This window comes from Phaethon aethereus (genome assembly GCF_964289735.1).
Source record: "Phaethon aethereus genome assembly, chromosome: 16".
NCBI lineage: Eukaryota > Metazoa > Chordata > Aves > Phaethontiformes > Phaethontidae > Phaethon > Phaethon aethereus.
The window spans coordinates 16,183,494-16,253,387 of record NC_138592.1 but is presented as its reverse complement, the minus strand read 5'-3'; the positions used below and the strand labels follow the sequence as shown (position 1 = coordinate 16,253,387).

The 69,894-nt window shown below is 49.2% G+C and overlaps 2 protein-coding genes across 2 annotated transcripts; both read left to right on the top strand.

Moving 5' to 3' along the window:
* Window positions 1-1,543: 1,543 nt before the first annotated feature.
* On the top strand, window positions 1,544-19,705 carry LOC309410744 (uncharacterized protein; the record flags this gene model as incomplete). Its single annotated transcript, XM_082007190.1, is given in 22 exon segments — window positions 1,544-1,675; window positions 1,986-2,084; window positions 2,464-2,625; window positions 3,357-3,463; window positions 4,752-4,979; window positions 5,572-5,668; window positions 6,157-6,255; window positions 6,562-6,723; window positions 7,051-7,085; window positions 7,087-7,227; window positions 7,666-7,848; window positions 8,794-8,938; window positions 9,221-9,367; window positions 9,574-9,804; window positions 11,698-11,891; window positions 14,185-14,312; window positions 14,518-14,687; window positions 15,533-15,688; window positions 16,144-16,445; window positions 17,698-17,857; window positions 18,633-18,950; window positions 19,382-19,705. Coding segments are annotated over 22 exon segments (3,720 nt in total).
* A 2,574-nt stretch (window positions 19,706-22,279) lies between these two features.
* LOC309410743 (uncharacterized protein) lies at window positions 22,280-52,870 on the top strand (the record flags this gene model as incomplete). The annotated part of the gene is made up of 29 exons (XM_082007189.1): window positions 22,280-22,637; window positions 24,692-24,922; window positions 25,725-26,092; window positions 26,287-26,343; window positions 27,070-27,152; window positions 27,555-27,720; window positions 28,452-28,558; window positions 29,847-30,074; window positions 30,667-30,763; window positions 31,252-31,350; window positions 31,657-31,818; window positions 32,146-32,324; window positions 32,763-32,945; window positions 33,891-34,035; window positions 34,318-34,464; window positions 34,671-34,901; window positions 36,795-36,988; window positions 39,285-39,412; window positions 39,618-39,787; window positions 40,633-40,788; window positions 41,244-41,545; window positions 42,783-42,942; window positions 43,718-44,034; window positions 44,447-44,591; window positions 44,848-44,968; window positions 46,712-46,866; window positions 48,644-51,178; window positions 51,952-52,107; window positions 52,530-52,870. 29 exons carry the CDS (start codon window positions 22,280-22,282, stop codon window positions 52,749-52,751), a joined length of 7,602 nt encoding a protein of 2,533 aa, XP_081863315.1. The 3' UTR covers window positions 52,752-52,870.
* Window positions 52,871-69,894: the final 17,024 nt, after the last annotated feature.

Here is a 69,894-nt window from a genome sequence, read left to right as displayed (position 1 = left end):
ACACTACACACGAGTGAAAAGGGCATCAGAACCAGATCAAGAAACGTGAACCTCCACGCCATCTGGAGAACTCAAGCTTCGATTGACCAGGGACTTTTAAAATGCAATTTGCTTATGTAGATGTTGAATGTCTACAAGGCCAATTGTTTTAGTGTTGGGAAAGCAAAAGTCTTGGCAGTGGTTTCAATTTGTTTAATGCTCACTGTGTGTGAAGGAAATCTAGTTTTGCGACTCATCCAGTCATTTGGGAGAATCCATAATAGTAGTTACCTGAGGCAAATGGGAGGCTCTAGTGTGCAGGTGGGTAGGAGTTAACAATACCATAAAGGTTACAACATTAGAATGAAACCAGATCCTGGTGGTCAAGAAGACGAAGAAGTGTTTGTACTTAAGCAATAAACCGTGAAGACTTAGCTGTTCCCGCACTCTTGAAAAACGTAACTGTCATGAGGTCAGCAGAATCCACAGTAATTGGGATAAAGGTAAAGGTGGCAGAGGGAGATCGTGACCACCGAGTCAAGTGAGGGACTCTGTGAATTACCCCCCTACTCTTTCTAGGACCATGCGCACCAATTTGAGTATGTGTAACCAGTAACGGGCAATGTGGTAATTACCAGCCAGTGAATTTAACCTTGGTGGGTTCTCTGTTGTTTTTGCTGATAACAGGATAATGTAACAGGATAAATATGTGGTAATTTCTCTGTGTGGGGTGCTAGCTTTGTAGAATACCACCTAGCACCCGTATCTGCGCAAATATGCTATAAATAAAATAACTCTGTGTGTATATTGGCGTGTTGCGCACCGGCTATATGACTCCGTGTTTGGGACAACGCTATCACAAAGTGTGATGAGCAGGAAAGATTCAAAGGGGAATGCGGGAGGTAGTAACAATTCAAGGGTGGGTTTCACTGCAGAAATTTCTGGGGGCGTTGTTATGCGCTTGGAATTTTACGCATCTCCATTCTCATCAGGTCTGCAGTTCACATGAGCGATAGGTTTGCGCAGACATTGAATGTGTAATGTAGCACGTGCGTTTGGGACGTTCAGATCTTCCAGGAGAGAGTGTGTGTGATTGCCAGGGAGTGTCACAGAGGATTGGCACCTAACAGCCGTATCCCTTTCAAATTCCAGGATGAAGTTTTAACAACATTTTTCTTTTTCTCTTTCTTTTGTCATGTTGTGTTGATTTACTGCTCGCTGAGCTCCTGAAATTCTCTGCTGTAAAATTCAGTGGATGTCTTTGCAGGGATGTCACCATGCTCACAGCATCACAGGCTATCCCAGCTGATGTGTAGCCATCAGACCCTTCCCCTGATCTTTACTGATACCTAACACACTACAATTATGAAATAGTCTTTATTTTAGGAATGATTGAACTGCAGAGGTCTGACAAACCTTTGGAGGGGTTCTTAGTGTAACTAGAACCTTCTCCTTTTCCGATACCCTGGCATCGAGTGCACAGGGAGTTCTGCTGTGCCATGCCTGGCCTCCCTCTGTCTTCTTTTCTCTAAAGACACAAATCAGGAAGTAGATGTTAACAGCAATGGGTCAAAAATCCCAATCAGCACAAGTCCCCGAGTTGAGCCGCTTGAAACATGGCATGTTGGAAGGCGAGAATGCTGACGTTCGACATGCAGAGCCGGCTCTGCGCTTTTCTTTCCGCTTCACGGCTAAAGTGAACCCAGGGAACGAAGGGCAGGAGAGTGGGAGAGCGTTCCCGGGCTTCGGGTCGAAGTGAGCGCTCGCGGTCATGAGCTGAGGATGCCTCGCTGTGAGAGTGCAACAGTGGGAGACTGAGGAGAGCTGCTGCCATTAGCTAGTAACGCCCCTCCCCTCCCTTCCTGTCCGTAGTCACGACACCGTTACGCCGGGAAGGAGCCCCGAGCTCCTGAGATGATAGCCAGCAAAGGGAGGGGAAAGCGATGGGTGCTGACGGGAGCGAAGGGAACAGGAGAATTTGACTAAACATATCCTTTCTCCTTCAGGGCTCCCTTGCAGGCAGGTGGGAAGCCGCCGAAGAGCACAGCCTGGAGAAAGCACTGCTTCAGTGGGAAGAGGAGCAGCAAAGGTACCAGGAAGGAGTGGTACTTGGTACGCTGGATGCTCGTGGAAGTGAGGGGAAACCCGTCAGTGCTACCTGGTCACCCCAGGGGAAGCGGCTGGGCAAGCGGCTTTGAAAGGAGAAAGGTCCACAGTCTGTTTTCCGTGGGGCAGTCCTAGGAGTGTGTGCCGAACAGCTCTGTTTTGGGCGGGGGGCTATTCCGGGCGACCTCCAAAGGACCCTTTCCAGCCTAAGCAAATGAGCTTGCCCTCACAGAGAGCTCTCAGTTAATGCTAGAAAGCACTTCTACTGCCTCTCGGTTTGACAACAAAGTCTGTGTGGAGGGAGCTGGGAAATGACGGGGATGCTGCTTGTGGATAGCAGTTGTTCAGAGGCCTCATTGCTGTTTCTCCCTTTCCAAGGTTTTCCTGGCCAAAGTGAACACTGTCCTGCGCGAGCACCTCGATAAAGCGAATGAGGTTAATTCAGCCCTCAGAGAAGATGTTGGAGAACTGACGGCGGATTGGATGAGGGCCCGGCAGGAGCTGGAATTGAGGGAAAGTGAACGGCGCGCTGAACGTGAGGTAAGGAGCGGCTACGGGAGCGTCACGGGCGATGCCAGGGTGGAATGCGAGTGCATTTTATTTGTGGCCTAGAGGACTTGCTGTGGGAAGGTTGTGGCTTTGTTGAGGCTGTGTTGGTGTTGACGAGCAGAAGCCAGGGGTGTGAGATGGAGGAGTGTCAGCAAATTGTGGTGATGGAAGATGCCCACCTGCTGTGAGCGTACTGCTCGGTCTTGGAGGCAAATGCTTGCTGTTGCTGGGCACTGCAGGGCAGTCACAGAGGACCGCTCGTCTTTTTAATAGTCCTGAGGTGTCTGTCTAGAGCAGTGGAGACCAGAGAGGACTGTGTGCTTTGAGGTTCAGAGGAGCCAGCAGAAGAACAAGGCAGGCCTCCCTTACCTCCCGTAACAGCCTGTTGGCAGGAAATCTGACGCGGGTCTCGGAGGGGCTTGTTTTTGTCTTCCTCCACCACGACCGCTGGACACCTCGGCAAGGCGAGAGGAGGAATCGTGATCAGTTTGCTTTGCTGCCGTCCACTCCTGCAGGAGGAGCGTGGACGTTCCCTTCTTGGCAGTCAGGTGGCAGGTCTGCTGAGGATGCTTCTGTGGTGGCTCCTGAGCCCTTGATGCCCCTGTTGCAGTGGTTGCTAAAGGAGACCTGGGGATGGTGGCTGTAGTCTCTCCTGTGTAGAGAGACTTGTGCAGTGGCAGCGAAGGCTGACTTGGCATTTCTTTTTGTCTTTGCACGTTCAGCTTTATGACAGCTACTTAAGGGGTGAAGATGACCGTCTCCTCGGCCTGTGGCGCCAGGCGGTAACCTTCCGCCGTCATTTCCTGGCAACGAAGACTGCCACTGACCGGTGAGTAGAAGCTAAGGCTAGAGCTCTTGCAGAAGAGCTGTAGCTTCCCTTCACACCTGCTTTTGGAGCCGCGATGTTAACGTTAGTTGCGGCTACAGCCCAGATTTCTCCTAAAGCATTAAGCGTGCTTTAGGCTATTTTCAGAACCGTTTTTGTTCGATGCTGGTTTTCAGCTAAAGCTGAGGGGCTCGGGCTAGAAGCAATGCAGGGGCCCTAAACAGGTGACTTGACTATGGTGATGTTTGGTGATTCACAGAGACACGGGCGAGTGTGGACACATTGGAAGAGACTCACCAGCGCTATGCATGCCGCACGTAGAGCAGTCCCTTCTATAGAATGATGAAAATCTGCCTTAAATCTCACTGAGTTTCTTTTCCCACTGCTCCCGATGGAGAGATCATTCATGGATATATTTTTTTTTTTTCTTCTCAATTCCAGCTTACATTTATTCTGGTCGCTTTGTATGTGCTTAGTCCTGTACCAGCATTGCTGAGAGAAAGAATATCTTCTCTACCCTGTTTCTGCATTTATCCAATTAATTTTGCTTAGTCCAATACCTCTTTTTGTGATTGTTTTCTTGTATTTGGGCTCTCTGAAGTTCCTTTCTCACAGTTGCCTTCTACACAAACAAATGTAGCGTAGCCGTAATAGTACCTTCTTCTGGTGTCAGCATGCAGTTTATTTCCAACTCTGGGTTATTGTCAGCCATTTACCTTCTTTGGCGATAAGCCATCCTTAGTGTGTGGAGTGTGCCTGACTTACTATTCAATTCTTGTGATATTTGTGCTTTTTTTGCTACAACATTTTAAGCTTATTCTTACAGCACCTTGCTGGAATGTTTATTCTGTAGATATTGTTGTGAGCCTCTTAGCAGTCCAAGGGTTGATAATAATAGCCCGCTTAAGGCTGATCCCCTAGGTAGGTATAGAAGCTGGGGACCTTGGTAAAATGCCTTACATCTGTTGATGATAACTAGAGGATATTAATAAGAGAGAGCAGGAGCAACAGTTAATAAGAGTAATGAGAGGCTCATGAAGACTTCTGGCTGTGCCCTCCATTTCTTCCTCTCTCTGAGGAGAAAACAGGCTCATTTCTCAACCGTCCCTAGACTTGTTGCTCACCTGTCAAGATGTGTCCTGGTCCCAAAGTGTCAGATGAATGATTCGTCCGCAACGAAGATGTCATCTTTCCTGCCAGCTTTTACTGTTGCACAATTACGTGCTTCAGAGGTGAGTCGGCTGCTAAAGATGGTGGCGTGAACATGAGCTCTTTCTTTATTCTTCTTCAGAGATTTGTCTGAGCTGAAGGCAGAGCAAATGAGGGTTTCTGGATCTATACTTGTAAACTGCTCCCATCTAAAATCCGTCGTACAGCTCCGGCAGCCCATCACGCTGGGTAGAGCTGTCCTCAAGGATCGGGCAGAGCAGCAAGCGGGACAGGAGATAAACCAGGAGACTCAGGAAGTGATGAGCTTACAAGTCAAGAGGGACCTGGAGAAGAAGGAGCTTCAAGACAGGTGAAGGTGTTTTAAATGTGGCTGTTGCCAGCGTGATCTTTTGTGGCTGCTGCTTGGATTCCTAGCTGGGCTGTGCTCACGTTTAAAACACAGCCATTGTGCACAGCCTTGTTTCTGTCCCTCGTCAAAGTACTGCCTTCCGCAGAAAGGACAGAAAAAACGGTCTGAGTGACAGCAGCTCTTCTGAGTAAGCCCGGACTGGAAAAGAGATTGCGTCTTTCAGTGCTTTTGCTGTTAAGTGGTTCTTGGTGAGCGGTTGAGACCAGTATAAAGAGAGCTCTGTCTCTCGTACAGCCCTTTTGCTAGCCAGGGCTGTGCTAAAGGGAGTTGGGAGGCATTTGCCCAGGGCCATCATAAGCAGTGTAGCACCTGTGTACTGACAAGTCCTTGCAAGGCTGAGTGCAGAAGGCCTCTTTGGGGCAAGAAGTGCTGTTTTGCAACATTGAGCATATGAACCTGTAGAGATGAATGCTGCCCTTGCTGTATTTTCTGGGTTGAACTTTCTCTGCTATGCTTCTGGGAGCTGCTGAGCTCTTTAACAGGCGATGGTGTGCAATGCTTCTGGAATGGCACGTGGACCTTCTGTTCTCAGGGTGATGGAGCTCTCGGCCTTGCTTGTACAGTCTCAGAAACAGAATGAGGAGAAGGAGACGACCATGAGGACACTTCATGACACCGTGGAGATTCTAGTATGTTTTCCCTTTATCTGGGAGGTGGCGCAGCGTTTGCTCTCCAGGCTCAGCACAAAGAGGTGTAGCTTCCTCAAGAGAAAGAATGGCAAAGGTGCTAACTGTCTGGGAACGTCAGGCACATGGCCCAATATTCCTCGTGCGTTGGGCCCATGTGGAGTCAGTCCAGGTGCAGGCAGTGGCAGGGGGGCTGGAGACAGTTCAGGTGTCTTCCTCAGGGGGGTTGCAGCAGTGCTATTGTGCCTGTGGCTTTCAGTCTCTAGGGATGAGAGTTCCTTGGAATGGATAGCTTGACAGCAGTCTGTAGAAACTAGCTGTTGGTCTTTCTCCTCTTAGTTTTTGCAAAGAAGAAATTGAATAGACGTGGGAGGGAATATACTGGAGTCACTAGGGCTGAGGCTTATCGGCATGGCAGTGCTACTGAGGATGGGAATGCTACAGAGGGGAGCAGCTCTCCCCTGCCCACCCTTGCCTTATTCTGTTCCCAGGAAGGAAGTCGATTAGAGAAAGAATATGAAGCTTCATTGACTAGAAGTGTCAAAGAAGAGAATCTTTCCCTCCAGAAGCTGATAAAAGATATAATGGAGGTGAGTACAGAGTTCAGAGAATCATAGAACCATGGAATAGTCTGGGTTGGAAGGGGCCTTTAAAGATCACCTAGTCCAACCCCCCGGCAGTGAGCAGGGGCATCTTTAACTGGATCAGGTTGCTCAGGAGTTGGGACCACAATCGCGGAGCACTTGTGGCCACAGGGACAAAACTGCTTTGTTGACTGAAGAAATGAGAGAATTGAGTTTTGAATGACTCTAGGGTGAAGTGGGGGGAAAAGGAGAAATAGATAAAGGAAGCCCAATAGAATGAGCAAAGAGTAACGGCTTGATGCGGGCTTTCAGGTGGTGTTAGATGACAGTGACAGTATGGTCAGCATTACCTGCCCTGAGAGTTCCCAGCACGCAGAGCCTAGCAACATCCTCTCTTGTCTGAGCTCCCTTGATGCAGAGCGTGCCTTTGTATTGGTTCAGGAAGCACTGGCAAGGAGGCGAGGAGCAACACAGGTGAGAATTTCTGCTTGTCTTCCCTGCTGGCTCAGCTGCTAATGCCATGCTTAGCTTGACAGCTTTCCATTTACTTTGCCAGTTGAGCCAGTTCCTTTCTAGCCTGCCCACTCTTGCTATTGAGTATTGCTACCTTGAGTATTACCTTGGCAGTCTCGCCAGCTCTGTGTTCTACTTCTTTTCTCTCCTTGATCTCCACCCCCTCGTGACAGCTTTTGCCTTCAGGCGAGCTGTCTCTCTGCTTGCTGCTTCCACTCCAGCTACCTGGAGCCATCTTCTCTGCTCCTTATGGCTTTTTTGTGCTCTTTCCCTGCCCATTCCTTGCAGGCCCTAAGAGAAGAGCTTTCTGCCAGGCAGGACTCTCAATTTCCTGCAGCAGCAGCACAGACAGCAGGAAGAGAAGTGCAGGAAGCTGCAGCAAAGGCTTGAGCAACTGGAGGAGGAATGCAAGGCGTCCAGCAGCCACCGGCAGCACCTCCAGGCTCTGGTAGAAGCCCTCCAAAGGTGAGTGTTTCCTCCTCCTCCTGCGCTCTAGAGGCAATCTGCTTCCAGTGCTGGGAGTCCGGAGGATTTATGGGCAAAGAACTTGCCTGCCCTGCCACGCTTGGCACTTTGTCATCCTCCTGTCACTGCTTTTCATGCTCTACTGTGCATCGTAAGGCTGTCTTGGAGATTCCGAGCGTTGTTGGACTACAAGAGGCCTCCCTCTCGACATGCTGCTTCTCTGAATTGTGTTCTTTGGGTGCCCTTCCTAGCCACTGCTGCTCACTGAATGAAGGCAAAAGCCTGCCTTCCTTTCTCCTTCCCTCCTCGGTTACCTGGCAAGGGGAAGAGCAAGTTCTTCCTTACCGTGCTCCCCACAACTCCATCCTGGCGTGATGAAAATGGGACCTGTGACTCTTCAGGCCTCTGTGTTCTTCTAACTGAGCCTTGTCTCTGCAGTGACTGTGCAAACCTTGAGCAAACCAGGGAAGAGCTACAGCAACAGCTTGAAGTAACGGAGCAAGAAGCCTCGCGTCTGCGTCAAAGTAACTCTGAACTGCAGTTGAAGGGAGATTCAGCCCAGAGGGAAAAGGTGGAGCAGCAACAGGCGATGGAGAGAGCACGTTGTGACCAGGAGCTCCTGTGAGCGTTAAAGCTTTCTCTGGGCAGGGGTGGGCATTGCTGGACTTGAGGAGGCCCACCGTAAAAGAATGAATTTTGCGTGCTCCTCGTTTGTAGCACAGAAGGGTGATGGGACTGCGTGGGCAGGTCTGGCTACCTACTGACACACAGCATAGCTGCCTCCTTGTACTTTCTTTATGACCCTTCAAAAAAAGTCATTCCAAACCTGGCCAGAGTAGTTGCTGACAGGCATAAGCTGAAACAAGAGAGGCTCAGACTGGATTCAAGGAGAACAAAAAATTTGAACCATGAAGGCGATCATGCAGCAGAACAGGTTGCTCAGGGAGGCCATCCAGATGCCATCCCTTGAAATTTGGGAGACCCGAGTGGAGAGAGCCTCGAGCAACCTGGGCTGATCCCATAGCTGACCCCAGGTGCTTTGAGTTGAAGATTGGGCTAGAGGCCTCCTGGGGTCCCTGCCAGCCTGAACCATCCTGTGATCCTATGATTATTGGACTGGAAATTCATACACATCTCCTCCCCAAACAGATTGCAGGCTCTTCCTTCATCTCACTGCTGAAGGCAAGAGCAATTGTGGGAATATGAATCTGGACTTAGAAAGTCTGTCTTGCCCAAAGACGAACTTTGGAAAGTCTCGTATCCAATGTGTGGAAAAGGAGAGAGAGAACTAACAGGCAGGAAGCGGTTGAGAGTACCTGAACCTTTTGGAAACGTTCTGTGATTTCTGGAAGCTTGTTTTACTTTCTCAGTGACAAGTGTTTCACCTACATCAATGACAAAGAGTGAGGCAGCTCTAGTCAGGGAATTCCAGTATTTGTTAGGTGCAAATAGGAAGCTGTTGGAAGTCATTCAAACTGCCATATCTGGGACACAGGATGTGCTCTTGGTTTTGGAAATGAGCATATTTTTACATTAACCACTTGTTTGCCTTTCCCCTTCTCCTAGACTGAAGGACTTAGCTGCACTTGAAGGCAAACATTCATTATTACAGAGTGAGCTGGCAGTCGCGAGAGAGGCACTGGAGGAATCGCACCTTCAGAGGGATCTGCTGAAGCAAGAGAAACACGAGCTTACGGTGGCACTGGAGAAGGTATGGTCACCATCTTGCTAGGCAGCACTTGTGGGAGAGGGAGTTGTGATAACAAGACCACCGCAGATGCTGCTTCTGGCAGTAGAGAACAGGGACAACGTTGTTCTCCATCTTGGAAAACGGTGATCAGAGCACCCAGGCTCTTTGGGGTAGTTAGTCCCCACGTGCTTATTGGGAGCGCTGAACTGGGAGTATGTCAGAAACGCACGGGGGTGTGGGCTTGCTGCTTGAAGTCGGGGATTTTCCTGCTTTTATTGTCATGTTGTTCTTTTGTCTCTTCAGGCTGAGCAGTTGGTAGCAGAGTTGACCGGGGCTCACAGTGAGCCGAGTGCTGAAAATGCTGATCTGCATGTTGCAACAGCAACCATGAGCAGCATCAATGAAGCTCTCGCACTGGATAAAGTGCAGCTGAACAAACTTGTGCTGCAGGTGAGCAGCGCTGCCAAAGAGCTTGTGAGGTGTTTGTCTCCAGCTGCTGCTGCTTCTGAGACTTCTTGCCTTCCGACCGTACGGCTGACTGAATATGGACATGTTGTTCCTCTTCCTGTGCATGCCAAAGCTTCTTCATAGTAAACTCTGTATTTTATTTATACATAAAACTGTATTTTGTTTCCTCTCTGCTTCTGTGATTGTAGCTGGAGCAAGAGAATGAAGTTCTGTCAGGTAGAGTGGCTGACATGGCGAGAGCAAAGATGTCTGACCAGGAGAAGCTGAGCCTGTGTAAAAGAGCAAATGATGAGCTCTGCGCAGAGAAAGCCCACCTGGAGCAGCTGCTGCAGGAAGCAGAGGAGCAACAGGAGAGGCTGCAGGCAGAGCTGAGGTGGCTGGCAGAGGAGAAGGAAGAAATCCAAGAGAAACTCAGTCAGGTGAGACCAAAAACCTGGTGCTTCTGGGTGGGCATTGGGCTGCTTGGCTCAGTGAAGCTGCATCTGTTGGATTCTACAGTGGTTTTGTCCAGGAGAGACATGGCAGTGCTGGAGGTCATGCTTTTACTGTCATGTTTACTTCTTCTTGGAAACGTCTTGATGGCTTGCAGAGCTTTTGATAAGCTGCAAAGAGACGATTGCATTGTCCATGAATCTGAGTGGGGCTACTACTCTCACATGTGGCCAAAGCAGCAAACTGTGTAGCTCTGAGTCCTTTTTCTGAGGTGAAAAGCAGGGCTGCATGTTCCTATTTATGTTTTTCATTGAGAAGTCTGCAACTTTCAAAACTCCATTTGTCTGAGCCTAGAGAGCGGGACAAAGCTGCAAGTCAGTGCCTGCTGTCATGTATTGCTAAGAGCGGCAGTGACATCCTGAAATTGTTGAAATGGTATTGTAAGACATACATGCAACTTTGTGGCTGGAAAGCTGCCTAGGGGAAAAGGACCTGGGGGTGCTGGTCGACAGCCAGCTGCGTATCGTCTGGCAGCGTGCCCAGGTGGCCAAGAAGGCCAACAGCATCCTGGCTTGTGTCAGAAACAGGTCCTGCCCAGCAGGACTAGGGCAGGCAGTGATCGTGCCCCTGTGCTTGGCAGTGGTGAGGCCCCACCTCAACTACTGTGTTCAGTTTTATGCCCCTTGCTCCAAGAAAGACACTGAGGTGCTGGAGCGTGTCCAGAGAAGGGCAACAAAGCTGGTGAGGGGTCTGGAGCACAAGTCTGATGAGGAGCAGCTGAGGGAACTGGGGATGTTTAGCCTGGAGAAGAGGAGGCTGAGGGGAGACCTTATCACTCTCTACAAGTACCTGAACGGGGGTTGTAGCGAGGTGGGTGTCAGTCTTGGCCATTATTAGGTGTGCGGTGGGACTCGATGATCTTAAAGGTCTTTCCCAACCGAAATGATTCTGTGATTCTATGGATTGTTAGAGTCTCTTTAGGCGTTGAGGAAGAAGAGGAGAAAGAGGTGATCACACAAGACTCTTCAGTCAGGACTAACTGATTTTGGTAGCCTGGAAGAAGAGCTTGGGAGAATCATGTCCCTGGAGGAGACTAGGGAGTTTGTCATCACGGAAATGTCAGTGTCACAATGTATGATCTTGGGTATTATGGGATAGCTTTGAGAGAATTGTTTGTTTCTGACGGTCTGTTCTCTGTTAGATAGCCTTAGTTTTGGAGTATGTGGTATGTTTGGCAAATACCCAGCAGCGGTGTTAGACTGAAGAAAAAAGCCCAAAAATTGTGGTTAATCTTCAAGCTGGAATACCAGCAAGGTATATTAGACAACTTGTTTGTGTAAGACAAGTAAACAGTGTTCTTGACATGAGCTACTGTGCCAACAGAGTCTACCATCTCTTTGGCCACATCAGCCAGACTTTAGACACCAAAGTAGGTGACACTTTGAGTATTTTCTTTTTCTAGAAGGTGAAACCATGTGTATTTTCACTTTCTCCCATGAGCAAAGATGCTTTTGCTCAAACCTTCCTGAAAATTTCCAGCACTACAATAGATCCTGGTAGAATGTCAGTTTGCAAGGTGGCAGTTCTGGAAAATGCAGAATTTGTGCATGAAAACACGTAGTGTGGGATACGTACGTTTGTCGTGAAGGAGCTGTGTGGTCCCCGGCACGCCAGCAGGGCCTTACGCATCTCTTCCAAGTTAACGGTGCCAGTGCCTTTTGGCAGCCCAGGGTATGAGCGCGGTATACAGCAGATGCTGTTAAGCTTTCAGCCCACGGTACAGGAGCTCTTTCTGCGGTAGCTGGTTCACCAGTGGCACTGGCTGGCTCTGCACAGAACTCCAGAGAAAGGGCTCTAACTGTATTTTGTCCCGCTTTCAGGTTTACCATCAGCAAGAGTTGGCAAGCAGTGGTCTGGAGCAGTTGCGCCAGGAGTCCTGTCGCCAAGGGCACGCGCTGGCCGAGGCATCCAAAGAGAAGGAATTGCTGGTGCATGAGAAGGCCGCCCTAGAGGTGCGACTGGCAGCCATGGAGCGGGACAACCAAGGCCTTTCAGAGCAGTTGGCGGAAACCAGGTAAAGGCAGGGAGGAGAGCCTAGGCAGGACGTTATTTAATGTCTGTAATTATAAAGGTAATCATTACACGAGGTTTTATTGCATCTTGCGTGCTTTTCAGATGTTTTCACCTTCCATGCACAGAAAATGGAAGACTCTCGAGCCAAAAGAAAAAAGAGTCTACCATGACTTGAGTGTTATTTTCTGACAGCTAAAGCTCCCCTGAGCCTTGGGCTCATGTTTCTGCCCCCTTGCACTTCACACAGGTGTGAAGTCCAAAGCAAGCCAACTTGGCTCTGCGTTGAGTAGCAATTAAACCATGCAGACATTTACTGAAACCTGAAGTTTCTCTCTAGTTTTGGTTTCTTGTTCTGTGCCTTTGAACATAGATCTTCCCTTAATAAGTAGCTTGGCATGGGATCTTCAGAATTCAAGGCTGTTGCGTACGGACATTGTGAGGAGGACACTGCCATTTAGGGTGAAGCTAGAGGCTGAAAATCTTGAGGGCCTTCTGTTTCTAAGCTAACTCCTGTCAAGTATGGTGCAGGACCTAGAGCTGGTTACAGCAGCAGCAGAGAAACCTCTTTTGAATTCTCACCAGTCTTTGGGGATTGTTGCCCATCACTGATGCCTGGGTCCTGGGCTCCTTACCACCTGCTGTTCAGAGACAGACATTGCGGAGAAGTTATACAGGGAAGGAACAAGCTTCTGTGCTTCTGCTGTATCGGGTTTCTGAGATCACATGTGACAAGTTCTGCTTTTCCCTTCCACAAAGAAAAAGAGAAAAAGACTTGAGATGTTTGTCCTCCTCTTAGGTGTTTTTTAGAAGACTCCTGAACTTGCAGATCTGTACATTTGGTATTTGAGATTGATTGTCGTACTTCTTGACTTCTACACTTTACCACTCCAGAGTATGTTGTTAGCAAGGCTGATAAACGCCATTTTGACTCAGTGTGTTTCTTGAGAGCTGCTGCTTCTTTGGAGCTCCAGCTTCTCTTATTTGATCCAACTGAATTATGTTTGGTCAATTATTGGGCTGTTATTAAATTATTAAATGTTCAGCTCCTTTTTTTTTTTTTTTCCGCCAAAGAGATAAATGCTATTTTTAAAAAGAGATCAGTTAGTTATGAAGAACCTTTGGCAATAGATAATGAAAAATCAGCAACTGTTCTTGCCAGATGCTGTTCTCAAGAGCCTTTTGTTGTCACAGTTTTGGAGTCCCATCTTTTCTGTTTTAGAGCCTGAGTTCTATTTATCCATGAAATGGGGCACATTTACTCTGGACTGCCCGAGATCGGCGTAATCAGAAATCTGTGCTTGTTCTCCTTCTTGGAGATCGATCCTCCGTTGTCCATCAAAGCAGTGAAATCCTCCCGTTGAGGGTTTTACTGTTGTACCACTCGGGTGCCCCGTTGCCCTGAAGGACGTTACCCTGATGGCATCCCTGTACTAGTGAGGCGGTGCTGTGTATTGGAGGACGCTGGCACGCAGGGCGCTGTGTGAGGTCAGGGAGGTAACTGCAGCTCCTGGTTCCAGAATCCTGTGTATCTATGCACCAGCTGGTTGAAGTCTCTGGAGTAACAGTTTGCCTCTGCAGTACCACAGCTTCCTGTCTAAGGAGTGACAAGTCATTTGGGCTACTGCCTACTTACTTAGCAACGTGGAAATAAAGGTAGCAAGTTTTTCTCTTGACCTTCCCAGCGTTTAAACGGAAGGATACCTGTCTCTCCTTTCAGATCGTTCTTGTTCAGATAAAATCTAGTTCTGATTTCTTACAAATGCTGCTACCAGCATGAGATTTTACTATATCACCTGATGTATTTCTTTGGCCCCTTTTAAATATAGGGAGTCTGGAAAACTACCTACCTATACCTATGCTATGAACAGCACTAAAAAGTCACGAGTCAGGGTAATACTCTTCTGTTTTCTGTGCTGCTGCAGAGCAACCTGGAAGTGCTGATGAGATTAAGGGCTGCGAGCAGAGGCTGGGCTTTTGCTTGCCGGCACAGACGTTGTGGGCACAGCTACCCGCGTGTCCTAGATCGGACAACAGCAATTTAAGATTTGTCTACTGAGATCAAACTCGGCTGGGCTTTTTTGCGTTACGCTAGGTCGTAAGGAAAGCCCGGGCATTCCCTCGGAGGGGCCTGCATTGCTCTTGCAACGGTAGAAATGTGATGTCTGTATACACGTTTCCATGCAAGCCATTTTCCATCCTCAGGTGTAGGGACCTTGAACGACTTCCTACTGGCATAAGTCTGCGTGGATGTCAGGAGCAAGAAGCTCCTTTCTCTCCGTATTCACAACTTGCAGGTCTGTGAAGGAGACCCTGGTATCCAGCCTGTTTGAGGCTCAGCAGCACTTATTTCAGCTGGAGATCAGCAGGAGTCAGCTTGAAATCCAACTTCACGCAGTCAAGCAAGCCAAGGAGGTGATACAAGGTGAGAGCCTCATGTGCCTTGTTTCTGGTGGTGCCCTGCCCTAGGGAAGGTGGTATAAAAATGGCTCTGTGTCCGCAGTGCTTCTGAGGAGTGAAGGAGCTGGAGGCAGATCCCTCCTAGACCGAAATTCAAATGGCGTAAGGTCAGTAAAGTCAGAAGCGCTGCTTGTGTAGACTCTGAATCTTGCTGTTTGCCGTGTTTGCAGGGGAAGTGCAGTGCCTTCGATATGAGCTGGAAGCAGAGCGATCTCTCATGAAGCAGGAACGGGAAAACATGGCGCAGCAGCTCTTGCGGACAGAACAGCAGTGTGACAGTACCCTCCAGCTTCGGGAGGCTGATCATGAAGCGGAAATAAACAAGCTCCTGCAAGACCTGGTAGGAAACAATATGCTTCTGAATTCTTGACGCAAGCCTTGTGGGCTGGCTTCAGGAGAAGAACAGCCTGAGCATGTGAAAGGGCAGCAATCATCTGTCACAGGCCACACGTTGCTAGGCCAGGCAGCAGAGCCAATGGCTCACACTTGAAGGCCCGTGAAGACCCACGGGGCTATGGTGGGAGAGTATATGCAGCCACAGGTTCTGTGTGGGCGTAAGACGAGTTCAACAGAAGATTGGGTGGTCTCCACCCAAAGCGTGGCAGCTTACGGAACAGGCCCCTGGTTCCTGGTACTTCAGTTCGTGGCCTGTGTTGTGACTAGGGCATCAGGGTACTGGTCTCTTTCTCACCCTGCAGTCCACCTGCACCTTGTCATTGATGAAAAGGCAGGTGAGCTTTGAAAATAGAGACTCTGAGAATAGAGAGAAATCATGAGAAGAGAGGTGCTAGGAAACAGGCAGCCATCAAAGAGGGGAAGGAGACATCCCCTTTTCTTTGTGGTTGGACTCAATGGTCTTAAAGGTGTTTTCCAACCTAAATGATTCTATGGTTCTTCTCTGTGCTGAGCCTCCCTTTAAGTTCCTTGATGGGACATGATTTATGGATGGCAGAGAGCCACTGCTGTGCACTGTTGAGGTGGGGGTTTGTGGGAGGGATGAAGCTTTGCTTTTTTTTTGCGGAGCTTGTCTGGGAGTTCATCTTGAAGCCTTTTCCTCCACTCCTCAGGCAAGCAGAAGCAGAGCGGGGCAGAAAAGCAGAAAGAAGTGGCTGAGTGAATGTGATTCTGAGACAGGAAGAGGAGAGAGGTGACCCTGATGGCACGTCCCAGTAACTTGCTCTCCATTTGTGTTTACAGAACATCACAGAAAAGCTGCAAGCAGAGCTGGACAAAACTCGGAGAGAGATCAAGGCAGTGGAGAAGAGGCACAATGAGGAAATCCAAACCACCAAAGAGGAAATTAATACTGTTCTGCAGGAGAGGGATGCTCTACGAAACCAGGTGACTGGAACAGCAATAGATGACTCCAGTCATCAAACAGGTGGTCTCTCCCCTTCTTGCCTTTCCATTGCAGAGCAGCAGGCTGATGGGGTAGTCCCTCCGACTGCCACCTTACTGTGGTCTCCATCTCAGCTGGTCTGAAGGAGACTTACTGGTCAGCTGAATTGCAGCTGCTGCCCTGGACAGATGGGTTAGTCCCTCTGCCTGTTTGCCAGCGATCATCAGAATGGATTTCTGCTGGCCAGTTACTGCTAGCCATGTTTCGTGAGGTGGTTTTTCAGATGAACGTGGTGACCCACGTGGATTTTTCAACAAGTCGGCTGTATCCACTGTGAATCTAGTACTGTCGTGACAGGGTGAAATTTAAAGTTGTTCTGTCCCTTTCCTCACAGTGTGTGATATGTCTGGCAGTGACAAGCTGTAGTCTTTGACTGCTTTGTTCTGTTTTGCTTGAGGTGGAAGAGTTGACGTCTCAGTTAGCAGCCTCCAAAGAGTCCCAGCAAGTGATTGGCCGCAAAGCTCAGCAAGATCTGAGTGAGGCACAGGAACTGTCAAGGCAGAAGGTGCTGGAGGTTGTGCACTTCCAGAAGATCCTGGAGGAGAAGAGGAGTCAATGGGAGGAGGCAGAACATCAGAATGAGGAGCTGCAAGCGTGTCTGCAGTCCTTGCAGGAGGAAAGGAGTCGATGGGAAGAAGCGGAGCACTGCAACAGAGAATTTCAGGCTTTGCTGAAGGTCCTTGAGAGTGAAAAAGCCAGGTAAACAAAAGCCAGTGAGAGTCTCCCTTCTGTTTGATGGCTTGATGCCATTTCCAGATCTTTGCATATACAAGCGGCTCTGGCAGCATTTCCTAAAAAGCAGACTTCTGAACTACCCATGCAGAGATGTTTCATTCTCTTGATGCTGTGTTTCATTTTCTTCTAATCCTTCAGTTACTGTTTTTCTGAAGACGGTGGCTTTTGGAGTAGTCCTTTCCTTCAAAGGCGGTGTTCTTTTGTTAGGTCGGCACATTAATACTGATAAACGAGACTTTCAGGGGGTTCAAACCTGAAATGCACCGAAGGAGGCAGGTGGAGCTGCAGTACAGTGAGCTGGATTGATCCATCAGCTCCTCCTCGGGTCCAGTAAACTTGAAGCATTTGGGATCTGTATCGGTCTTCCAGCCCGATACCTCTGGTTGGGAGAAGCCATCTTAAAACCATGGTTTTGAACTAAGCCAGATTCCCCTCTGAGACACCCAAGAAAGAAGAATGTTTCTGATTGCCATCTGTTTCCTCGCTCCTCAGAAAATCCCCACAGGTGTCTGGAGAGGCTCGAGCAGGGTCCCTGCCAGCCTCAGCAGCTGCAGATAGGACTGACTGTCCAAGGAGTGCACGAAAGAAGAGAAAGGGTAGGCAGGCTACTTCCCCTGGTAAAGTCCTGCCAGTCTTCAGCACATGTCTTCCCTGAAGAAGAGAAATAAAAGGCAGTGCAGTCTTGCTTCCCCTGCGAGGGATCCTGCGACTTCTATACGGATCTGAGCATTTCCTCCAAGCCTCCATTACCACGGCTGGTGTCATTTCTCTAGCTGAAAGTGATATGGGTGCTGGCAAAACTCCCCAAAGATCACCTTGCTGTCAGTTGCTGCTCTTCCTATCAGGACATACAAGCTAGGGGGAGAAAATGTCTCTGCATTATTGACAAAACGTCTCCCTTGGCATCTCATTAGTCAGAAGAAAAACTTTCCTCTTCCCTGATGTCTTCATTTCAGGACTTGGTTGTGTTTCTATTCACATTCCCATCTCCAGAAAGATCGGGTATGTAGGCAGTAATTCCCCTTTCTTCTGTGGAAGCAAGCGTAGTGGGCACATGCTTGGGTGTGGCTGCCAACCTGCCTTAGGACTGAAGCAGCAGCCCGGATGTTTAGACAAACCTCAGCAGACAAAGCACTTTTCCCCTTGGTGGTGGAAGTCCTAAGAGTTTATTAAACGTTATGCCACGTAGCAATGAGTTGCATGCTTTGTCTGGCAGGCTGACCTTGTCTCTGGAAGAGAAGGAACTGAGCCTCAGAACTCTGGAAGAAAACAACCTTGCCCAGCAAAACGAGGTGTCTCAGCTTCTTTCTGCTGTTCACCAGGCCCAGAAGCTGCATTCAGACCACAGAAGGGAAATACAAGAGCTCAACAACCAGGTGAGCTAGGCACTAGCATCTTCTTCTCCAGGGACATAGAATCCCACCTTCAGCTTGTAGGCCCCAGCTTGTTTCCCCTCCCAACAACGTACACACCTGCTGTACTCTGCCCAGGGACTTTGCACATGGAGGTCAAGGCTGGATCTGCGATGTTCTGCCTGTGCTTTCCCCTATTCTCTCATGGTTCACGGCATTAAATCTCTGAGGAGAAACGGAAGGCTCCTTTGGAGCTTCTCAGTACCTCTGTTACAAACGTCGTCCCCAGATGGCGTTTCTGCCTTCGACGGGCACTGAGCAGTCTGGTGAAACAGAAGTGGTTATGGCAGTCTGTGGAAGTCACTTCCATCTCAGCCGGTTCCTCGGGCATTTTGGAGATGCCCCATGAAGGATGCTGATTGTCTCCCTTTCACTTCTACTCCTGAGCATCCCTGGCAGCCCCTCTCTCCATGTGGGGATGCTTGATCTGCCACCTCACCTGCCAGCCACCCGCTCTCACACTCACCCCGCCCACAGAGCTTCATTTCTGAGGTTGGAAAGCACGAAAGCCTGACAGTTTGATCGTTCCTTTGGGGATGGGGAAACCGCCTTCGGGCCCCTCAGCCTCCGGATACCTGTTTCTAGCTTATTTTGCTCAGTTTGAATCCTTGGCTTTGTGCCTTCTGTTCCCAGTGGTTGATTTGCTTGAGGTGATTTCTCCTTCATTGCTTCCTCTAGTTCCCGCTCCGCTGCCTCAGGAGCAGCGGTGTCCCTGAGGCTCTGTGCGTCTGTGTTCTAGATACAGTCACTGCAGGCGGTAGTGCTGGAGAAGGAGGCTGACCTGGCAGCTCAAGAGAAGCAGCTGCTGCAGGATCTGGAGGAGTCCCGAGCCGGCGAACGTTGCCTGAGGGAGACTCTGCGCACGCTGGAGGCTGAGACGTCTGAACTGCGCTTGAGGCTTCGTAGCACAGAGAACAGAGCAGAGGCATTGGCCGCGGAGCGTCAGCAGGCTGACAGCGCCCGCTGTGAAGCGCGATCCCAGCTGGAGCAACTGCACTTGGTTCTCCACCACACGATCTGTGACAGCAGAGACTTGGTCGCTTGGAGCTCAGGCAAGTGTGGCAGACTGGCTGAGCAAGTCCATAGAGCACGTACAGGAGAGCAGATGGAGGGAGGGGTGGTTCGCTGTAATCCCGATGTGGTAGCCTCATCCTTTCCGCTTCGGCTGCCTCAAGCCTCGGGAAGTCTTGAAAGCCTGTCATCGCTGCAGAGAGGCAAGTCCATGTTTGTACATGGAGAAATGACCAGCATGAAAACGAAAGAGGGCCCAAGTCATGCCAAGTCAGAGGGCACGTGCCTTCTTCCTTGGGGCAGCGCTGTCTTTAGCGGTCGTCCAAATAACGCTAGCCTGTGACACACGTCTTGCTGTAATGTGAGCTCTCGGACGACGTCAAAGGCACCGCCACCTTCTCCTGTGTAGAAAGGTGGCCTTGTTGGTTGGAGGCCCTTCAGTTAAAGCTTGAAACAGAATGGCTTCTTTCTTCAGAACAGGGACATGTGTGGGGCCAAACTGTTTCTCAGGCCAGGGACCCCCCTGCAGAGCTGACAGTGGACAGAGTGGCAGCAGCCCTACAAGACCTGCGTCAGCACCTGAAGCAGACTCAGCAAGATCTGGTAACGTATGTCTGGTGCAGCCAGAGATCCCGTCCCTCGGCTGGGGCTTTACTTGCCGCATCTCGGGGGAGGCGGTCGGTGCAGAAGAGGCGAGGGCTGTGCTGCTGGGCCGGGCGTTGTGGCGGGGCCAGGACCAGCCGGCTCGGAGCCGAGCTAGCGCAGGGTGCTGGGGCGGGCACGGGCAGGACGGTCACGTGAAGCATGGGGAGGCCGGAGGGAAGCCCTTCTCGTCTGCCCGCGACGCGTGGCTGAAGCAGAGCGCTGGCCCGGGCCCGCGTGAAGCCTCAGCGCGCAGGGGCGTGAGCGCTTGTCCAGGCAACAGCAAGCCACAACCTGCTGTCTCCTTTCAGGAAAGGCTTCGGGAAGAGCTGCCCAAATTAAAGGACGTCCCCAAGCCGCTGGTAGCGAGCAACACATCTTGCCTGGCAGAGTGGCTGCTGCGCCCTCGGAAGCCATCTTGCTCACCTCCACCCAAGAGCAGAAAGGACTCCCTGAAATCGGGGCGATGCAGAAGAGTGAAAGCAGCCTGCGATGAGGGCCAAACCTGCTCCCAAGCTGAGCTGGGACAGGAAGGTGCCAAGCTGCCCCGGGGGGTCAGTAGCGATGCAGCCAGCGGGTTCCGAGCTGCCTCTGCACAACAACCTGCAGCAGGAGCCCAGAAGCTTGGAGAGGTGGCTGAGACTGTGGTGGAGGAGGTGTTTGAGAGGGTGAAGGCTCCTTGGGATCAGTGTGCCTGGGTTTTAAGGAGGGCTGCCCTGGCGATCAGAGGAACAATGAGCGGCAGCGCCGGAAGAGCAGAGCCGTCGGAGACTTCTCCTCCAGGTTGCTGTCAGGAGGTTGCCCTGCTGGCCAAAGAGCTTGCAGCGAGCGTGTTGGAGAGCTTGGGCAACCGTTTGGCATCCAGCACACCCAAAGCGTCCGAGCCAGGGCCGGCAGCCAGGCGGAAGGAGCAGCCTGTTGCTGAAGGAGCCAGCCGAGTGGGCAAATGGGAGGAAGAGAAATTGGGGCAGGCGGAAATGGCAGCTTCCGACGGAGCATTTTCAGAGGCTTCCCTTGCCAGGCTCACCAGAGAAGTTGTTGACGGTGTTTGCTGCACCATGGAATCCTTTGTGGCTTCCTCGTTTAAACAACACTCTTGCTGCAGCGATTCCAAAATCCTGGAGCTTCCCAGGGGAAATGTCTCCAATAGGCAGCCGCAGCCACCCCAGACACCTTTCTCAAGGCAGGGTGGGGAAGAAGGACGAGGATTGCCCAGAGCGTCTGAACAGCGGAGCCTGGCAGCAAGCAAGGGAGCAAAGCTGCCTGTGTCGCAACCACTGGCAAACACAACCGCTGCCGATGACTTGCGACTGAGCCGCACGGCTGCCAGGGAGGGCATCCAAACTGCACGGACCCCCAAAGTTCATTTTGGAAGCCGTGTAGCAGAACCGCCAAGACCACGAGATGGAAAGGAGAGCTGTCCCGCTGAGAACGCCCTCCCCGCCACGGGCGCACGCGTTTCCAGACAGCCCGTCCCCCCAGCAGGTCCGAAGCCACCTGCCCAGACAGGAGCACGGCGCAGATCGGTGCGCGTCACGCACTTGTCCGAGGCGAGCCCCAGCAGCCCGTATGAGAAGCGAGGGCGTTAGTTGGGAGGCTTGTGGACGACGTCCTGAGGAGACGTGTGGCAAGAGAGGTGCAGAGCCCCTGGGCAGCTCCACCAGGCACCAAGGACAGGCTTTACACCCTTGTGCTCGCAATAAAGTGTTCACTCGCAAGTGCTTGCTTGTGCCTACCTTCGTTCAAGCCAGGCCATACTGGGCCTGGGCGTTTTCCCTGCTATAACCTGTCTCATCCTCTTCCCCCCGACAGCCTCTCTCACGCTAAGGCCCAATTTGACAGGGAATCTTAACCAGGGAGGCGAGAAGTAGCCAGCATTTTTGCCTCGTTTAGCAAGCTTTGCTGCCGGGCTGGTGGAGGGACGGGTCCCGTTCTCGGAAGCCTGCTTTTCACATTGTGTGAAGGGTAATGTTGGTCTTTGCCTCGAGAGCCTTTTTCCAGGGCCCTTTCTCCTCCGACCGAGCTCCCCAAGCGGCTCTGCACGAATACTTCTCGCCGCTCCGGGGACGGACAGCGGCGTCTCCACCTGGGGACGGCTCTGCCACACGGCGTTTGGGTCTCGTCTGTCCGGAGCCCGGGAACGGGTATATTGCGGAGGCCCAGAATCATGCACGTGAGCAGGTTCAGGCAGGTGGTGCCAGGGCTCACCCCAAGGGAGCGGCGGGAGCAGCCCCCTCTCTACTGGGAACTCGCTACGCTGTGGTGCCGCAGGCTGGGCCCTTGACCCTGCGAGGTGCAGCATCCCCTGGGGAAGGGAGGCCTTCGGCCCCCCGCGGAGACAAGTCAAACCCTTGGCAGGAAGCAGAGCCTGGCCTGCCCCGCTTGCCCCCAAAGCCCGTTGTCCGTGACGCGCTCAGCACTGGCGGCTGGAGCTGGACCCTGGGTGGCAGCCCATGTGCCCGGTGCCAGCTACTGGCGCGGGGGCGAGTGCCTGCATCTTCCCCAGAGTGTGCGGGGGGAGGTGGGGTGGCTGGTGGGAGATTTGTCGTCTGCCAGCAAACGTCAGGCTGGACCAGCTGGCACAGAGGAGGCCCTGGGTGCGGGCTGGTGCCATCTGGGACAGTATTTGCATCCGCAAATGGCACCTGGAACGGTGTCTGCAGCCACACTGGCATCTGCATCTCTATTTGTGTCTGCAATTGTACATGCATCTGCAAGGGCACCTGTGGTTGTATGTGCATCTGCAGTGGTGTCATCTGCATCTGCAAGGGCGTCTGCAAAGCTGTCTTCAGTGGTGTCTCCCCCCAGCAAATGTTCTTCTTCTACTGCCTCTGCATCTGCAACGCCATCTCCAATGGTCTGTGCATCTGCAGCAGTATCTCCATCTGGAATGGCCTCTGCACCTGCGATGGTATCTGCACCTGTATGGGCATCTGCAATGGTCTGGGCATCTGCAGCGGCGTCTCCCTCTGCCATGCTGTCGGCATCTGCCATGCTGTTGGCATCTGCAGAGGTATCTCCATCCGCATTTCCATCCTGAATTTCAGCTGCGTCTGCAACGGCCTCTGCAAAGATACCTTCCTCTGCAACGGTATGTGCATCAGCAACGCTGTCTCTATCTGCAAGGGCCTCTGCATGTCCCGTTTTGTCTCCATCTGCAGCGGCACATGCAGAGTATCTCAGCACAGGAAAGACACGGGCCTGTTGGAGCGGGGCCAGAGGAGGCCACAAATGTGCTCAGAGGGGTGGCACAGCTCTGATGTGAGGACAGGCTGAGCGAGCTGGGGTGCTTCGGGCTGGAGCAGAGAAGGCTCCAGGGAGACCTTATTGCAGCCTGCCAGGGCTTAAAGGGGGCTTATGAGAAAGCTGGGGACAGACCTTTTAGCAGGGCCTGCAGCGGTAGGACAAGGGGTAACGGTTTTAAACGGAAAGAGGGGAAGATCTCGCCTCGATCGAAGGAAGACATTTTTGACAGTGAGGCTGGTGAAGCACTGGCCCAGCTTGCCCGGAGAGGTGGTAGATGTTCCCATCCCTGGAAACATCCCAGGTCAGGTTGGACGGGGCTCTGAGCAACCTGATCTAGTTGAAGGTGTCCCTGCTCATGGCAGGGGGGTTGGACTAGATGGCCTCCAAAGGTCCCTTCCAGCCCAAACCATTCTATGAGTCTAGGAGTCTATGATCTGGAGGGGCACCTGCATCTCCAGTGGCACCTCCGCCTGCAATCGCATCAGGAACTGCATGTGTTTCGGCAGGGGTGTCTGCGTCTGCCCGGGCATCTACACTGGCACCTTCATCTGCAACGGCCTCTCTAATGGTTCCAGTATCCGCGTCTGCAGTGGTATCTCTGTGGGTACCTGCGTGCCTCGTTGTGCCTGTGTCTGCGTCTGTACGGGCACCTGTATGTGCATCTTCAGTCGCATTCGGACCACACCTGTTTACCGGCGCCTCCATCAGTAACGGTATCGCAAGCGGGGGCTGGAGTTGTAGGTGTAACGGAAAGTGTGCTTGTATCTGCAACTGCACGTGTAATCGTGTCTTTATCTGTAATGGTATCTGCAGTCGTATGCGTACTGGTTTGTGCGACTTTTCTTGCATGAATAATTTTGCGGGGTGTGGTGTCTGTGACGCTAATTGTGTCTGTGTTTATATATATTTTACGCCTGTGTCTGCAACTGAACGGGTGTATGGGCCTTTAGTTATAATGGTGCCGGTGTGTGCTGGGTTTGGCTGGCATAGAGTTAATTCTCTTCATGGGAGCTGTGTGGTGCTCTACTTTGGATTTGTAATGACAACAGTATCGATCACACAGCTCTGCTTTAGTTACTTAGTTATGAGTAATGTAGTTAGCTATTTGCAAGAGCTCTTTGTGGTTCAAGAAGCCCTAACCATGGCATAAGAGCTCTTACAGGCGGGTGGAACTCAGTGCTGCACTCCATCAGAGGGGTGTAGTGCTTTTTCTTATATGTACTGGTAGTTGTGAGCTACAGAGGCGGGAGAGATACTGGTTCTAACCGCTGTGGGTGCTTTTCCTGCAGCTGGAATACACTTCGCACCCCGGGCCGCGGGCAAATGCTTGAATGCCCTTTCTCCACATTTCCAATATTGCCCAGGTAGTTGTGTCGATAGGGCAGTGTAACCTGCACATAAATCTTAATCATCTAAGATCTATTTCCTGTCACAGGCTTGGTCAGTGCTGCATCTGGTGTTTTAGGTAAGCCGGTGAGGCTTGGACCCAGATGAGGTGACTCAAACCAATCAGGATCCCATAGGACACCAACATTCTCTAACTGCCTTTACTTTGATTACGGCTGCCTACAGAGCACCAAGTTAATTAATCTGCCAGGAACCCACCACTTGCTCCTTCTGGCAGCCGCAATCATGGCTTCTTTGGCCAAGAAGGTCATACATATATCTGTGGGAATATATATTCGCACATCTTCATGGGAAACATCATCAGAATCCTTCACAGACAATTGAGACGACTGATGATCAAGCACAGCACCGATGTGAAGACTAAACCAGTCCTTGTCCCTCTCTGAAATGTTACAGTGCCAGAAACTTGTGGACGGTGTTAGAGAAACTGTAAAGCAAACCTCACACCAATGCTGGTGGAATTCTTGCCTACAACTTGGTCCGTACCCTTAGGAACATTGTGGGGCACAGTGTGCTCTCAACTGGAAGAGCTGGACTCCTTAATCAGCAGCTACGACCAAGCTGTTGCGTACCAGAACCACAGGACTATCGCTGTCAAAGACGACACTGGCCGGGTTGTCAGCATCGCAACAGAAATTGAACTGCTGGACATCACTGGTGTGATCTTCTGTCCGACTCTGCTGACTTTGGGCGATGGTGGAGACCAGACTGCCAAGCTGGAAGGTACAAAACATCAGCCGGTCCCAAACGCCTTGGGAGCGGATCCAACAGCAGCCGGACTGCTGAGGCTGTGGCGCTTCCCAGAGAGATGCGGGGGACGCCCGCAGCGTGGCGGAGCAGGGAGGAGGAGCACCCTGGCCAGGGAACTAGCCCTTTTTCTTGATTAGCTCGCAAGCGCAGGAATTAAGCGTTACTTAAGTGTAAGCTCTGCAGCCTCAGGGCTTGAGTGGCAGATAAGGGAAACCACGTAACAGCCTGGTCTGGGCAAAGGGGACTGAGCCCCGCTTGCCGTGTGTGTTTGTTGTCTTTCTTCACGAGCTGCTGACAGCGAGCTTCAGTCACAGAGCAGGCTGTCCTGGCAGTGGGTTTGCAGTTCTGTCTGCCACAGCGTGTTTTCTCTTTTCTGCTTGCAGCCCGTCCCGTTCGTGCTGCAACCGGGGAGACGAAGCGCCAGCGACGCCACCCGCGGAGCTCTGGGTTTCGCACCAGACGGGGCCTCCTGCTCCAGCGCAGCCAAGGGCTGAAGCTTGAGCTTTCAGCCGAAAGCTGCCGCTGCTCCGCGGGCTGCCCTGGCCGAGGGAGCTTCCCCGTGCCGCCGCGGTGCCAGCCCCCCCGCCCCAGGGTGCCCACACGCCCCATCGCCGCCCCGGTGCCAGGGGCTGCATCCCGCCGCTCCTGCTCTCGCGGACGCTCCCCGGAGCGCGTGCTGCCCGCAGCGCTTTGCGCGGCCGTTAACGGTCTCCGCGCAGAACGCGCCGGAGCAAACCTCTGCCTGGGCGGCTTCTCCCCCGCGGCAGCCCCGCAGCCCGGCGCGGCATCGTCAGCGAGGAGCGAGAAGGGAAGCGCTGCCACAGAACGGCCCCGAGCGAGCCCGGCGCTCCCGGCCCCCGGCCCGGCTCCCGGTCGCGCCCGGCGGGCAGGGTGAGCCGCTCCGCCCGGCCCGGCAGGCGCCAGCCCGCGGCCCGGAGCCGCCTGAGCTCGGTCCGCCGGGGCCGGCCGCGGAGCGGCCCCCGCCGCGGGGCCCGTCAGGCGGCGGAGCCCCGCGGGCGGCGGGCCCGGCGGGCGAGCGGGGCCATGGCGGCGCGGAGCCAGGCCTCCCTGCGGCGCCGGCTGCAGAGCTCGCAGGAGGCGCGGCAGCGCCAAGCGGTGCTGGTGCGGCTGCTACAGGCGAAGGTGAGGAACGCGGGCGCCTGCCCGGCCCGTGTCGAGAGCTGCCCCGGGCCGCCACGGCTCCCTGTTGCCCGTGTGGGCAGCGCCGGGCAGGGCCCGGTGCTGGGGCTGTCGGGACCGGGAGAAAAGCCGGGGCAGGAGTAGCCGAGCCCCTCACAGGCTGCAGCCGCACATGGCCATTGCGTGTGCCCATCCAGGTCCTGCAGTACCGGGCTCGGTGTCGAGAGCTGGAGCGGCGAGCGGGAGCAGCAGGGGTGAGTGTGCAGGTTGCGGACGAGAGGTCGCCTGCGTAGCATTCGTTGACGCAGACAGCACAAAGCTCCCCGAAGCCGGGGCAGAGGAAAACGAGGTTCTGCCACCTGAGGCTGGAAGGAAGCCCTGTACGGTTGCCTGTCGGTGGTTTGTCTGGTTGCCGCTCATAGAGCAGCCGGTAGGCGCAGAAATGCCCCTCCAGAAAAGCCTGTCAGGAAGGCTTTTAGCTGCGTGCAAGAGGGCTTTGCTGCTGGAGCAGCGTTTGTCCTAGGGCTCGGGAGAGGGCTGTGCTGCCTGGTACGCTACATGGCTGTCTCTGAAAAAGAGCCGCTTGAAACATGGCATGTTGGAAGGCGAGAATGCTGGCGTTCCACATGCAGAGCCGGCTCTGCGCTTTTCTTTCTGCTTCACGGCTAAAGTGAACCCAGGGAACGAAGGGCAGGAGAGTGGGAGAGCATTCCCGGGCTTCGGGTCGAAGTGAGCGCTCGCGGTCATGAGCTGAGGATGCCTCGCTGTGAGAGTGCAACAGTGGGAGACTGAGGAGAGCTGCTGCCATTAGCTAGTAACGCCCCTCCCCTCCCTTCCTGTCCATAGTCACGACACCGTTACGCCGGGAAGGAGCCCCGAGCTCCTGAGATGATAGCCAACAAAGGGAGGGGAAAGCGATGGGTGCTGACAGGAGCGAAGGGAACAGGAGAATTTGACTAAACATGTCCTTTCTCCTTCAGGGCTCCCTTGCAGGCAGGTGGGAAGCCGCCGAAGAGCACCCCCTGAAGAAAGCACTGCTTCAGTGGGAAGAGGAGCAGCAAAGGTACCAGGAAGGAGCGTTCCCTCATACTTGATACACTGGATGCTCGTGGAAGTGAGGGGAAACCTGTCAGTGCTACCTGGTCACCCCAGGGGAAGCGGCTGGGCAAGCTGCTTTGAAAGGAGAAAGGTCCACAGTCTGTTTTCCGTGGGGCAGTCCTAGGGGTGTGTGCTGAACAGCTCTGTTTTGGGCAGGGGGCTATTCCGGGCGACCTCCAAAGGACCCTTTCCAGCCTAAGCAAATGAGCTTGCCCTCACAGAGAGCTCTCAGTTAATGCTAGAAAGCACTTCTACTGCCTCTCGGTTTGACAACAAAGTCTGTGTGGAGGGAGCTGGGAAATGACGGGGATGCTGCTTGTGGATAGCAGTTGTTCAGAGGCCTCATTGCTGTTTCTCCCTTTCAAAGGTGTAAGAAGCTGGCCAAAGTGAACACTGTCCTGCGGGAGCACCTCAATAAAGCGAATGAGGTTAATTCAGCCCTCAGAGAAAATGTTGGAAAACTGACGGCGGATTGGATGAGGGCCCAGCAGGAGCTGGAATTGAGGGAAAGTGAACGGCGCGCTGAACGTGAGGTAAGGAGCGGCTACGGGAGCGTCACGGGCGATGCCAGGGTGGAATGCGAGTGCATTTTATTTGTGGCCTAGAGGACTTGCTGTGGGAAGGTTGTGGCTCTGTTGAGGCTGTGTTGGTGTTGACGAGCAGAAGCCAGGGGTGTGAGATGGAGGAGTGTCAGCAAATTGTGGTGATGGAAGATGCCCACCTGCTGTGAGCGTACTGCTCGGTCTTGGAGGCAAATGCTTGCTGTTGCTGGGCACTGCAGGGCAGTCACAGAGGACCGCTCGTCTTTTTAATAGTCCTGAGGTGTCTGTCTAGAGCAGTGGAGACCAGAGAGGACTGTGTGCTTTGAGGTTCAGAGGAGCCAGCAGAAGAACAAGGCAGGCCTCCCTTACCTCCCGTAACAGCCTGTTGGCAGGAAATCTGACGCGGGTCTCGGAGGGGCTTGTTTTTGTCTTCCTCCACCACGACCGCTGGACACCTTGGCAAGGCGAGAGGAGGAATCGTGATCAGTTTGCTTTGCTGCCGTCCACTCCTGCAGGAGGAGCGTGGACGTTCCCTTCTTGGCAGTCAGGTGGCAGGTCTGCTGAGGATGCTTCTGTGGTGGCTCCTGAGCCCTTGATGCCCCTGTTGCAGTGGTTGCTAAAGGAGACCTGGGGATGGTGGCTGTAGTCTCTCCTGTGTAGAGAGACTTGTGCAGTGGCAGCGAAGGCTGACTTGGCATTTCTTTTTGTCTTTGCACGTTCAGCTTTATGACAGCTACTTAAGGGGTGAAAATGACCGTCTCCTCGGCCTGTGGCGCCAGGTGGTAACCTTCCGCCGTCATTTCCTGGCAATGAAGACTGCCACTGACCGGTGAGTAGAAGCTAAGGCTAGAGCTCTTGCAGAAGAGCTGTAGCTTCCCTTCACACCTGCTTTTTGAGCCTCGATGTTAACTTTAGTTGTGGCTAAAGCTCAGATTTCTCCTAAAGCATTAAGCGTGCTTTAGGCTATTTTCAGAAGCATTTTGTTCGATGCTGGTTTTCAGGTAACGCTGAGGGGCTCGGGCTATAGGCAATGCAGGGGCCTTATTCAGGTGACTTGACTATGGTGATGTTTGGGCATATTCACAGAGACACAGGCGTGTGTGGACACATTGGAAGAGACTCACCAGCGCTATGCATGCCGCACGTAGAGCAGTCCCTTCTATAGAATGATGAAAATCTGCCTTAAATCTCACTGAGTTTCTTTTCCCACTGCTCCCGATGGAGAGATCATTCATGGATATATTTTTTTTTTTCTTCTCAATTCCAGCTTACATTTATTCTGGTCGCTTTGTATGTGCTTAGTCCTGTACCAGCATTGCTGAGAGAAAGAATATCTTCTCTACCCTGTTTCTGCATTTATCCAATTAATTTTGCTTAGTCCAATACCTCTTTTTGTGATTGTTTTCTTGTATTTGGGCTCTCTGAAGTTCCTTTCTCACAGTTGCCTTCTACACAAACAAATGTAGCGTAGCCGTAACAGTACCTTCTTCTGGTGTCAGCATGCAGTTTATTTCCAACTCTGGGTTATTGTCAGCCATTTACCTTCTTTGGCGATAAGCCATCCTTAGTGTGTGGAGTGTGCCTGACTTACTATTCAATTCTTGTGATATTTGTGCTTTTTTTGCTACAACATTTTAAGCTTATTCTTACAGCACCTTGCTGGAATGTTTATTATGTAGATATTGTTGTGAGCCTCTTAGCAGTCCAAGGGTTGATAATAATAGCCCGCTTAAGGCTGATCCCCTAGGTAGGTATAGAAGCTGGGGACCTTGGTAAAATGCCTTACATCTGTTGATGATAACTAGAGGATATTAATAAGAGAGAGCAGGAGCAACAGTTAATAAGAGTAATGAGAGGCTCATGAAGACTTCTGGCTGTGCCCTCCATTTCTTCCTCTCTCTGAGGAGAAAACAGGCTCATTTCTCAACCGTCCCTAGACTTGTTGCTCACCTGTCAACATGTGTCCTGGTCCCAAAGTGTCAGATGAATGATTCGTCCGCAACGAAGATGTCATCTTTCCTGCCAGCTTTTACTGTTGCACAATTACGTGCTTCAGAGGTGAGTCGGCTGCTAAAGATGGTGGCGTGAACATGAGCTCTTTCTTTATTCTTCTTCAGAGATTTGTCTGAGCTGAAGGCAGAGCAAATGAGGGTTTCTGGATCTATACTTGTAAACTGCTCCCATCTAAAATCCGTCATACAGCTCCGGCAGCCCATCACGCTGGGTAGAGCTGTCCTGAAGGATCGGGCAGAGCAGCAAGCGGGACAGGAGATAAACCAGGAGACTCAGGAAGTGATGAGCTTACAAGTCAAGGGGGACCTGGAGAAGAAGGAGCTTCAAGACAGGTGAAGGTGTTTTAAATGTGGCTGTTGCCAGCGTGATCTTTTGTGGCTGCTGCTTGGATTCCTAGCTGGGCTGTGCTCACGTTTAAAACACAGCCATTCTGCACAGCCTTGTTTCTGTCCCTCGTCAAAGTACTGCCTTCCGCAGAAAGGACAGAAAAAATGGTCTGAGTGACAGCAGCTCTTCTGAGTAAGCCCGGACTGGAAAAGAGATTGCGTCTTTCAGTGCTTTTGCCGTTAAGTGGTTCTTGGTGAGCGGTTGAGACCAGTATAAAGAGAGCTCTGTCTCGCGTACAGTCCTTTTGCTAGCCAGGGCTGTGCTAAAGGGAGTTGGGAGGCATTTGCCCAGGGCCATCATAAGCAGTGTAGCACCTGTGTACTGACAAGTCCTTGCAAGGCTGAGTGCAGAAGGCCTCTTTGGGGCAAGAAGTGCTGTTTTGCAACATTGAGCATATGAACCTGTAGAGATGAATGCTGCCCTTGCTGTATTTTCTGGGTTGAACTTTCTCTGCTATGCTTCTGGGAGCTGCTGAGCTCTTTAACAGGCGATGGTGTGCAATGCTTCTGGAATGGCACGTGGACCTTCTGTTCTCAGGGTGGTGGAGCTCTCGGCCTTGCTTGTACAGTCTCAGAAACAGAATGAGGAGAAGGAGACGACCATGAGGACACTTCACGACACCGTGGAGATTCTAGTATGTTTTCCCTTTATCTGGGAGGTGGCGCAGCGTTTGCTCTCCAGGCTCAGCACAAAGAGGTGTAGCTTCCTCAAGAGAAAGAGTGGCAAAGGTGCTAACTGTCTGGGAACGTCAGGCACATGGCCCAATATTCCTCGTGCGTTGGGCCCATGTGGAGTCAGTCCAGGTGCAGGCAGTGGCAGGGGGGCTGGAGACAGTTCAGGTGTCTTCCTCAGGGGGGTTGCAGCGGTGCTATTGTGCCTGTGGCTTTCAGTCTCTAGGGATGAGAGTTCCTTGGAATGGATAGCTTGACAGCAGTCTGTAGAAACTAGCTGTTGGTCTTTCTCCTCTTAGTTTTTGCAAAGAAGAAATTGAATAGATGTGGGAGGGAATATACTGGAGTCACTAGGGCTGAGGCTTATCGGCATGGCAGTGCTACTGAGGATGGGAATGCTACAGAGGGGAGCAGCTCTCCCTTGCCCACCCTTGCCTTATTCTGTTCCCAGGAAGGAAGTCGATTAGAGAAAGAATATGAAGCTTCATTGACTAGAAGTGTCAAAGAAGAGAATCTTTCCCTCCAGAAGCTGATAAAAGATATAATGGAGGTGAGTACAGAGTTCAGAGAATCATAGAACCATGGAATAGTCTGGGTTGGAAGGGGCCTTTAAAGATCACCTAGTCCAACCCCCCGGCAGTGAGCAGGGGCATCTTTAACTGGATCAGGTTGCTCAGGAGTTGGGACCACAATCGCGGAGCACTTGTGGCCACAGGGACAAAACTGCTTTGTTGACTGAAGAAATGAGAGAATTGAGTTTTGAATGACTCTAGGGTGAAGTGGGGGGAAAAGGAGAAATAGATAAAGGAAGCCCAATAGAATGAGCAAAGAGTAACGGCTTGATGCGGGCTTTCAGGTGGTGTTAGATGACAGTGACAGTACGGTCAGCATTACCTGCCCTGAGAGTTCCCAACATGCAGAGCCTAGCAACATCCTCTCTTGTCTGAGCCCCCTTGATGCAGAGCGTGCCTTTGTATTGGTTCAGGAAGCACTGGCAAGGAGGCGAGGAGCAACACAGGTGAGAATTTCTGCTTGTCTTCCCTGCTGGCTCAGCTGCTAATGCCATGCTTAGCTTGACAGCTTTCCATTTACTTTGCCAGTTGAGCCAGTTCCTTTCTAGCCTGCCCACTCTTGCTATTGAGTATTGCTACCTTGAGTATTACCTTGGCAGTCTCGCCAGCTCTGTGTTCTACTTCTTTTCTCTCCTTGATCTCCACCCCCTCGTGACAGCTTTTGCCTTCAGGCGAGCTGTCTCTCTGCTTGCTGCTTCCACTCCAGCTACCTGGAGCCATCTTCCCTGCTCCTTATGGCTTTTTTGTGCTCTTTCCCTGCCCATTCCTTGCAGGCCCTAAGAGAAGAGCTTTCTGCCAGGCAGGACTCTCTCAATTTCCTGCAGCAGCAGCACAGACAGCAGGAAGAGAAGTGCAGGAAGCTGCAGCAAAGGCTTGAGCAACTGGAGGAGGAATGCAAGGCGTCCAGCAGCCACCGGCAGCACCTCCAGGCTCTGGTAGAAGCCCTCCAAAGGTGAGTGTTTCCTCCTCCTCCTGCGCTCTAGAGGCAATCTGCTTCCAGTGCTGGGAGTCCGGAGGATTTATGGGCAAAGAACTTGCCTGCCCTGCCACGCTTGCCACTTTGTCATCCTCCTGTCACTGCTTTTCATGCTCTACTGTGCATCGTAAGGCTGTCTTGGAGATTCCGAGCGTTGTTGGACTACAAGAGGCCTCCCTCTCGACATGCTGCTTCTCTGAATTGTGTTCTTTGGGTGCCCTTCCTAGCCACTGCTGCTCACTGAATGAAGGCAAAAGCCTGCCTTCCTTTCTCCTTCCCTCCTCGGTTACCTGGCAAGGGGGAGAGCAAGTTCTTCCTTACCGTGCTCCCCACAACTCCATCCTGGCGTGATGAAAATGGGACCTGTGACTCTTCAGGCCTCTGTGTTCTTCTAACTGAGCCTTGTCTCTGCAGTGACTGTGCAAACCTTGAGCAAACCAGGGAAGAGCTACAGCAACAGCTTGAAGTAACGGAGCAAGAAGCCTCGCGTCTGCGTCAAAGTAACTCTGAACTGCAGTTGAAGGGAGATTCAGCCCAGAGGGAAAAGGTGGAGCAGCAACAGGCGATGGAGAGAGCACGTTGTGACCAGGAGCTCCTGTGAGCGTTAAAGCTTTCTCTGGGCAGGGGTGGGCATTGCTGGACTTGAGGAGGCCCACCGTAAAAGAATGAATTTTGCGTGCTCCTCGTTTGTAGCACAGAAGGGTGATGGGACTGCGTGGGCAGGTCTGGCTACCTACTGACACACAGCATAGCTGCCTCCTTGTACTTTCTTTATGACCCTTCAAAAAAAGTCATTCCAAACCTGGCCAGAGTAGTTGCTGACAGGCATAAGCTGAAACAAGAGAGGCTCAGACTGGATTCAAGGAGAACAAAAAATTTGAACCATGAAGGCGATCATGCAGCAGAACAGGTTGCTCAGGGAGGCCATCCAGATGCCATCCCTTGAAATTTGGGAGACCCGAGTGGAGAGAGCCTCGAGCAACCTGGGCTGATCCCATAGCTGACCCCAGGTGCTTTGAGTTGAAGATTGGGCTAGAGGCCTCCTGGGGTCCCTGCCAGCCTGAACCATCCTGTGATCCTATGATTATTGGACTGGAAATTCATACACATCTCCTCCCCAAACAGATTGCAGGCTCTTCCTTCATCTCACTGCTGAAGGCAAGAGCAATTGTGGGAATATGAATCTGGACTTAGAAAGTCTGTCTTGCCCAAAGACGAACTTTGGAAAGTCTCGTATCCAATGTGTGGAAAAGGAGAGAGAGAACTAACAGGCAGGAAGCGGTTGAGAGTACCTGAACCTTTTGGAAACGTTCTGTGATTTCTGGAAGCTTGTTTTACTTTCTCAGTGACAAGTGTTTCACCTACATCAATGACAAAGAGTGAGGCAGCTCTAGTCAGGGAATTCCAGTATTTGTTAGGTGCAAATAGGAAGCTGTTGGAAGTCATTCAAACTGCCATATCTGGGACACAGGATGTGCTCTTGGTTTTGGAAATGAGCATATTTTTACATTAACCACTTGTTTGCCTTTCCCCTTCTCCTAGACTGAAGGACTTAGCTGCACTTGAAGGCAAACATTCATTATTACAGAGTGAGCTGGCAGTCGCGAGAGAGGCACTGGAGGAATCGCACCTTCAGAGGGATCTGCTGAAGCAAGAGAAACACGAGCTTACGGTGGCACTGGAGAAGGTATGGTCACCATCTTGCTAGGCAGCACTTGTGGGAGAGGGAGTTGTGATAACAAGACCACCGCAGATGCTGCTTCTGGCAGTAGAGAACAGGGACAACGTTGTTCTCCATCTTGGAAAACGGTGATCAGAGCACCCAGGCTCTTTGGGGTAGTTAGTCCCCACGTGCTTATTGGGAGCGCTGAACTGGGAGTATGTCAGAAACGCACGGGGGTGTGGGCTTGCTGCTTGAAGTCGGGGATTTTCCTGCTTTTATTGTCATGTTGTTCTTTTGTCTCTTCAGGCTGAGCAGTTGGTAGCAGAGTTGACCGGGGCTCACAGTGAGCCGAGTGCTGAAAATGCTGATCTGCATGTTGCAACAGCAACCATGAGCAGCATCAATGAAGCTCTCGCACTGGATAAAGTGCAGCTGAACAAACTTGTGCTGCAGGTGAGCAGCGCTGCCAAAGAGCTTGTGAGGTGTTTGTCTCCAGCTGCTGCTGCTTCTGAGACTTCTTGCCTTCCGACCGTACGGCTGACTGAATATGGACATGTTGTTCCTCTTCCTGTGCATGCCAAAGCTTCTTCATAGTAAACTCTGTATTTTATTTATACATAAAACTGTATTTTGTTTCCTCTCTGCTTCTGTGATTGTAGCTGGAGCAAGAGAATGAAGTTCTGTCAGGTAGAGTGGCCGACATGGCGAGAGCAAAGATGTCTGACCAGGAGAAGCTGAGCCTGTGTAAAAGAGCAAATGACGAGCTCTGCGCAGAGAAAGCCCACCTGGAGCAGCTGCTGCAGGAAGCAGAGGAGCAACAGGAGAGGCTGCAGGCAGAGCTGAGGTGGCTGGCAGAGGAGAAGGAAGAAACCCAAGAGAAACTCAGTCAGGTGAGACCAAAAACCTGGTGCTTCTGGGTGGGCATTGGGCTGCTTGGCTCAGTGAAGCTGCATCCGTTGGATTCTGCAGTGGTTTTGTCCAGGAGACACATGGCAGTGCTGGAGGTCATGCTTTTACTGTCATGTTTACTTCTTCTTGGAAACGTCTTGATGGCTTGCAGAGCTTTTGATAAGCTGCAAAGAGACGATTGCATTGTCCATGAATCTGAGTGGGGCTACTACTCTCACATGTGGCCAAAGCAGCAAACTGTGTAGCTCTGAGTCCTTTTTCTGAGGTGAAAAGCAGGGCTGCATGTTCCTATTTATGTTTTTCATTGAGAAGTCTGCAACTTTCAAAACTCCATTTGTCTGAGCCTAGAGAGCGGGACAAAGCTGCAAGTCAGTGCCTGCTGTCATGTATTGCTAAGAGCGGCAGTGACATCCTGAAATTGTTGAAATGGTATTGTAAGACATACATGCAACTTTGTGGCTGGAAAGCTGCCTAGGGGAAAAGGACCTGGGGGTGCTGGTCGACAGCCAGCTGCGTATCGTCTGGCAGCGTGCCCAGGTGGCCAAGAAGGCCAACAGCATCCTGGCTTGTGTCAGAAACAGGTCCTGCCCAGCAGGACTAGGGCAGGCAGTGATCGTGCCCCTGTGCTTGGCAGTGGTGAGGCCCCACCTCAACTACTGTGTTCAGTTTTATGCCCCTTGCTCCAAGAAAGACACTGAGGTGCTGGAGCGTGTCCAGAGAAGGGCAACGAAGCTGGTGAGGGGTCTGGAGCACAAGTCTGATGAGGAGCAGCTGAGGGAACTGGGGATGTTTAGCCTGGAGAAGAGGAGGCTGAGGGGAGACCTTATCACTCTCTACAAGTACCTGAACGGGGGTTGTAGCGAGGTGGGTGTCAGTCTTGGCCATTATTAGGTGTGCGGTGGGACTCGATGATCTTAAAGGTCTTTCCCAACCGAAATGATTCTGTGATTCTATGGATTGTTAGAGTCTCTTTAGGCGTTGAGGAAGAAGAGGAGAAAGAGGTGATCACACAAGACTCTTCAGTCAGGACTAACTGATTTTGGTAGCCTGGAAGAAGAGCTTGGGAGAATCATGTCCCTGGAGGAGACTAGGGAGTTTGTCATCACGGAAATGTCAGTGTCACAATGTATGATCTTGGGTATTATGGGATAGCTTTGAGAGAATTGTTTGTTTCTGACGGTCTGTTCTCTGTTAGATAGCCTTAGTTTTGGAGTATGTGGTATGTTTGGCAAATACCCAGCAGCGGTGTTAGACTGAAGAAAAAAGCCCAAAAATTGTGGTTAATCTTCAAGCTGGAATACCAGCAAGGCATATTAGACAACTTGTTTGTGTAAGACAAGTAAACAGTGTTCTTGACATGAGCTACTGTGCCAACAGAGTCTACCATCTCTTTGGCCACATCAGCCAGACTTTAGACACCAAAGTAGGTGACACTTTGAGTATTTTCTTTTTCTAGAAGGTGAAACCATGTGTATTTTCACTTTCTCCCATGAGCAAAGATGCTTTTGCTCAAACCTTCCTGAAAATTTCCAGCACTACAATAGATCCTGGTAGAATGTCAGTTTGCAAGGTGGCAGTTCTGGAAAATGCAGAATTTGTGCATGAAAACACGTAGTGTGGGATACGTACGTTTGTCGTGAAGGAGCTGTGTGGTCCCCGGCACGCCAGCAGGGCCTTACGCATCTCTTCCAAGTTAACGGTGCCAGTGCCTTTTGGCAGCCCAGGGTATGAGCGCGGTATACAGCAGATGCTGTTAAGCTTTCAGCCCACGGTACAGGAGCTCTTTCTGCGGTAGCTGGTTCACCAGTGGCACTGGCTGGCTCTGCACAGAACTCCAGAGAAAGGGCTCTAACTGTATTTTGTCCCGCTTTCAGGTTTACCATCAGCAAGAGTTGGCAAGCAGTGGTCTGGAGCAGTTGCGCCAGGAGTCCTGTCGCCAAGGGCACGCGCTGGCCGAGGCATCCAAAGAGAAGGAATTGCTGGTGCATGAGAAGGCCGCCCTAGAGGTGCGACTGGCAGCCATGGAGCGGGACAACCAAGGCCTTTCAGAGCAGTTGGCGGAAACCAGGTAAAGGCAGGGAGGAGAGCCTAGGCAGGACGTTATTTAATGTCTGTAATTATAAAGGTAATCATTACACGAGGATTTATTGCATCTTGCGTGCTTTTCAGATGTTTTCACCTTCCATGCACAGAAAATGGAAGACTCTCGAGCCAAAAGAAAAAAGAGTCTACCATGATTTGAGTGTTATTTTCTGACAGCTAAAGCTCCCCTGAGCCTTGGGCTCATGTTTCTGCCCCCTTGCACTTCACACAGGTGTGAAGTCCAAAGCAAGCCAACTTGGCTCTGCGTTGAGTAGCAATTAAACCATGCAGACATTTACTGAAACCTGAAGTTTCTCTCTAGTTTTGGTTTCTTGTTCTGTGCCTTTGAACATAGATCTTCCCTTAATAAGTAGCTTGGCATGGGATCTTCAGAATTCAAGGCTGTTGCGTACGGACATTGTGAGGAGGACACTGCCATTTAGGGTGAAGCTAGAGGCTGAAAATCTTGAGGGCCTTCTGTTTCTAAGCTAACTCCTGTCAAGTATGGTGCAGGACCTAGAGCTGGTTACAGCAGCAGCAGAGAAACCTCTTTTGAATTCTCACCAGTCTTTGGGGATTGTTGCCCATCACTGATGCCTGGGTCCTGGGCTCCTTACCACCTGCTGTTCAGAGACAGACGTTGTGGAGAAGTTATACAGGGAAGGAACAAGCTTCTGTGCTTCTGCTGTATCGGGTTTCTGAGATCACATGTGACAAGTTCTGCTTTTCCCTTCCACAAAGAAAAAGAGAAAAAGACTTGAGATGTTTGTCCTCCTCTTAGGTGTTTTTTAGAAGACTCCTGAACTTGCAGATCTGTACATTTGGTATTTGAGATTGATTGTCGTACTTCTTGACTTCTACACTTTACCACTCCAGAGTATGTTGTTAGCAAGGCTGATAAACGCCATTTTGACTCAGTGTGTTTCTTGAGAGCTGCTGCTTCTTTGGAGCTCCAGCTTCTCTTATTTGATCCAACTGAATTATGTTTGGTCAATTATTGGGCTGTTATTAAATTATTAAATGTTCAGCTCCTTTTTTTTTTTTTTCCGCCAAAGAGATAAATGCTATTTTTAAAAAGAGATCAGTTAGTTATGAAGAACCTTTGGCAATAGATAATGAAAAATCAGCAACTGTTCTTGCCAGATGCTGTTCTCAAGAGCCTTTTGTTGTCACGGTTTTGGAGTCCCATCTTTTCTGTTTTAGAGCCTGAGTTCTATTTATCCATGAAATGGGGCACATTTACTCTGGACTGCCCGAGATCGGCGTAATCAGAAATCTGTGCTTGTTCTCCTTCTTGGAGATCGATCCTCCGTTGTCCATCAAAGCAGTGAAATCCTCCCGTTGAGGGTTTTACTGTTGTACCACTCGGGTGCCCCGTTGCCCTGAAGGACGTTACCCTGATGGCATCCCTGTACTAGTGAGGCGGTGCTGTGTATTGGAGGACGCTGGCACGCAGGGCGCTGTGTGAGGTCAGGGAGGTAACTGCAGCTCCTGGTTCCAGAATCCTGTGTATCTATGCACCAGCTGGTTGAAGTCTCTGGAGTAACAGTTTGCCTCTGCAGTACTACAGCTTCCTGTCTAAGGAGTGACAAGTCATTTGGGCTACTGCCTACTTACTTAGCAACGTGGAAATAAAGGTAGCAAGTTTTTCTCTTGACCTTCCCAGCGTTTAAACGGAAGGATACCTGTCTCTCCTTTCAGATCGTTCTTGTTCAGATAAAATCTAGTTCTGATTTCTTACAAATGCTGCTACCAGCATGAGATTTTACTATATCACCTGATGTATTTCTTTGGCCCCTTTTAAATATAGGGAGTCTGGAAAACTACCTACCTATACCCATGCTATGAACAGCACTAAAAAGTCACGAGTCAGACAGGGTAATACTCTTCTGTTTTCTGTGCTGCTGCAGAGCAACCTGGAAGTGCTGATGAGATTAAGGGCTGCGAGCAGAGGCTGGGCTTTTGCTTGCCGGCACAGACGTTGTGGGCACAGCTACCCGCGTGTCCTAGATCGGACAACAGCAATTTAAGATTTGTCTACTGAGATCAAACTCGGCTGGGCTTTTTTGCGTTACGCTAGGTCGTAAGGAAAGCCCGGGCATTCCCTCGGAGGGGCCTGCATTGCTCTTGCAACGGTAGAAATGTGATGTCTGTATACACGTTTCCATGCAAGCCATTTTCCATCCTCAGGTGTAGGGACCTTGAACGACTTCCTACTGGCATAAGTCTGCGTGGATGTCAGGAGCAAGAAGCTCCTTTCTCTCCGTATTCACAACTTGCAGGTCTGTGAAGGAGACCCTGGTATCCAGCCTGTTTGAGGCTCAGCAGCACTTATTTCAGCTGGAGATCAGCAGGAGTCAGCTTGAAATCCAACTTCACGCAGTCAAGCAAGCCAAGGAGGTGATACAAGGTGAGAGCCTCATGTGCCTTGTTTCTGGTGGTGCCCTGCCCTAGGGAAGGTGGTATAAAAATGGCTCTGTGTCCGCAGTGCTTCTGAGGAGTGAAGGAGCTGGAGGCAGATCCCTCCTAGACCGAAATTCAAATGGCGTAAGGTCAGTAAAGTCAGAAGCGCTGCTTGTGTAGACTCTGAATCTTGCTGTTTGCCGTGTTTGCAGGGGAAGTGCAGTGCCTTCGATATGAGCTGGAAGCAGAGCGATCTCTCATGAAGCAGGAACGGGAAAACATGGCGCAGCAGCTCTTGCGGACAGAACAGCAGTGTGACAGTACCCTCCAGCTTCGGGAGGCTGATCATGAAGCGGAAATAAACAAGCTCCTGCAAGACCTGGTAGGAAACAATATGCTTCTGAATTCTTGACGCAAGCCTTGTGGGCTGGCTTCAGGAGAAGAACAGCCTGAGCATGTGAAAGGGCAGCAATCATCTGTCACAGGCCACACGTTGCTAGGCCAGGCAGCAGAGCCAATGGCTCACACTTGAAGGCCCGTGAAGACCCACGGGGCTATGGTGGGAGAGTATATGCAGCCACAGGTTCTGTGTGGGCGTAAGACGAGTTCAACAGAAGATTGGGTGGTCTCCACCCAAAGCGTGGCAGCTTACAGAACAGGCCCCTGGTTCCTGGTACTTCAGTTCGTGGCCTGTGTTGTGACTAGGGCATCAGGGTACTGGTCTCTTTCTCACCCTGCAGTCCACCTGCACCTTGTCATTGATGAAAAGGCAGGTGAGCTTTGAAAATAGAGACTCTGAGAATAGAGAGAAATCATGAGAAGAGAGGTGCTAGGAAACAGGCAGCCATCAAAGAGGGGAAGGAGACATCCCCTTTTCTTTGTGGTTGGACTCAATGGTCTTAAAGGTGTTTTCCAACCTAAATGATTCTATGGTTCTTCTCTGTGCTGAGCCTCCCTTTAAGTTCCTTGATGGGACATGATTTATGGATGGCAGAGAGCCACTGCTGTGCACTGTTGAGGTGGGGGTTTGTGGGAGGGATGAAGCTTTGCTTTTTTTTTGCGGAGCTTGTCTGGGAGTTCATCTTGAAGCCTTTTCCTCCACTCCTCAGGCAAGCAGAAGCAGAGCGGGGCAGAAAAGCAGAAAGAAGTGGCTGAGTGAATGTGATTCTGAGACAGGAAGAGGAGAGAGGTGACCCTGATGGCACGTCCCAGTAACTTGCTCTCCATTTGTGTTTACAGAACATCACAGAAAAGCTGCAAGCAGAGCTGGACAAAACTCGGAGAGAGATCAAGGCAGTGGAGAAGAGGCACAATGAGGAAATCCAAACCACCAAAGAGGAAATTAATACTGTTCTGCAGGAGAGGGATGCTCTACGAAACCAGGTGACTGGAACAGCAATAGATGACTCCAGTCATCAAACAGGTGGTCTCTCCCCTTCTTGCCTTTCCATTGCAGAGCAGCAGGCTGATGGGGTAGTCCCTCCGACTGCCACCTTACTGTGGTCTCCATCTCAGCTGGTCTGAAGGAGACTTACTGGTCAGCTGAATTGCAGCTGCTGCCCTGGACAGATGGGTTAGTCCCTCTGCCTGTTTGCCAGCGATCATCAGAATGGATTTCTGCTGGCCAGTTACTGCTAGCCATGTTTCGTGAGGTGGTTTTTCAGATGAACGTGGTGACCCACGTGGATTTTTCAACAAGTCGGCTGTATCCACTGTGAATCTAGTACTGTCGTGACAGGGTGAAATTTAAAGTTGTTCTGTCCCTTTCCTCACAGTGTGTGATATGTCTGGCAGTGACAAGCTGTAGTCTTTGACTGCTTTGTTCTGTTTTGCTTGAGGTGGAAGAGTTGACGTCTCAGTTAGCAGCCTCCAAAGAGTCCCAGCAAGTGATTGGCCGCAAAGCTCAGCAAGATCTGAGTGAGGCACAGGAACTGTCAAGGCAGAAGGTGCTGGAGGTTGTGCACCTCCAGAAGATCCTGGAGGAGAAGAGGAGTCAATGGGAGGAGGCAGAACATCAGAATGAGGAGCTGCAAGCGTGTCTGCAGTCCTTGCAGGAGGAAAGGAGTCGATGGGAAGAAGCGGAGCACTGCAACAGAGAATTTCAGGCTTTGCTGAAGGTCCTTGAGAGTGAAAAAGCCAGGTAAACAAAAGCCAGTGAGACTCTCCCTTCTGTTTGATGGCTTGATGCCATTTCCAGATCTTTGCATATACAAGCGGCTCTGGCAGCATTTCCTAAAAAGCAGACTTCTGAACTACCCATGCAGAGATGTTTCATTCTCTTGATGCTGTGTTTCATTTTCTTCTAATCCTTCAGTTACTGTTTTTCTGAAGACGGTGGCTTTTGGAGTAGTCCTTTCCTTCAAAGGCGGTGTTCTTTTGTTAGGTCGGCACATTAATACTGATAAACGAGACTTTCAGGGGGTTCAAACCTGAAATGCACCGAAGGAGGCAGGTGGAGCTGCAGTACAGTGAGCTGGATTGATCCATCAGCTCCTCCTCGGGTCCAGTAAACTTGAAGCATTTGGGATCTGTATCGGTCTTCCAGCCCGATACCTCTGGTTGGGAGAAGCCATCTTAAAACCATGGTTTTGAACTAAGCCAGATTCCCCTCTGAGACACCCAAGAAAGAAGAATGTTTCTGATTGCCATCTGTTTCCTCGCTCCTCAGAAAATCCCCACAGGTGTCTGGAGAGGCTCGAGCAGGGTCCCTGCCAGCCTCAGCAGCTGCAGATAGGACTGACTGTCCAAGGAGTGCACGAAAGAAGAGAAAGGGTAGGCAGGCTACTTCCCCTGGTAAAGTCCTGCCAGTCTTCAGCACATGTCTTCCCTGAAGAAGAGAAATAAAAGGCAGTGCAGTCTTGCTTCCCCTGCGAGGGATCCTGCGTCTTCTAGACGGATCTGAGCATTTCCTCCAAGCCTCCATTACCACGGCTGGTGTCAGCCGTCATTTCTCTAGCTGAAAGTGATATGGGTGCTGGCAAAACTCCCTGCTGCTCTTCCTATCAGGACATACAAGCTAGGGGGAGAAAATGTCTCTGCATTATTGACAAAACGTCTCCCTTGGCATCTCATTAGTCAGAAGAAAAACTTTCCTCTTCCCTGATGTCTTCATTTCAGGACTTGGTTGTGTTTCTATTCACATTCCCATCTCCAGAAAGATCGGGTATGTAGGCAGTAATTCCCCTTTCTTCTGTGGAAGCAAGCGTAGTGGGCACATGCTTGGGTGTGGCTGCCAACCTGGCTTAGGACTGAAGCAGCAGCCCGGATGTTTAGACAAACCTCAGCAGACAAAGCACTTTTCCCCTTGGTGGTGGAAGTCCTAAGAGTTTATTAAACGTTATGCCACGTAGTAATGAGTTGCATGCTTTGTCTGGCAGGCTGACCTTGTCTCTGGAAGAGAAGGAACTGAGCCTCAGAACCCTGGAAGAAAACAACCTTGCCCAGCAAAACGAGGTGTCTCAGCTTCTTTCTGCTGTTCACCAGGCCCAGAAGCTGCATTCAGACCACAGAAGGGAAATACAAGAGCTCAACAACCAGGTGAGCTAGGCACTAGCATCTTCTTCTCCAGGGACATAGAATCCCACCTTCAGCTTGTAGGCCCCAGCTTGTTTCCCCTCCCAACAACGTACACACCTGCTGTACTCTGCCCAGGGACTTTGCACATGGAGGTCAAGGCTGGATCTGCGATGTTCTGCCTGTGCTTTCCCCTATTCTCTCATGGTTCACGGCATTAAATCTCTGAGGAGAAACGGAAGGCTCCTTTGGAGCTTCTCAGTACCTCTGTTACAAACGTCGTCCCCAGATGGCGTTTCTGCCTTCGACGGGCACTGAGCAGTCTGGTGAAACAGAAGTGGTTATGGCAGTCTGTGGAAGTCACTTCCATCTCAGCCGGTTCCTCGGGCATTTTGGAGATGCCCCATGAAGGATGCTGATTGTCTCCCTTTCACTTCTACTCCTGAGCATCCCTGGCAGCCCCTCTCTCCATGTGGGGATGCTTGATCTGCCACCTCACCTGCCAGCCACCCGCTCTCACACTCACCCCGCCCACAGAGCTTCGTTTCTGAGGTTGGAAAGCACGAAAGCCTGACAGTTTGATCGTTCCTTTGGGGATGGGGAAACCGCCTTCGGGCCCCTCAGCCTCTGGATACCTGTTTCTAGCTTATTTTGCTCAGTTTGAATCCTTGGCTTTGTGCCTTCTGTTTCCAGTGGTTGATTTGCTTGAGGTGATTTCTCCTTCATTGCTTCCTCTAGTTCCCGCTCCGCTGCCTCAGGAGCAGCGGTGTCCCTGAGGCTCTGTGCGTCTGTGTTCTAGATACAGTCACTGCAGGCGGTAGTGCTGGAGAAGGAGGCTGACCTGGCAGCTCAAGAGAAGCAGCTGCTGCAGGATCTGGAGGAGTCCCGAGCCGGCGAACGTTGCCTGAGGGAGACTCTGCGCACGCTGGAGGCTGAGACGTCTGAACTGCGCTTGAGGCTTCGTAGCACAGAGAACAGAGCAGAGGCATTGGCCGCGGAGCGTCAGCAGGCTGACAGCGCCCGCTGTGAAGCGCGATCCCAGCTGGAGCAACTGCACTTGGTTCTCCACCACACGATCTGTGACAGCAGAGACTTGGTCGCTTGGAGCTCAGGCAAGTGTGGCAGACTGGCTGAGCAAGTCCATAGAGCACGTACAGGAGAGCAGATGGAGGGAGGGGTGGTTCGCTATAATCCCGATGTGGTAGCCTCATCCTTTCCGCTTCGGCTGCCTCAAGCCTCTGGAAGTCTTGAAAGCCTGTCATCGCTGCAGAGAGGCAAGTCCATGTTTGTACATGGAGAAATGACCAGCATGAAAACGAAAGAGGGCCCAAGTCATGCCAAGTCAGAGGGCACGTGCCTTCTTCCTTGGGGCAGCGCTGGCTTTAGCAGTCATCCAAATAACGCTAGCCTGTGACACACGTCTTGCTGTAATGTGAGCTCTCAGACGACGTCAAAGGCACCGCCACCTTCTCCTGTGTAGAAAGGTGGCCTTGTTGGTTGGAGGCCCTTCAGTTAAAGCTTGAAACAGATGGCTTCTTTCTTCAGAACAGGGACATGTGTGGGGCCAAACTGTTTCTCAGGCCAGGGACCCCCCTGCAGAGCTGACAGTGGACAGAGTGGCAGCAGCCCTACAAGACCTGCGTCAGCACCTGAAGCAGACTCAGCAAGATCTGGTAACGTGTGTCTGGTGCAGCCAGAGATCCCGTCCCTCGGCGGGACAGAACCGACGAGCAGAGTGCCCAAGCCAGAATCGGGGTAAATTCTTGTAGGGCAGGTTGGCTTGCTGCCGTGGGGAGTAAGGAGAATGATGATAACAGCTACCATTACTGTCCAACACCCCCTCCTGCCTTGGCTACTTCTGCCTTAGCGTTTGCACCTCTTTGTCTCCTGCCAGCAGTGAGGTGATGCTTCTCTTCTCTCCTCTTCCAGAATGATGCGAGGAAGAAGATAGAGGACTTGGAGCTGGAGCTGAGCAAGAGGCAAGCTGAGAGGGACCATTTCAGCGCCCACAATCAAGAGCTGCAGAAACAGTTGTCTCAAAGCCAGGAAGGTACAGCTTCTCCTTTCCAACCCACTGACCCCGTCCTGTCTCACCAGCGGGGTTCTCTGATACCAGGCGGAGGGAAAGTGCAGTGCCCAGAGATGGGAAAGGGAGTAAAACAACAAGCAAGAGACTTCTCGGTAGAACTACTAGTGGAAGCTTTTGAGAGAGAAGGATCCAGTGGCTGGCAGTGCATCTCGCTGTGCTACCGGTGACACATGTGCAGAGGTGGTGCCTTCGGGTCACGGGTCACTGCTAGGTAGGGGTAGCTTGATGCCTCACAGCATCCGTCTCCATATGCTCTGTAACAGCACCAACCTGCAAAAAGGCTTGTCTTTAGTGACTTCCTTTTCCTCTTACGTGGCAGATTCACCGAGCGTTAGTTCAGTGTTAAGTTCCTGCGTTATTGCATCCTTTCTTCCGCTGCTTTTCCTCGTTCCCCGGTGCCTCGTGCTTCTGCATCCTTCTTACCTGTTTTCTTGCTGATACTGATTTGGTGTCTGAGCTTAGAGCCATAGCAAACACAGGTTCTGACTTCCCTAGCCACTTCTTACTTACGCCTTTGCTAACGTGTTCACGTTGGGTTTATCTACAAACTGTTTTTCACATGTAGCTAGTCACCTCTTCCTCTAATCTGCAGGCCATCCCAGAGCCTCCAGGGCTATTGGCCTCTCTACATCATAGCTGGACAGGCATCCCTGCTCCTTCCTCTGTCATTGTTTTCCCACTCTCCCCATCAGAAAAGCTTTTTCATCTCATCGCCTTGTTTTCCGTGTCTCAGACTGCAGGAACAGGGAAGGGTGGGCATTGCTCATTGCCTCTGCCACAGGCTGTCGCCTGCTCATGTCCTGCCTTTACGTGCTCAGCATTTCTTCATGTTCCCGCTCTGAGATGGCACTGCTGGTCATTTTTCAGACTCTTTACAGGAGAGATTGTCTCAGACCTTAGATCATCCCTTTTTCTGGAACAGCCGTAGTTTTACCACATGTGTTACATATGATAAGAGCTTCTGTACTTTAAATTCTGCCATTGGATGGATCCTGCTTGGCCCACGCCTCAGTTCTTTTCCTCTTTAGTTCCTGTCTATCAGTTTGGTCTATTGGCTTAGTTTTAGTTCCTGTCTATCTGTAGTCCTCCTTGCTTCAGGTCTCGGTCCTGGTGTGATGCTCAGTTGTTCTGGCCTTGCTGTTGTCCTAGTATCACTGGGATACTTCCTTTCTTCTTTTTTCTGCCCATGCACAACGTACTCCCCAGCGTCCTTTTGGACAAGTAGCAAAGTGCATCTTCAAGCACAACACTGACATCTGTTCTTTTCTCTAACGTCTCTTAAGTCTTCCTGGTCAATTAGCTGTGTTATAGTCAGTCTTTGCTTTTGCTGCTGCTTCCTTTTCCTTTCGCGCACTAGATCTGGCTCTCACCTGCTGTCTGTGTCCTTGCTTCGTGGACGTTGGCTCAACCTTCTTCTGACACTGTGGGTGATGTGCTGCCATGCCCTTAGCCCCGGCCTTTCAACAAGCAGAAGAGCAAACACATTTTCATATTCTTCTGAACCTTGCCACATTCCATTCTTCTTTTTTTTCTCTGCCTGGAAGTTTCCTGTACTCATGTCTACTTTGAAAGCCCGTGTGGGCTTAGTCCTGGAAAACACAGACAGGCAGAGAAAAAATGATGTTTTCTCGATAGGGTGCAAATCAGGGTTTGGTTTTGCTTCGCTTTTCACCTTCTCCTTCTCCTTCCCCTTTGCTGCTGCAGAGACACAGATGGCAGAACGCAAGAAGAACTCTCTACAAGCTGCCTTGCAGGAAGAGGCCACTGCTCTAAAGGAGGAGGCTGTGACTCTGCATCAAGAGGTGGCATCTTTGGCAAGGAAACTGGAGAGCACCGAGAAGCAAAGGAAGGATGTCCTGGTGAGGCTGGCAGATGCCGTGAAGCGCCATTCCTTACACTTTTTTTTTGCCTTCTGTTACTAATTCTGAGGAGCAACTTTTTCCGTTGGAGAGCTGATTTTGGGTGGTGGTGTACAGGTTCAGTCCAGATGTGAGAAGATGCAGAGTAGTTTCCCTCATTTTCCCCTTCCTTCCACTCCTCCTTCCTTGTTTCCCAGGCTTTTGCTTTCCTGCCAGGCCGTGTAGCTGCATTAGCAGGGTCATCGCCTTGGGTAAGAGAAGACAGTCCAGAAAGGAGAGATTGCTAAGATGACCAATGTCACAGACTATGTGGAGAGACCACAGACCACTACAAGAGCAGAAGAATACTGCTTAGACCAGTGGTGTTTTTTCTGGTTTAACATTTCCAGTTGCGTTCTTGTGAATAAGTAGGAAAAGATGCCATAGTCATAGAAAACTCAGTTATGATTTGGGGTGTTTATTTTCCTCAGTTCTGAAGATTTCTACGCTTGAAGCTTAAGTCAAGGTAATTTCCAAACTTGTTGCTTACCTTGCTTGCTTACTTACCTTGCATGGTTTGGCAATTATTGGTGTCCAAATCCATATGTAGATTTCTCAGTGTCTGGATCAGGAAAACAGGGGGAGAAGACAAAGCTGGATAATAACAGAAAGTTGTTCAACATTGCCCGTCTGAGCACAGACAGCGGGGAGAAAACAGAGGCATTTGGGAAATGAAAGTGCTGATCCAGCTAAATATGCATGTCTGCAAGGGGAAAACTAGTCCTGATTTCAGCCACAGAAACGCAGAGTGATAGACTGTGATCTGACCATTACTCTTTCAAGAGAGGACAGTGGGGTTCTAGAGGATGGTACCATGAAAATTCTGCACAGTAGAAGTCCAAAACCAAAAAAAAAGGTGAATGAGGTATTCTCTCTTCCCATCCTAATAGAGAGAACTGCATCATGCCACTGCCTAAATGATGCTTAGTCTGGACTTCAAATCCTGGCTGCAGTTCTGGCAGCTCCTGCCCAGAAGAACACACTAGAGCCAGAAGAGCTTCCGAGAGGGGCAAAAAGAAAGATGGGGCTGGCTGAAGAAGCTGGGCAAGACGCAACCTAAAGAGTGGTGCAGGAAAGGGCTCCACCGTCCTGAGAGGCAGGGAGAGAGGGGGCAGCGGTCGTTCACTCTCTTCTCCGGGAGATGAACAAGAGCCACCTGATGAAGGTAGTGAGAGCCTCTGCTGCAGGCAGAGGACAGGAGGTGGTGTACTTACAGCAGAGCAGACCTGTTGAACGCCTTGGCAAAGGGTGCTGCAAATACAGCAGGTCTGCATGGCCTCAGGAGGAGGCTGCGAAAGTTCTCACAAGCTGGAACAGTGCTGGGCTTGGGGAGGTATCATGTCAGTCTACCCCACCCTGAGGCTTTCTTCCCAGTGTATGCGCTTATAGGCAGGAGAGTAGCTCAGACATTTGAGCCAGTGCAGCTGTTCTTACATGACCAATATTTTCCCACTTCTCCATTTCACAATGACTCCAAAAATCAGCTGTGGACAGAGTTTGGTAAACACAGTGCACTTCCCAAATCTTCGTTGAGAGACAGCAGAACATTTACATCGAGCAGGGAAACCAACTGAATAGCTGCTAATTTCTAGTAAAAGCTCAAACTTCAGTGCTTGACTGCCACTGGAGCTGGAGTTCAACTCTTGTAGGAAAAACAAACGTCTAGATATATTTTAGACCTATATATATTTTTCTGTATATATATATGAAAATAGATATTTTCCTCCCTGTTTTGCAGCATGAACGGGAGAGGCTTCAAGCAGTTGGAGAAAAACTGGTATGGAAGATAAAACTTCTTCAGGAATCAGTCACAGGCTCTGAAACCCAAGCAAATACAGCAAGAGATGATATGAATCACTCCCGGGAACATGAACTCCAAACTACATTGTCTATGTTAAAAATTGAAAATGAGGACCTGAGAATGCGGTGGGAGAAAATCCAGATGCTACAGAAAGACGCAGCAGAGGTGAAAGCTTTGCAGGATACTCTCACTCACATGACTGCCCTCCTGTCAGAGAGGGAGGGAGAATTGAAGTTATACCAGGAACAGATGAGAATGCTGGAAAAGCAGAAAGCAATGCATAAAACTGCTCTTGATCAGGTTATTAAGGACATAGCAGAGGAAAAAGAGAAGACAGAATCCCAGCAAGAACACATACAGGAGCTGGAGAAGCAGCATGAAAAACAAAGGACTGCTGTCAGCAAGATGAGCCAAGAGCTGGAGGAGAGAGACCGGAAGATCAGATCCCAGCAAGAAAAGATACAGGAGCTGGAGAAGCAGCTGGAATTGCAGAGGGCTGCTGTCAGCAAGATGAGCAAAGAGCTGGAGGGGAGAGACCAGGAGATCAGATCCCAGGAGGGGAAAATAATGATTCTAGAGCAACGCGGTACATCACAAGTGAGAAATCTGCTTGCGGATCTTGATCATATGAAAGGAAACTTGAAGGAGAAAAACTTAGAGCTTATGTCTCTGACTCAGCAGATGCAGGAACTGGAAAAGGAGAGAGAACAGGTAAAATCTCTGCACGCAAGCCTTGAACACCTGAAGGCACTTCTGAAGGACAGAGAGAGTGAGTGTGATTCTCAAAGGGATCAGTTAAGTCTCTTGCAGCGGTACAAGGAACAGCAAGAGGGACACCTGCAAGAGCTTCGTGGTAAAGTAGAGAAGATGACACTTTCTTTATCTGAAAAAGAGCGAGAGCTTGAGTCACAACAAAAGCAAATCCAGGAAGCTGAAGAAGTCATGGGAATGCAGTTAAGGACTGTCCGTGACCAACTGGAGCAGACCTCAGCAACCTTAAAAGAAAAGGACAGACTCCTAGACATGCACAAGCAGCAAACAAGGAGCTATGAGGAAAAAACAGAAGAACAGATTAATATCTTACACAGAGACTTAGAATACACTAAGGCAATACTGCAAGACAAGGATTTAATGATTGAGTCTCAGAGGGAAGTGATTGAGGCCTTCCAAAAACAAGAACAAGACTCTGAACAGCAGAAGGAAATTCTGCAGCATCTTCAAGTGGCACTACAGGAGCAAGGACAAGAAATCTTATGCCTTAGAAAGCAATGTGAGGCACGCAAGGAAAAGGAGGAAAAGCATGCAGCTGAGCAAAACACATCTCAAACACATCTTCAAGCACCAAAACTGACTCTGAAAGACAGCGAAAAAAAGATAGAGGTTCTGGAGGAGACTATCTCTAGGCTTCAACAGCAAAAGGAGGAGGCAGTGCTGCAGACTAAAGCCATCCTGCACAAACTAGAACGTGCTGAATCGTTTCTAGAAGCTAGAGATCAAGAGATAGTGTCTTTGCAAGAGCATGTCCGGGCCCTTCAGGAGCAGAAGGAGTTGGAAGGCAAGCAGGCCAAGAGTCTAGAGCAGGATCTAGACAAAATGAGCCAAATAGTGAAGAAGAACCATTTGGAGTTCCTCAGGCAGACAGAGCAAATGAACATGTTGCAGCTTCATGAAGAAAGCGTGAAAGAAGCACTAGCATCCTGCCAGAAGCAAGTGAATCTGCTTGAGGAAGTGGTGAGGAAGAGATATGAAGACAATGCAACTCTTCTGCAAAAACTGGAGCTCCAAGAAGAAGACCTGGAGGCCTTGCAGAATCTCCAGCTTAGGCGAACCAAGAAGAACGAAGAGCTTAGACAGCACGGAGAGCAAGAGAAGCTCCTGGAAGAAGGCTTGCCTGAGAGGGAAGGAGAGACCAAGGCTCAAGGTGAACTACAAGAGTTAGAAGAGGAAATAAGAGGTCTTCGGGAAGACCTCCAGCACGTTCAGCAGACTCTGACAAAGAAGGATGAAGAGATCAAGTGCCAGAGAGACAGAGTCAGGTATTTAGAGAAGACTCTGACAGGGAGAGAACGAGAGCTTAGGAGGCAGAGTGAACTCGTGAAAAAACTGGCATCAGCTTTGCGATGGAACGGTGAAGGGGAGACCCTACAGAAACAAATCCAGAAACTCCAGAAATGGGAGGAAGAGGAAGCCGAGAAGAGGAAAGTTCTCCAGGAGAGAGACCATCTCCTGAAAAGGCAGAAGGAGCTAAGCCGACAACTGGAAGATGAGAGGAGAGCAAAGGGGGAAGAATTGGAGCGTGTGGTTGCTATTTTGAAGCAGACTGAAAGCGGAGAAATCGAATGGAAAGAGAAGGCACAAGCACTGACTCTTGCCCTCACCAAGAGTGAAATGGCCAATGGGACTCTGAGGCAAGAAGTAGCCATCCTGCAGAGTATGGTTTCGGAGAGGGACAAGGACCGGTTTCATCTTCAGGTAGGCACTGTGATTGATCATCAGTCACCTAAAATGTCTAGAAGGGATTCTAAAGATGTTTCCCATAAAAACATGGGAATATATGTTTCCCATAAAGATATGACCTGCTTGGCCAAAGAAACCAGGATTGCAGCCAGCAGGCTTGCCTGTCTGTGTAGCTGCGGCCAGAGACCGTTCACATGCTCGAATGTGTTCTGTTGAGTCCAGAAGTACTCAAAGAACTACAGAGCTTGCTGTGAAAACTCAGTCAAGTCCAAAGGTTGGGGGTGGGTAATTCCCATCTCCTGTCTAGGCAAGTTTAGCCGGCGTGTCATGGTTAGGATTGGGCATGGAAAGGAAAGGGCACAGCGGACCAAACTAATGCGCTAAACTTGGTAGAATTTTATAGCGATGTCTGAACAGCAGCTACACTGCCGGTGCTTAGAGGATGCTTTCAGAGGTGCAGATTTCTGAGGTGCAGCTTTTCCACTGTATTAAATAGAATGGAATTCGTAGCGTTGCCTGATCAGGGTAAAAGCTTCACTGCACACTCAGGATGTCCGTGTGCCACAGTCCAAAAAGCACGAAGGCAAATTTGTGCGCATTTCTCCAAGTTGATGTGGAGGAGGGCCCCTAGGAAGAACGTGTGTTGTTTTGGCCTGTGGACCAGGAGGAGAAGAAGGGACTTGGCACTGTCCATTCCCGAGTCCGCTCACTCTCCCTGGCGTGTTGATCCTGGCCCTCCTAACCTTTATGTGGCACCAGCTCCCATAATCTCCTCTCTGGACACCCAGCAGGCTGTTGCAGAAGGGGAGCAGCTACCGTGGCTCTCGGAGAAGGGACTCCTGTTGCAGCGGCTGGAATGTCTGCAGCGAGCAGTTGCGAGGCTGGCACATGAGAAGACGGAGCTGCAGCAGTTCAATGCTGAGCTCAGGAGGACTCTTGAGCAGGTAAAATAGGCTTTCGCCGCCTCTGCAAAGCCTCGCGGTCCTCTGGAGCACAACACATTTCCACAGGCAGCGCTTTGGAGTCCTCTACTTGTTTCCTTCCCTCTCCCACTTCCCCCTGTGGACACACACTTTTGTACTTTCCCTCTCTTCTGGCACCCCATTGCCCTCACAAATGCACATTCACTCCGGTACCACCCTTCTCGCCCACACACCCATTTGACTCTCGTGTGTGTCAGGAACTGTTTCCTCTTGCTCTTTCTCTTTGCACAGTCTACATCGAGCGCCTTCTGCCCGTAACGTTCTCTGGTGCAATGAACAGTCTCTGAGCAGACATCTCCTTGCCATGGCGTGATGTCCAGAGGTCCTTTTGCTCCTTGTTCGGTGGCAGGTTTCTGTGACCCTTTCTCCTCTGCAACGTGCAGGTGGAACGTGAACGGAGGAGACTGAAGAGAGTTTATGGTGGTCGGTCGCTGCCAGATGCCCGTGGATTTTCTCTCTCGGAGTCTGACCAGCACAAGATGCCTGCTTCTAGGGAGGTGAGGACAGAATCTGACTTGGTGGGAGGAGGCTGTGGCCACAAGGAGGAACAATGGCAACTCCCAGTGGCAGCAGCCCCCCAGTACAGACCTAATAACGGAAGTTGAATATATTCAACCGTGCCCCGACCAAACTGGAGACTAAAAAGAAACGCTTGCATTTTCTTCACAGGAGGAGTCTCCTGCTCGCTGCAGTCGATTATCTGAGCTACAGAACCAGGTGAGGAGTAGGAGAGCTCTCGCCAAAAAACACTGTGGCTGTCCTGATGGGCACAGCTTTGCATTGTGCTTCAGGCCGAGTTTTGTCTGGCTGTCAGGAAGGGACCACCCCAGTCACTGTCAGTTAGACACATCTGTTGGCCCTGGCCAAACAACATCATTCACCTAGGTCTAGTCTCTGACTCGCCTCAAGGTCAGGCAGGGTTGGAGGAAAGTCAGAAAACTGGAACTTGCCTGAAAATAGAGAATATTCCATGGATGTTCCCCTTGAGTCTTACTCATCTTGTTGACTGCTTCCATTTTCCCTTGACTCCGTTAACAGTGGAGCTTGCATCGTATCAGATCTGCAGGGACCTGAGGGAGTGCCAGCACTTGTAGCCTTCAGGCAATTGTTGGTCTCATACTGCTGTGCCGTGCTAATCGTGTCTTGTGGTTTAGCCCCAGCCAGCAATTAAGCAGCACGCAGTTGATCGCTCACCCCCCGCCCAGGTGGGATGGGAGAGAGACTCGGGGAAAAAAACCTCATGGGTTGAGACAAACACAGTTTAACAGGACAGCAAAAGAAAAGGAAACAACAAGGATAACAATAATAACATTAGTGATAAAGGAATATACAAGAACTGGTGATGCGCGGTGCAACAATTGCTCACTACCCGGTGATCCATAGCCCATCCCTGAGCAGCAATTCCCACCCCCCCACCCCGACAACTCCAGTTTATACGCTGGGCATGACGTTATCTGGTGGGGAATATCCCTTTGGCCAGGTTGGGTCAGCTGTCCTGGCTGTGCCCCCTCCCAGCTCCTTGTGCACCTCCCTGCTGGCAGAGCCCGGGGAGCTGAAAAGTTCTTGACTGAGTAGAAACACTACAACTACTTAGCAACAACCAAAAACGTCAGTGCGTTATCAACATTATTCTCATACCAAATCCAAAGCACAGCACTATACCAGCTGTCAGGAAGAAAAACGAAAGAAAAATCCCAGCCAAAACCAGGACATCGTGATCCCAGTATCGGACCGAGTCAGAGACCTAAGCTCTTTTTATCGGTGTAAGAATGTACATTCCAGCTACTGAACCCTACTGCATCCTCTGACAGTGGTGCTGGCAGCAGCAGCAGCAGTCGCCAGACTGCGCTTCCGTGTACTTTTATGGGTCTGGTGCACCCCGGTCTCCCTGAGGCGGTGAATCTTCACAGGCGCTCAGGGCAAAATGCATATTTATGTCAGTCAAGTATGCATGTCCTTACTCATGAACCAGCCAAAAGGGAAAGCACAGGAGAAGTCGTATCTTTTCTAGATACAACAGGGGTTAAACTTTATCAGTTCTCAAGTCTTCCAGGTAGGTATGCTAGAAATGTGAATAGGGCTGGCTGGCTGGCTAAAAATTGAATTAATGCAGCAGAGCCTGACCTTGCTCTTCAGTTATCTAAAGACAGATAAACACCCTCCCTCCATTTCCAAATCATGTTTCCTTCTGAGCCTGGTCTTAAGAGAAAGCAAAAGGAATGCAAAACTGTATTTAATGAGTGTGCAGAACAACTTTCATCGAGGTTGGGTACGTGTGTATAAATACAGAACCAACATCAAAAGAACATGAAACCAAAGGTTACATACGAGCATTGAAAAACATCCACACCAATAGTAAGTGAAGTGAAATAATCCCCCTGGGATTTAACATTCATGCAAGCAGAAACAAAACAAACTAAAAAGGACAAAATAACTTTTTTCTTACAAGCGGGCAAGCTTTTTATTTAAGAAAACAATTTTAGTTTTTCAGCATTTCCAGTGTTTCTTGTTCCTTCAGACACGTGAATATTGCATAAAGACAGGGAGGAGAACTTGTGTTAAAACAAGCAAAATGCCCAACACTTACTTTGCAGAGAAAAAAGATGATCATCATCAGGAGACGGTCAGAGGTCCTCAGGGCATAAAGATTACCATGGTATAAGGATATTAAGAAATAATTCTGGGGTCACATAAGGTTTGGGTAACGCACTTTTTTCTGAGAAAGTCGGAGATGTTAGGGGCTTGATTTTTTATGAAAAACGCTCAGGACATTTAGAATGCCAAACAGAAGTGAAATGTGGTTTGAATCTGTTTCAGCAGCTGTTACCCAATGATGAGATGACAGTGCACTTACATCTCTTAAGAGCATGAGATTCATAGGCTACCTGTTTCAAAACACTGATTCGTGTTAGTCTATAGACATGTCTGCGTTAAAACAGACATATATACCATACTGTGTCAATAAATAACTCGGAATATCCCAATGTGGTTGTAACTAATAAAACCTGACATACAGTAACTCTGAAGAAAGACCTTCATGAGGTTTACCCACTCACACAGTATTTAAAAGTGAAAAAAACTGGAGAGCAATTGCTGGTAATCTGATTTTGGTGGCTCCTCATTAGCTTTCTCCTCATTGGCAAAGTAATTGAATTTAGCTAATGTTAGCAAACTTGTATGTAACGTCAGTCTTTTTTTTCCTAGTCTAAACAGGACCTCTGTCGTAATGGAAGGATTTCTGCCAAGCCAAAGACAGAGAATCAAGGCTCATAGATCTGAGAAATGGGATCAACTCCGCTGGGCGAGGGCACTCCCTGCCTTTTACCTATATTCCTCTCAGATTCTGCTGGCGCCGTCAAACCTCTCCTTATGATGAGTATTAGAATCTATAAAGCATTATTTCAGGCAAATGATTTCTGGGGACAAAATGCGAGTAAGTGAGAACAAAAACACTGGCAAGGAGAGAGAACTGAAGGGTACACTGAAGGGTAGGGCTGCAATTCAGAAGGACCTTGACGGGCTGGAGAAATGGGCTGGACTAAGAGGAGCCAGGAATCCTTCCTCTCAACCACCTGTCTTAAGCCTACAAAAGCCCCCTCCTCGCCCAGTGGAGGGATAGACTGTCAGAGTTACAGCACCCAGCACTCTCTAACATGTTATCTTTCCTTCCTGGTTTTTGCTGGGAACAAAAACACTATTAACGACTTGCCCTTGGTTGTGCAAATGAGAGGTTTTGTTGCAATTATCTTAATGATCATTTTAATCCTAATTCTTTACATTCTTTTTCCTGGCACTGCTGACTTCCTGTTTGGTCAGCAGACTGCTTTTATGTTTTTGTAATAAAGGCATTCTTTAACTCTTGTTTCCAGAGCTGATGTGAATATACAAACCACTTACTTACTAAAAGGACAATCAATTAGAGGACTGACCCTGAAGAAGTGGTCAGTGAAACCTTACTAGAAGTCCTCTTCCCAGGTAGAGGGCAGACGCACAGTCCTTTCCATTAGCCAACAGTGCTCCTTCTCCCATCAAGCAATTCAGTGATCTGTTTTACACATCAGACTCTAAAAAGTTCTTGAGAAATCTCAAGAACAGTTGAGACAAAGGTCACACTCTGTCTTTGTCTTGAGCACAGCTGCTTCCTGTTTGGCTATTCTGAGGTTTGAACAACCTGTCCTTTCAGGGCAGAATCAGCAGCTTCAACTCCTGATAATGAGATATTTTCTGTCTTGTTGAAAGTTTAAACTCTACATGAGTCTCCACAGAATGAATTCACTAAAGAAGAAAAGGGAGAGTGGAAGGAAAGTTTACTCATTGCAAACAAAATCCAAACCTATAGTTTGCAATTGTTAAAAGCCAAAAAAAGAGTGGTGGTGAAAAAAGATGCTGGGAACTGAGTTTTAAAGATAGGTGGGTGGTGGAGAATGCTTTTTTTTTTTAGTAAGAGTTGATTTCAAAGTCACTGACAGAAATAGACTGTCAGACCTGCTGCTGACATTTACAGCTGATGTCAGACATTGACTGTAAATTTAGGCAAAAGGTATATTGGGGGGTGAGGAACCAGAACAAAAGGAGAAGGAGAGAAGGGAAAGGGAACACCGTCCCCAGAGAGCAGCCAAGAAGAGCAGCAACTAGATTTTCAAGTGTGTCCTCTCACAGGCATCCCCTCTGCTATGGCAGGGGGTTCCCAACACTTCTCCTATATAATAACTGCACGCTTCTCCTCAGGATCTTCTCAAATGTCCTATTAGCCACTACTCTTACAGTCATAATCAGGGTATGCCTTTCTCAGGGGGAGGTGTGGCTTGCTGATTAGCTAGAAGAGGAGCCCTGGGGAGAACGCAGGTCACCAAGGCATTAGGACATGCTCCCTGCTCTAACTCCTGGACTTTACTTCCACAAAAGGCTGATAAACACAGGTGTCCAGGTTTGCAGGCACCCTACCCTTCTCTTTCCACTGAACACTTCATCTACAGTCTGCAGAAGCAACCAAACATCCAGGACATAAGGAACCTCCTCCCTGCAAGCTAGAGGAGGACCCAGGTGTTTAGGACTTCTTCAAACCCCCACTTTCCTCTTACCGATGGGAGGACAAAGGCATGCAGGGTCAAAGCACCCTCCTCCTACTCTAACTTCAAGGTTCCCACCCAGCTGGCAGGAGGATCCAGAGCCCAGGGCACAGGCTCCCACAGAGGAATCCTGTGATGGACCCTGTGAAGGACCCCAGCTTCCATGCTCCATGAGGAGCCACAGCCTTGATGCCTGTCCTGCTTATAGAGTCCTGGTGCCACTGGGGCAGAAGTCCCCACTGGATGGCAGCACTCTTCCTCTTCCTGGCTGGAGCCACCCCTCATTCCTATGGTCCCCAGAAGCTCACAGACACACTTCCCACTGATGTCATGGCTGGCCTCAGCTCCTTCTTGCACCCTATGCTCACCACAGAAGATAACTGCAGATAAGAGACAGAAGCCATGTATTCAGTCTTCCCAGTCTTGAAGGCACATGAGCCTCCACCTTCTACAACTGGTCAAGGGTCAGGGCACCTGACAGTGACGTGCGGAAAACAGACTCCACAATCTATAAGATTGTAAAGTAGGTATGTTTATTCAGCGCTGGGCAGCACGGGGGATAGTCCCACCAAAAACCGTGCGCGCCCAACGCGGCACTTACTTCAAATATATACAGCAAAGTGTTGCATATACATAAAGTTTAGCAATATACCTATACATATGCATGATCTATCCCCGCTTCGTATTAAAATGAGTTCTCCTCCCATCTGCGCTTGCGTGTTGCCTCCTGGTGGTGGTCGTCGGGGGTCGTGGGGATGAAGGCCGGTGGTTCCTCTTCATCACCGCTAGTAACCTTTTGACTTTGCGCAGGCTCCGTTGTTTTTTGGTTTCTATCCAAACTGCAGAGTCAGTTTTAGCTAGTTTCTTGAGGTAAGTTCTTAATTCTTATCAGGGACCGTCCTTGTGAGGAGCCACAAATCTTCTTGCTCCTTTCAGTTTATCAGGACCTGTCTTTGGGAGGAACTACAGTTCTCCTGCTTTAACAATAGCTAACAAGATTTCAAGCTTCATCTACTAATTAACTGCTAAGACTCCCTTAACCCCTTCTCTCAGTCCCCCCTTTTTAGAAAAGTTAGTAAATTCTTTTACTAGATTTATTTCTGATACTATTTCTAATACAATGTTTCTTTATCTAACATTTTCAAAGTACTTGTTAGATTCCAATTTGCGTCGTAATTGGTTTTTCTTCCATTCACTGTAAGAGTCTCCTGTGTTCTGAAAACACCAGAGACCACATCGAACTGTAATACAGAGAGTTATAACCAAAGAGATAATCGCAATTATCAGAACAAATAATTGTCTTAACCAAGTCAAGTTTGGGAGCCAAGAAGTCAACTTATTCCAAAGATCAGAGAAACCCAGTGAAGTGTCATCTAGTGTTACTAGGTGTAATATTTTTGACTGTTTCCAAATTTGGTTGATGTCTGCGGCAATTCTTTTACTCTGATCAATGTAAGAACAACAACTACTATTAATCACTGCACATGTTCCTCCCTGATTAGCAAATAAAATACCTAAAGCCATCCTATTCTGTGCCGCAAACAGTCGCAAACTCTCTATTTCTTTTTGCTGAGACAACAGGGCATCTCCTGTTGCATTTAAAGACAACTCCATTGTTGCTGATATGTTTAGGATAGCTTTTTCAAGTTCGCTTACTCCTAACCAAGGGAGGAACCATCGAGCGAAACTGTGAAAACTAGTAGGTCTATCTATCAATGGGTTATTCCGTTTTACTCGTACCCAGGGGCTCCTCAGGACTCCTGAAGGTACCTCAGTTTGATTAACGATCCTATATTGTGTTGTGAGATACCCAAGAGTACAGGTCCCTTGCCAAGCTCTGGGTAATATCTTTTGTGCACGTCCATCTCCACATAACCACCAAGTCCCTTGAGGGGTTGGACATATAGGTACTGGGCTTGCCGCGTTACTCCTTCTTTGGGCAGTTATATTAAGATAGATTCCATTCAAAGTCACCTGTAGGTCGTCATTAACCAGGTTACTTAAGGTTCCGATTGATTCCTGTTCTGTAAATCAATGATAGTACAGTTTATGGTGCTCAAATTAAAGCTTCCAAATTGAGGGGCCCTAATACATGCTTCGGAGCTCTTGTTCTTACATCCCTCAAAAAATATTCCTCCCTCCAGGACCTGAAGTTCAAATTTAGGTCCTCTTTCTCTAATTGTCACCTTAGTTTGACACTCTAGTTTGGATGTGTTTCCTGACTTCCACATGTCCACCTCAGTGACTTCATTAATTATAGACCAATTAGAAGACATGACTCCAAAAGTGGGTATCTCCATCTGACCTCTGGGAAGAGCTATGCACACCCAACAGCTAGACAAGTTCATGTTATCTACTATTGATTTAGTCATTTGTACATACATATTTTGGTCCCATGTACACACAGCTTTTGCCCATAGTCCCATTATACAAACGATCAGGGTTCGTCTTTTCGTTGGAGGCGTAATTTCAAAGGTCCAGCTAATGTTGACTTCCATGGTAGCCGAGGAGCTTTCTTGACTCTGGTATGATGAATCCAAGCGTTTTGTTCTTTAATTTTAATTGCTGTAAAAGAGGTAAGGAGGACTTGGAAAGGTCCTTTCCATTGTGGCTCCAGAGTCTTTTCTGCAAGAGATTTTACATATACGTAGTCTCCTGGTTGTATATTATGTACAGGTCCATCCAAACCTCTCCCCCTAGTCCCAATTATGTGTTTTCTAATATTATTGAGTTGTTTTCCTAGGGCAACCATGTAAGAGGTCATGACTTCGTTTCCAGCTTGTGTGGATATTCCTCTCTGTATTCCATATGGTTGTCCATACAAGATTTCAAATGGGCTCAGTCCCTCCTTCGCCCTTGGCCTAGTTCGTATACGCAAGAGGGCTAAAGGAAGAGACTGAGGCCAGGCTAGATTTGCTTCCTGTCCTAGTTTCACAATCTGTTGCTTGATGAGGTGGTTCATTTTTTCTACTTGGCCACTTGACTGGGGGCGGTATGGGGTATGAAGTTGCCAATCTATGCCTAAATGGTGGCTAACTTGTTGTACTATTTTTGAAACAAAATGTGGTCCCCTATCAGAGGACATTATCATTGGGACCCCAAAACGTGGTATTATCTCTTGTATTAATGCTTTAACTACTTCTCGAGCCTTAGCGGTTCTAGTTGGAAATGCTTCTGGCCAACCTGAAAAGGTATCAGTTAATACCAATAAATATGGATACCCCCCTTTTCTTGGAAGTTCTGTAAAATCAATCTGCCATTGTTGCCCAGGCCCATTGCCTTTCCCAATTTGGCCCATTTCTAGCCTGGGAATATTCTTGGGATTAATCTGGAGGCAAAGATCACATTGCTGAGTAACCTGTCTCACCGTAGTATATAAATTTCTGGCCACAATTTCTCTAATTAAATGTTTATATAGAGCCTCTATTCCGCAATGCCTCTTCCTGTGTTCCTCTCTTACCAAATGCCATATTAGGCAAGAGGGAATAACTAGTTTTCCTTGTGGGGTATAAGCCCACCCCTCTTCATTGTATAATCCTTCCAGATCTGTAATAAGTTTTTGATCTTCCTTGGTATATTTTGGCTTACCTTCTAAAGAGATTCGCCTGTCGGGGACTAAAGCTCCTTCTGTTTTTACCTCTGCTTTGGCTACCTGTTTTGCCTCTCTATCTGCCAGTTCATTTCCTCTTTCCAATTCTGAGCTTACTTTCTGGTGTGCCTTAATATGCATAATCGCCACTTTCTCAGGAAGTTGGATTGCTTCCAACAGTCTCAAAATTTCTTCTGCATGCTTAATATTTTTCCCTTGAGAGCTCAATAACCCTCTTTCTTTCCAAATTGCTCCATGCGCATGTACAACTCCAAAAGCATATCTTGAATCTGTATAGATATTCACAACTTTGCCTCGGGCCAACTCCAAGGCACGGGCCAGAGCAATTATTTCTGCCTTTTGTGCAGAAGTATTTATGGGTAAAGGTCTTGACTCTATTATTTCTTGACTAGTGGTAATGGCATATCCCGCGTGTCTTTTACCACTTAGGACATAGCTGCTTCCATCTGTGAACCAGTTTTCTCCGCTTTCCGTAGGGCTGTCTTTCAGATCTGGGCGGCTTGCATACGTTGCTTCAATAGTCTCCAAGCAGTCATGATGCACTGGTTCCCCCGTGTTTCCACTGAGGAAAGAGGCTGGGTTGACAATGTTAGTAACTACGATCTCCACATCATCCTGTTCTACCAGTATAGCTTGATATCTCAGGAATCTTTGTGGGGAAAGCCAATGCCCACCCTTTGCTTCCAACACTGCGGATACGCTGTGAGACACTAAGATGGTCATTTTCTGGCCCAGAGTAAATTTTCGGGCTTCTTGTATATTCAATATTACAGCTGCAACTGCTCGCAGGCATCCAGGCCAACCTTTCGCAGTTGCTTCTAACTGTTTGGAAAAGAATGCAACCGCTCATCGATAGGGGCCCAGATCTTGTGCTAATACTCCCAGAGCGATTCCTTGTTTCTCGTAGGAAAAAAGGAAAAACGGTTTACTCACGTCTGGGAGCCCTAGGGCCGGAGCCGACATCAGAGCTTTCTTTAGTAGCTCAAAGGCTCGTGCGGTCTCCTTGTTCCATTCAAGGTGTTTCTGTTCAGTGGTTGTTAATGCATACAATGGTTTAACAAGAAGTCCATAGTTTTATATCCACAGTCTTCACCACCCAGTCATTCCCAGGAAAGTTCGTAATTCTTTTACTGTCTGAGGTCTCGGGGTTTGGCATATTGCTTCTTTGCGGGCTTGTCCCAAAGTTCTCTGTCCCGCACTAATTTCGTAGCCCAAATAGATCACTTTCTGCTGTATTACTTGGGCCTTCTTCTTAGATACCCGATACCCTTGAAGCCCCAAAAAATTTAGTAGACTCACCATCCAGGTCATACAATCGTCCTCTGTTTTGGTGGCGATCAGGATATCATCTACATATTGTAACAGTTTCCCTTTTTCAGACGGGATTTCCCAAGATTCCAGGTCTTTTGCGAGCTGGTTGCCAAAGATGGTAGGACTGTTTTTAAATCCTTGTGGCAACACCGTCCAAGTGAGCTGAGTTTTGCGACCAGTTTTGGGGTTTTCCCATTCGAATGCAAATAATTTTTGGCTGGCTTTATGGAGAGGGAGGCAAAAGAAGGCATCCTTTAGATCTAAAACAGTAAACCAAGTTAGCTCGGGTGTCAATACAGTCAACAGGGTATATGGATTCGCCACTACGGGGTAAAGGTCCTCAGTTATTTTATTTACAGCCCGTAGATCCTGGACCACGCGGTATGACCCGTCAGGCTTACGGACAGGTAATATAGGTGTGTTAAAATCAGACTCACATTCTTTTAATAATCCTAATTGTAAAAATTTTGCAATGACTGGTCGGATCCCTTCCCTATCTTCCTTCCTCAAGGGGTACTGTTTAACCCTTACGGGTTGCCGACCTCCTTTGAGTTTAACTTCAACGGGTGGGGCATTCTTTGCCCTTCCAGGTACATCAGTGGCCCATACCCCAGGATATACTTGATTTAGGATCTTTTCACTAATCTCTCCTTCTCCAGGAAGACTGGCTAGAAATAGGCTCAGTACTTGAATATAATCGTGGTCTTTTATCTCCAGAATAATCTCTCCCTTTCTAAATGTAATTTTTGCACCCAATTGTTCTAACAAATCTCTTCCCAAAAGGGCCTTTGGGGAGTTAGGCATATATAGGAATTTATGGATCCCCCATTGTTTTCCAAATTTATACTTCAAAGGTTTGCAAAAATATGCCTTTTCGCTTTGGCCAGTCGCCCCTTTTACCATGATGTAATCATTCCCCAGGGGCATCAAGGCTTGATTCAAAACCGAGTAGGTTGCCCCTGTATCAACTAAGAACTCCACTTCCTGTTGTTCTTTCCCTAGCCTCATTATAACCAGCGGATCCGCTAGGGTAGATTCCCCGGGTCCCCGTCAATCTTCTTTTACATGGGCTACCATCTTCCCAATCTGGTAGCCCCGTCTCTTTTCCTTGTTTGGACATTCTCTTTTCCAATGACCAAATTTCCTGCATAGTGCACATTGGTCTTTGCCTAACTGAGATGGTTCTCGTTTGTACCTTTTTCCTTCCTCTTCTCTGAGAGCCGCTATTACTTTCCGCTGTCCTTGTCTATATCCTTCTTCTCTATTGCTGAACACTCTCCATGCCTCATCTAACAATATTTCCAGATTCCTTCCTTCTGTAGTGCGTAGCTTCTGAAGCTTACGCCTGATGTCCCCTGTAGATTGACCCAGGAACAGAGAAACTAATTGTTGTATCCCTATTTCTGACCCAGGATCTAGCGGTGTGTTACGGCGCATTACATCTCTCAACCGATTCAGGAATTCAGACGAGGACTCGGAGGGGCCCTGTTTGACTGCATACAAAGCTGACCAATTTATTGTTTTGGGGATAGCTCTTTCTATTCCTCTCGAAATCCATTCCTGATACCCCTGCAATCTTTCCATATGTGAGGATTTGTTAGGATCCCATTTCGGATCTTGGAGAGGAAAATAATCTTTGACGTCCCCTCCTATACTCTTATAATGATCTTCGGCTAAATTCCCTGCCGTCTGTAAAATCAGCTGGTTTTCTGTCTCAGTCATATATTCTAATAATAACTGTATATCTTTCCAGTCAGGGTTGTGCTGTTTCACAATAAATTGAAAATGCCTCATTACTCTCACTGGATCAGCTCTGTAATCCTTCGCAGCCCCTTCCCATCCTTGTAAGTCAGCAATAGAAAAAGGCACTCTGATTAGCATTGTCCCACCTTCGGGTCCTACCGCCTCTCGGAGAGGTGCCTGTAAGGCCACTGGAGCAGACTTCCCCCTAGTGCGGGAAGATACGGGGCTATCTGGGGGGGTGGAAGTTTCGTCTGAGTCCACATCCCGTTCCTGAGATCGAGGGGGAGGCTTAAATAGGTCAGTTAAATCTGGTTCCGGTGCCTGGTGGGTTTTGTTTACTTTAATGCATCTTTGTCCAATGCTGCACGCCAAGCAACATCGCTTTAATTTACCTCTAAGTTCTTTATTATTTTCCCGCTCAAGTGCGAGTACCAGGGGGTCCTGTGGTGGCACCATTCCACAGTCCCTTTGCCACTCCGGATGGTTTCGGAGGGTGAAAAACATGTCTGCATATGAAACTTCATCCCATTTCCCTTCTCTCCTTAAAAACAACATCAATTGTAAAAGGGTATTATAGTCTATAGATCCATTAAGTGGCCACTTAGCATCATTCTCTAACTTATACAACGGCCACCACTGATTACAATATTTAATAAGGGTTTTTTTACTTTCTGTTCCCCCAATCCCAACAATGTTTGTCCAATGAGCAAGCACACAGCCTAGGGGGCTTTTCTTTAAAACTCCCTTTTGAGTGTTACCCATTTTTGCAAAGCTTTTCTATTACTTTAGTTTCTGATATACTTTTCAATAAGTTTCCACACAAGCTGTTCCTTAGACTTCTTTATGGTTTCTTTCCAGTTCTTTTCCCACACTTCCCAAATTTCCGGGATTAGATTTTCCTTTCTACACACAAAACAGGGAATTACTCCTATTTGTCCACCAACACTGGGATTTACAAAAAACGTCTGAAGGTTGTTCCCAATCTGAGGCCACTTTCCACCCTGCAGGAGTCACATACGCTCCTCAGATAAAATTGTTCATTTCCCCTTTTTATCCAATGTCTTCCTTCATTTAGATATCCCCAAGGTTCGAGCCCGAACCACTGAAGGAGTAATTCCCTTTGCCCCGCTTCTTCATTAACATATAAAGGTATTCACAATCTTTCTATATATTACACACATAAAGACAAAGACTTTTAACATAAAATTCCCGGGTACTTAATTTATACATTCATCACTCCAGGTAACACCCATCCAGCAGCTGCAAATATATAAAATAATAACCCTACCGCAATTGCGAGGAGGTCCGCTTACCCTTCTCCTGCTTCTTATATACTAGTCATTAGCAGGTCCATCCTGGCTCCCGACACTGGGATGCAGCGGTGACCTCGGATTTGCTCGATCTACCCTCAAGATCGCTAGCGGCCTCCCCTTCGGTCAGCAAATCCCCTTATTCCCATACAGGGTACCCTCCTCCTACAGGGACTGTGCTGCACGCCAGACGTCTCCGCGCGATTTACCAGCTGCCCCGGCCACGCGTACGACTTACAGGCTCCCCTCATAAAACATACCGTTTTCTTCCGCAGCTTCAGGAGGTTGTTGTCTGCTCCCGCGGTGAGCGGCTGGCAGCGGACTCCCCTCCGAGGAAAGTGCTCGAGGCGCGCCCAGGGGCGTCCGCTCTGTAACCAAGGTGGTAGAGAATTAAAATAAAATAGGGTTAGAAAATAGGTTTGTGAATCTGTAGAAAGTTGTAACTATAAGAACATTATGCACCAGCAATGCTGCTCGAGAACCCACCTAACCCTTCTCATCTTGATTTAATTATCAAGGAGTTAAGTGTAACGTTGTGATCATGGTATTATGTTTTGTTCTAATAACAAGTAGTCAGAAAGAAGGAACACCTTGGTGAGTTCTACGGTCCGGTGGGTAGGTAATTATTCATTCTATAGTCTTGTCTTAAAACAAAGGACTGCGGGGTGAATGATTGCATACTGGACCGATAGCCTGTGAAGATCTATTTAGTGTTGCCAAGCTTAAGTGAACTTTGTAGGAAAGGTAACTCCGGCAGGGGGAGATCGCGACCACCGACTCAGAGACCACCCACTCAAGAAACCCTCCGACTCAAAAGATTAAGGAAGTAAAATCCCAAGAAATTATAGTGAGCATGCGTTGGTCATTTACATGGTAGGCGAGGAATACTTAACCAATCATTGTATGGACACTTGATGAATATGTATTAATCTTGCCTATAAATGTTTGATTTTTGAACTGATCGAGCGAACACGATTTAGGAGGAGCTATCCCCCGTGTTCCCGGCGCCGTGAATAAAGAATGCCTGCCTTTTAACACTACATTGGTGTTACGAGGTTTATTCCCGATTTCGGTGACAGTTTTGGCGACCCAGATGGGACCCTGCTTGTGAATCTCGACGGATCCGTGGGATCACAGGACCTCCAGCCGGCACCGAGGGATTCTTGGGGAGAACCTCTGATCCCCGGACCGAAGAATTCTGAGCAAGTCCCCTGGAAAGGTAATAAGGCATTCTTTAAAGGATTGAAGTAACGTGGGTTCGAGTCCCACTAGCTCGCTCGTAAGGCGCGGCGAAAGCTACGCAGAGTAGGGCTGAAAGGTACCTCTGGAAAGGGTGAGGGTACGAGACCCTCACAAGGAATGCCTGCCTATAAGACGCGGCGAAAGCCTCGCAAGGTTGGGCTAGGGGCCCAGGTAAGGAGGTTGGGGGATTTCTAGCAGGGGGCTAGAAGATCCAGAGGGACCCTCGAGGAGAGTAGGGGTCCCTCCGACTAGTGCCTGTGATAGTGCACAATCACACCCACTAGTCTTGGGAAGATGGGAACATTTCCGAGTAAAAGATCTATCCCACAAAAAACACCTTTGGGATGTATTTTGAGGCATTGGAAAGATCTGGGAGGTGATCCTCTGACTCGGAAGCAATTAATTGAATATTGCAATCATTGGTGGCCAATGTATGTCCAAGGTTGGACAGTGGGGAGAAATGGTCAGAAAATGGGACATTGCAATATAACACCATCTTGCAATTAATGTTGTTTTGTAAAAAGGAGGGTAAATGGGAAGAAATGGCTTATATTGATTTGTTCTTTACACTACAAAATCATCCAGAATGGCAGAGACAGTATGGAATACATCTGTATGATCCCATGGTAAAGATTATGAAAAAGGGAAAATGTGATGAGAACTCGAAACAGTGGTGGTGAAATTAATTTTCAATTACTGATTTAAGATCATGGAAAGAGACTGCAGGTACCTATCAGGAGGATCCCGAAAGGGTGGCTAAGGTAAAATGCTTGAAATTGCTTAGGCTGTATATAACAATAGAGTAAAAGAAAAATAGGTGAGGCAAACCCGAAGGGGTGGAAAGCTACTAGCAGTTTTGGCAGGGAATAACAGGATAGGCAGAGGGAGAGGACAAGGAATGAATATCAGAGAGAGAAGGAAAATAAGCCCCGATTGGCAGAAGATCAATGTGCTGTTTGCAAGAAGTGTGGGCACTGGAAAAGAGAATGTCCTAAGGCAGGAGAATTAGATCCGGCTCTGCAGGCAATTAAATTAATGACTCTGGATGAAGAACTATGAAGGGGACTGGGGGAATCAACCCTAGCTGAACCTCTGGTTACATTGAAGCTAGGGAATGAAGAAATAGAGTTTCTGGAGCTACTTACTCAGTATTGTATACATGTAAAGGGAAATTTAGTCACAAATCAGTAGATGTTGTTGGTGCGACAGGGCGGAAGGAAAATTGGCCATTTTTAGAGCCATTAAAGTTTAAATTGGGAAAACAATGGGTAACTCACCAGTTTCTGTATATGCCTGAATGTCCACTGTCTTTGTTGGGACGAGATCTATTGAGTAAATTAGATGCACAAAGAACTTTCAAAGATGGAGAAATCAAGTTGTTAATGCCAGAATCAAAAGCCATAGAGGCAAGAGTGTTTATGTTACAGGATTCCTACAGGGAAGAACAGATTCCAGAAGAAGTGGAAAATGCAGTTATTCCTTTGGTCTGGGCAAGTGGAATTCTGGGACGATCTAAATTGGCAGAGCTGGTAAAGGTGATTTTAAAACCTGGAGCCAAACCGGTAAGACAAAAACAATATCCTATTAAGTGGGAAGCTCGAAAAGGATTAGAGGGGTTGATTACAAAATTTTTAGAATATGGACTATTGGTAGAGTGTGAATCAGAATATAACACTCCCATATACCAGTAAGGAAATCCGGAGGTAAGGAATACCGATTGATTCAGGATTTAAGAGGTATAAATCAGATAGTCCAAGATATACACCCAGTAGTGGCTAATCCATATATTTTACTGACTTCCTTAAAAGAGGAACATAAATGGTTTACTGTACTAGATTTAAAGGGTGCCTTCTTCTGCATACCTCTAGATATAGGCAGCCAAAACATATTTGCTTTTTATTGGGAAAGTCTGGCCACAGGACGAAAGACCCAATTGACATGGACTGTACTTCCACAAGGATTCAAAAATAGCCCTACGATATTTGGGAATCAATTGGCAAAGGAATTAGAGATATGGAAGAGACAGGACCAAAAGGGAAGTGTTCTGCTATCAGTTTACTAAATTTCCTAGGCCAAGGAGGATATAGAGTCTCCAGAAATAAGGCCCAAATAGGAAAAGAAACAGTAATTTATTTGGGATTTGAAATATCCCAAGGACAGAGACAATTGGGAAATGAAAGAAAAGAAGTTATCCGTCAAATTCCTGAACCAAGTAGCCTGAAAGAATTGAGAACTTTTCTGGGAATGATTGGGTGGTGCTGACTTTGAATTTTGGATTATGGATTATATGTAAAGCCACCGTATGAGGCTTTAAAGGAATCCAAGGATCAGTATCTGACTTGGACACCACAATGTTAGAAATCATTCAAAGAACTGAAAAAGGCATTAATGATGGCACCTGCTCTGGGACTACCTGATGTGACCAAACCTTTTGAGTTGTTTGCACATGAAAGGCAACATCTGGCTCTTGGAGTGCTGACGCAACAGCTGGGACCCTGGAGACGACCAGTGAGGTACTTCTCTAAACAACTTGACAACGTGAGTAAAGGATGGCCAGGATGTTTACGCGCTGTGGCAGCAACAGTATTGCTGATCCAAGAAGCTCGAAAATTGACCATGGGTCAAAAGACGGTGGTGTACGTACCGCATATGGTAATAACTGTTCTAGAGCAAAAGGGGGGGGTCACTGGCTATCCCCCAGCAGAATGCTGAAGTATCAGGTTGTCCTATTGGAACAAGATGATGTGGAATTGAAAACCACACCGATTGTTAATCCAGCAATCCAATATTTTTGTCAACAGAGAATCCAACAGGAAATTTGGAACATGATTGTTTGTTAACTATTGAACAAGTTTATTCCAGCAGACCAGACCTGAGAGATGAACCCCTAGAAAACCCTCATCTGGAGCTATATACAGATGGAAGCAGTTTCGTACGAGAAGGAAAACGAATGGCTGGATATGCTGTCATCACCACCTCTGAGGTATTGGAATCAAGGACACTATCTGTAAGTACCTCAGCACAGAAAGCAGAATTGGTGGCATTGAGGCGGGCTCTGCAAATAGCTGAAGGAAGAAGGGTGAATATTTGGACTGATTCTAAATATGCATTTGGTGTGATCCATGCTCATGGAGCCCTCTGGCAAGAAAGGGGACTGCTGTCAGCCCAAGGAACATCAATAAAGTATAAAGAAGAAATTCTCCAACTCCTGGAAGATGTGCAGAGGCCGAAAGAAGTGGCGGTAATGCATTGTAAAGCTCATCAATTTGGTCAGACGGCTGTAAATATAGGTAATCGATTGGCAGACAAAGCTGCAAAAGAGGCCGCAGAACGAGGTATCCTTGCACTAGTACCAGTAAAACAAAAAAACAGGTGATAGTAACCCTGCAAATTATGACATAACTCACAGAGGAAAAACATGAACAAACACACTGGGGAGTAGATGCTATGGTTTCAAGTTTAA